Raw genomic sequence first — 72089 nt, forward strand, 5'->3', positions numbered from 1 at the left:
TTACCCTTCTCAGACAGCTCCTCCATTCCAAGCAGAGTAACATCTGGTAAGGTGTTTATCTTCTTTAAGTTTCAGCTTTAACATTTCCACATTGGGACCATGCTTGCCTCAGAGGGGTTGTTGTAAGAACTAAATGAGAGAAAATATGGGATGCACACAACTTAACACATAGTAGGTGGTAAACAATATTAGTTCCCTCCCTTCTTCTTTACTTCCTTCATATCTCTCTTATGATCTCTCTTTATTACTAAACATAGTGTGTAGGAGTCACTAACTCCCCTAACTAACCAATTAATGGTAGTTCCCAAGTGCCAAAGTATCTGAATTCATTATCAGTGTAGATCTGGGATTTTCTTTCTCGTGCAACTCACAGTTCACTTGCATATTTTTTATCCCTCAAAGGTTTAGAAACATTTGGTTGAAAACTACACAGCTATTGTAAGGGCTTCCCATGAATTAGTTCAAATTTCTGAGCTCATTTCTTTGCGGTTCCCTCGTATTCTTAGGGTTGTTTGGATTCTGTCAGCTCCAGCCATCAGCCCCTTGCTGGCTTTCATGAGAAACTACCAAGACAGCACTATCTTAATTTTATAGCTTTAAGAAGACTTGTGTGATAGAGAAACGAGAGGTTGCATTGTGATTGCTCTCCATGTGACCATCCTCCTTCAGAGCCTTTCCTTGACAGCCTTCTCCTCTACACAACCTCCACAGCCTGTGTTCCCCAAACCTGCCTAATCTCTCAGAGAGAAACACAGTCCAACATTCTTGATTGAATGTCTTGATACACTTGTGTTCTTGAAAATGCCATGTCTTGCATTGACTAAAGGGCAAATTCTGATAAATCCACCTGAACCAGAAGCCTCTTGAGTCCTTTCATTTCTACAAAATATAAACATAATTTGGAGGATTATTAGTGATTGTGAAAATGTAGAATTACCACTGTGCAAATTTGCTTGAATGCAACCCCTGCCCTTTTGGGTTCATCTGCTTTTCTGTTTGCTGCTTATTCCACTGAGAAAGCAGCGGAGATACTCATGCCTCATTGGCTAACCAAGAGTTAGCTTTCTTGTTTTTAATGCTGTATTAAATTGGAAAACTAGTAATGCTAAATAGTCCCTCCCCACATATGACCCTCTTTCTGCATCCAAATGACTTTCAAGATTGCATTCTATCATTGTTGTCAGTCTAATTTCATTCATATTTGAGATTTTTCAATGAGGTTAATCCTCAAAGAAGGAATGAGGTAGATATGACTTTCATTTCTGAAGTTAGAAGTTTTTCATAAAAAATATTTGTATTTTTTGGGGGGTATGAAAATTAAAGAAGTCTGAGCTGGTTCCCTTCTCCTCTTTCCTAACGCACTTTCCCTTCTCCATCTTTCCTGTTTACTCACTTACTTAAGCACATTAATTCCAGTATCCAAAAGAGAGACTCAACTTCCTCAGGTTCATATCCCGTCTCTGCTTCACATTAGTTACATAACTTTGAGCAAGTCATCCCTGCCTTCAATATAGTTTTCTCATTTAGCAAATAAGAATACTACATTTTGCCAGTATGGGGTTAGATGGCTACTTGGCCCAACCTACTTATTCCTTTCCTTTACAGTAGCTGAGCTCCAGATTCTTTGTTTTATTTTGTACTGAAATAAAGGCTATATTTCCTGGCTTCCCTTCCAGTAACATGTGACTATGTGATCAAATTATGGACAGTGGAATATAAGAAGTGGTATATTCTACTTGGAATATGTGTCTTTTACTTTTTATTTAATTAATTTATTTAAAAAGTAAGAACCCTGGGACAAACAATCACCAGCTTCCCAAATAAAAAAAAATGCTTCCAAAATCTCTGCATGTTGATTCTGTTTGAAGAGCAATAGAATTGCCTTACGTGTGCCACTCATGACAGAAGCTCTTGGATTTGTCTTTAAAGGTAGTGGAAATGTGCCTGTTCTTTCCTGCTCCCTTCTCTGCTAACTGGATGTGGGGGCTAAAGAGAAATCATCTATGTTGAACTTCAATGAAAGGAGGTCATGGTGGATGAACTGGTTCAGTGTTCCATGGTGTTAACCTAAGCTTTTCCTCCGTTGTTGCTCATCCATGCACAGACATTGCAGTGCCAGGTTTTTTCTTTGTTATATTCAACAATTGTTGAGATTGTCTTTTGCTTACTTTTAAATTTCTTCTCACTTCACCAAATTTGAGAGCAATCTGACTTGTTCACTACTGTATTCAAAGCACCTAAACAGTAGTTGCAACATAATAGATGCAAAATACTGGTTGAATGAATGAATAAATGAGTGGTGAATGACCAACAACCAGTTCAGGGGATTTCTAGCCTAGTGGGTCAGTGGCAGGCAGTGACAGGAAGATGCTATGTCCTGTTGGGTGGCATGAAAGAGTCTCCATGGACAGTGTTACCTAGTGGAGTGATGGTTGTCACTGTCAGGGACAGGCAGTCCAGCTAAGTAGCAGGTGAGGCAATAATGCATGATTGGATGTGGCAAAGCGATGGAACATTCAATCTATTCTTAGAAGTGTTCATGAACACATGTAAAATATCCACTTAGATACATAGGCATGCCTGAGTGGTAAGACAGAGAATGCTTTACATTAGTGGGGACAATAGTCCAGTGAAATTTGAATTACTGTTGCTTTTCAGTGGCCATTTGTGCCCACAGGCTGGTAATAAGTGAACATTTGAGATATAACCGTCATAATATACAGCTTCAAAGATAAAATCAGCTTTGCTCCTAATTTTCTCTACCTTGCTCAGTGTGGAATTCTTACAGTTGCTATTTTCCTTTGTGCCTGGCTCCTGCTTTCCTCCAAGCCCTGCATGGGGGTACCCCTTCCTCACAAATCTTGGAGCTGGGTCAGAGGTTCATTAAAATTGTCTTCTTTATTTGCCTCCTGTTTGTCCCATCCATTAATCATGGAGCTCAGCCTTTTCGTTGGATGTACCCTTTGCCTTCCTGCTATCTGATTCACATGGTTTGCAGAGGTAATTTATGGTTAATATATGTTTTGTGTGACTCTGCTTTGAGTGTCTGAAGTGACCCACAGGGCAGTGGTGTGTATACAATGTGTGTGGGAGGGAAGCAGAGATAAAATACTCTTTGAGGAATTATAAAGTATAATAAATTATTTTGTGCTTCACCTGACTTCTCCTTCCCAGCCACAATATGATCATGTGAAGGGAGGGGGATGAAGAGAAAGGAGGTGGGTGTAGGCATTTATGAATAACATTACCTAGATCACTTTAAATAATGCACAGAAACTGCTGCCAAAGCTAGAAATGAGAAAAAGAGATACAAAAGGCAGCTATGGCCACATTACATTGAAAATTTGTGATTTGGAATAATTTGCTGTCAAAAGAGTCAGGGGAGAGAATCTGCCATCGGACAGAAATATCCATAGAAGAATGGTTTATTGTAAAATTATGTAGAAAATTAGGGGAAAAATCACTTGAAGAGGGGATTTGCTTTATTGTTCAGCATTATTAGCACACAGACTTTTTTTTTTACCCATCCCTCTTTCCTAAAGATAGGAGATATAAATAGCTCCTGAAAATCCTAGAAGGGTATGGTATTGATTTCTTGATGCCAATGTGTGTTTGGGATTTTCTGTCTTCAATAAATCTGTCTGGAAGTAAGTCATTGCACTCTTGGATTTTCTTTAGTGAAAGATGTTCTATGATTTTTTGGTGAAGGGAAGAGAGGTACAGTGTTTTTGAAACAAACATAAAGCTAATATGACTCTTAAACCCAAATTGCTCCATGTGTTTGCAAAAGCTCATGGATTTGTCTGATGCTAGGAGGAGCATGAGAGATCACACAATCAATCCATTTGTTTTTCAGGTGAAGAATCCAAAGAGGTCAAATGACTTAACACATGATCATTCAGCTCTCTGTTGGACTCCAAGGTGGGGGTGAGTCCTTGGCTTTTGACCTACAGTATGATATTTCTTTAGTGTTGAACTGAGTTTAACCACAGTCAATCCTACCTACTAAAGCCCTGCCTAATCTTATAAATCACAATTTCCACTCAAATATCTGACAAGAACAGTGCAAAGAGAAAGTAAATATTGGATTCATGGAAAATCTCCTCATATATTTATATATCTCTATGTATCTATGTATGTATCATGTATGTATGCATGTATGTATCTATCAATCTGTCTTTGCTGTATAACAACCAAGCACCAAAAAAAAAAAAAAGAAAAAGGCTACAGGGAAATAGTCCAAGGAAACTTGATTGGGAATCCTTGGATGTTTGATGTTCATAGGCAATTCATTTTGGTATTATGAACTTTTTCCCTTGACATATCAAGAATTTATGAAACTCCACTTATTATTTTGAGGTCAAATGTGCAGCTTTTCATGATTTCCAGATGATAAGCTCTTTAAAATATTTATCTTTATGAGTAACAATTTTCTGTCTTCCCTAGACTCTGAAGCACATAATTTTCACAAATCTAACACATTTAAATATCTTTGCCTTGCATTTATATTAATTTGTTATCTAACAAATCAATTGTATATCAGTTTCTGTGCATTCTAATCAGCATGAAATCACCATAGTTATTGAGTTCTTTTCATCTAATGTATAGGAAAGTGAAAAGGAAAGAGGTTTTCAACCAAACTTTCTAAAATGAGCTTTCATTTATTCATTCTTTCAGCAAATCTTTCCAGGTCCTGTGCCAAGAGTTGAGTATACCTCAATGAACAAGTCAATTGTGGTTGCTCCTTCGCTGAGCTTATAAAACTTTGTGTGGATGACAGATATTGAATAAGCCAAGAGGCTCAGAGAAGCTAAGAAATAGATAGCTTTAAACAAGTCTCTGTCTAAATTCAAAATCTCCTTTCCCCACTCCCGGCATTTCCACTATACTGTGATAGCACTGTCCTAGGTGCTGAGCATGCAAATGATTTGAAGCTATAGTCTAAAGTCTTGTTGGAGAAATGGAGTATATACATCAGAAGAAAAATGCCAATCTAGACTAATGTTCTAGGGCAATACTTTGTGAGTTACAATATGAGTGAAGCTACAGGTTGAGATGGTTGAGAAAAAGCTCTGCTGGGAAACATGTCAATATGGTTTGGCTGTGCCCCTAACCAAATCCCATCTTGAATTATAACTCCCATAATTCCCACATGTTGTGGGAGGGACCCAGTGGGAGATAACTGAATCATAGGGGCAGTTTCCCCCATGCTGTTGTTCTCCTGGTGGTGAATAAGTCTCACAAGATCTAATGGTTTTATAAGGGAAAACCCCTTTCGCTTGGCTCTCATTCTCTCTGCCTCCTGGCATGTAAGAAGTCCCTTTGCTCTTCCTTTATCTTCCACCATGATTTTGAGGTCTCCCCAGCCATGTGGAACTGTGAGTCCATTAACCCATTCTTTTTCTTTATTAATTACCCAGTTTTGGGTATGTCTTTATCAACAGTGTGAAAGTGGACTGATACAGATGTTTAAGTGGGTCCTTGGAGGAACTGCAGATTTTTGATGAATGGATGAGATAGAACATGGTGAGGGAGTGCATTTCACATAGAAGGCCTGGGGTTGTATGTGCCTAATTCAGTAATTTGACTGAGTGGTTAATTCTTTTAGGAGACTGGTGGGAGAGAAGATTGAAAAGCTTTTTGGAATCCTTGAATTATTAAGATTAGGATTTGGATTTACTCTGCAGTTCAGGGATCAGAAGACCTTTTCTTTAAATTATAGTATTTTAGAACTTGAGGACCTTACCATCCCTGTGGCAACCACTCAATTCTGTTGTTATGGTAAAAAGGCAACCATAGACCATAGGGTTGTGACTAGGTGTGACTGTGTTCTAATAAAACTGTGCTGACTTCTGCTGTAGTTAATGGAAATACATTAAAAGCTTGTAAGCTATACATTTACAAACGGGTGTTGGGGAAGTGTGATATGGTGGTGTTGTCTTAGTGAGGAGAAAGAGAGGGATACACAAATTTAAGAAAATCAACTAGAAGATTTTTCCATTGACAAGTTTCAGAGAATTACAGGAGAAAATATGGGTGGCAAGAGAGGAACAGGTTCTAAACAACAAAAAACATCAAGGACAAATGAAAAACCTCTTATGAGGAAATGTTGATAATGTTTGACAGCTGAACAAATGTGGAGGCTGAGGGTGGCAACAATGACTCTGAGAAGGTAAGTGTAAGAAGGGAAAAATGGAGGAAAGCATGGTCGTAAATGAACACTTCAGGGCTCAGGACAGAGGAGGCTCACTTCTGCAATCAAGAAGAAATGGCTGTCTTGGATTCAAGGGCAGGTGAGAAGCTGAATCTAATACAACCTAATAAAACTAGGACCACTGAGGAAGCTAACATGGCCCAGGGCAAAGAATGCTATTTGGTTCTTGGTAGAAGTAAACAACAGAGAGATTGCAAAACAAGCGAATCTGTCAAGAACAAGGGTAAAATTTAAGAATTTTTAGGTTTAAAATGTAAACCTGAGAAAGCTTACAGCCATAGATCTTCACTAAAGGACTTTAAAGGATATCCAATAAGCAGGGCTTTAGATGGAATTGGCTTGTGCTTGAATCACAGGTTGAATTCTTACTTATTGTATGACTTTGGTGTTTCTCCCTCTGACTCTCCGTTTTCTTATTTCTAAAATGAGTATAGCATTGACTTCATAGAAAGTGACTAGAATGGTTCTTGGCATAGATTAAGAGTCCATGTGTTTGGTAGAGCTTGGGAGCCAAGGAAGGGAGCTGACTTATGCATAACTTTCTGTTAGTTTCACCTTTTTCTCATACTGTGAGTGGCTTCTTACAGATCAAGTACATCTGTGACTATCTGCATTATATTGGATTTTGTGTCCCATTTACTATCATGTTGAGTTGGTAGGGTTTTTGAAATTTTAGGATCATTGACTTTCGCAGAAAATTGATATATTAAAGGGTCTTTAGGCCAGTAAATCAAGGTGTACAGGATAAACATGGAGGCACAGATATATTGAAATGCTTGTACATGGTCATGCAGATTAATAATAGAATCACTGTGATCATTTTTCCCTGGAAAATTATATAACAAAAAATTAATAACAAATTAGCTTGTCATTTAATGTACCCTCTAATGTGATGTCATTGTACCTATTCAGCTTTACCACCCTCTACCCTCTGCGTAAATCACCTCCTTCTGTTGTGCTTTCTCAAATATACCACTTTAACTCAGAGTATAAACTTTTCTCATTTATTTTCTTTTCTTACCTGGACTGTCCATTTTATTTTTTACAGGATTAATGTATCTTTCCATTTTAGACTCAAAAGTAACTTTGTTTTCCTGTGCTTTCACCAACAACCACTTTTCACCTTTAATTCCTTTTTCACTGATGACAGCTTTTGCCTTTATCACATAGTTTGTATGTCCTGATTTATTCACAAATAATTATTTATCTCCAAAACATGGTACAGAGTATAAAGGCAAGGTAACGTAATTCGCTCTTTTCCCTGTTGGTAATGATGCTGAGCATTTAATTGGAACTCAATCAATGAAAGAGTGTGTGTATGAAAGCCTCAGTTTAAAATAAATTCTTCAGGATCAAGAGTGTTTACATTTAAAGCGTTATTCATTTGAGATTGGTGGGACACACCATTTGTTACCAGCCTATAAGTCATCTTATGAGGTCTCATTAGTCTACTGATTTGTCACCATACTTTAAAGGTTGCTTGGTTTAAAAATCATTACACTTTTTACTGGAAGCGTAACCTGTCCGTTACCTCTTTGGTAAAGGTTTAATAACCATTTCTTTCACTTCCTATGTAAATAATTGAACAATGTATTTCAGGGGAAGGAAAAAGAATTGTGTACTAATATAGGCTCCTGTAATTACCACAAACTCTTTATTATTTTTATTGAAAGCTTACCCTTCAGCCATAGAAATAATCTTACCAATTAGACAACTATTCAAGGCCATTTAACAATAGCCAATCTTTGAAAAATGAAATATCACCCTTACTCTCTGTTTTTAAAATTTTAAAGGCACAGTGAGACACTGATTAGAATATATTCATCAGTTAACAGCTACATAAAGATAGAGATTTGAAGCTTGTTTCTAAATATGGATTGATGTGGGAATTTCTGCTCTCCTCCCTCATGGGAGTTTGTCTCTACTATCCAGGCATTTGATATGTAGGGTTTCCATTCAGAGACACTAGGATTGATATTGTGTAAGAATGATCTCTTCTGTTGGTGAGATAAAATCCTAGACTTTCAACACATGATTAATTAATAGACATATGATCTATAATGTCAAATATGAATTTAAAACACTTGCTGAGAATTCCAATGGCTTCGCATTTAGCTGAAACAATCTGCCACATCTCTTATTAGATAGCTGGAGGCAGATTCAAAAGATCTTCGTCTGACCCTTTAGTCTATTTCACTGTAACCGAATCATTTAATCAGATTTTATAAAACTCTGGGCTAGAGTGCAGTGAAATGTTAAGCACATCTTACTCATTAGAAACAAATGAAAAACTCATCAGCCTTGAGACTCAGCCATTTACATTAAATATCTATATAAAATGCTACCACAGACATCGGGTCTGGATGGGTCTAATTGGCACTACAGCCTATTTAAGAAATTTAAAAAATATATAGTCTATTTCATACTACTAATATTTCTATGGCACAAATGAATTAAAAAACCAATAAAAAGAAATTTAAAAAGCGTATTTTATTTTTTACCAGCTATTTAAATGTCCCATTTTATTTTTTAATTTGGAATTTTGTTGGTGCAATTCTCCAAAGACATTCAAATGCAAAGCAGAATAAAAAGAATACTCATAATCCTGTGTTTGGTTTGTCAAAACAACCAGTTGAGATTTAGCACACAATACCAGATGTTCAGAATGTACTACAAATCCCCCACCATACAACTCATTACTGATAATTAAGCTCCAATTAGAATTGTTTAAAAATGTACTTTGGAAAATAAAATAAACTCGTGAGTAAGGACATGTTTCTTTTACCTTGTCGTGAACTCCAATCTCTGTGATGCATGGAGCACTATATTCCCAGGACCCGTGATGCTGAGAAGCTCATGACAGATGCTCACTGTCATGAAAAAGTTTATGGATGACTGGTGGGGATTAGCTAGACTGTGACAATTTCAAAGCATATGCTGGTTAGAATAAAGAGTGGGGTCAACAAAATTTTTCTTACAAAAACATTCTTATCAGACATCAATATTCATCAGGCACATCAAACAATTCTTGTCTGGCCAGGACCATCTTTTGTAATAGGAATGTAGCCATTCCTATGTGTACCATCTACCCCCATTCTTAGCATAGTGTCATGTAGTTTGGAAGGAAGACATTCCTGACTTCCAGAGGAGATACCTGAGGCACACTTGTTTCATTATTTATGCCTTTATTCATTCAGCCAAAAGAGAAAAATGACTTTAGTCCTTAATCTCAATGAATCACAGACCTCAGGGAGACACAGGCCTGGGCACATTCACAGTAGAGGGCAGTTGCATCTGTAGAGTGCTTTACAGGGAGCAAGCATTGCTCATAGGAGAGAGGATTAATTTATCATGGATCAAGAAGGACAGATCCATAAAAGCTCAACAGAGGAGGTCAAGCTTGAGTGGGATATGGAAGATTCAATGAGCGGATGAGGAATATTAGGGTTTTCAGATATAGGAATCATATACCCAATGTATATGTTCTCAAAAATGTCCGACATAGAGGTGTAAAAAATGTCAGCACTCTCAGTCCAAAGAGTTGAAATAGAAATAGGATGGAGAATATGTGTGCAGGGTTTTGTGAGGTACTGGTATGGGAACTGGGGACTGAGAGAGAGAGCAAACAGAAAGATGGTGAATATCATTCTCCTTGTCTTGCCAAGGAGGTTGGACCTCACTTGCAGGGGATGTGAGGCTTGCAGAGACTTTTAAGGGAGGTTGGCTTGGTTAGATTAGCATTTAAAAAAATAATCTTTTATTCCTTTTAAGTTCCATACAATTTTTGACTCATGACATTGTTCAAAATAATATAAAAACCCTGAATCTTTATCCTATCCCATTTGCTTTTACCCCTATAACTTTGGATAATTTGTGATGTAATTTTAAGTAAAAGTATTTGTTTTTGTTCAGCATATTAGTATTGTACTGTAAAATCCATCTTTAAAAGTCTTTATAAAATAAAGATTATCAGAGATTAAATTTTATATCAATAAATTATGTAAACTTGAATAAATTTTGCTATTTAACAAGTAACATGTAGTTTATGATAGTATACAATATGTTTTTGAACAAGTGATTTGTTAACAAATCAATTTTAGAACAGTATTCATTTTGTTTTGTGTTGAAAAAATAATGTATGCTAAAATATTTATGGATGTAAAGCTATATGTTGCAGCAACAAAAGACCTAAATTGCTTCTATAAACTGATCTTCAAAATGATGAATTTTTATTTTAAAATCAAGTACAGAATAGATAAATTTTATGTTCCACTTCTAAATAAAAAGGGCTTTTTAGAAAGCATTCTTGCCCAATTAACACATTTTGAGTGTAGATAATTATTACTTATAATACATTAAAAGTCATATCAGGTTTAATAATTGTCAGATCTTCTCTTGGTAGCCTTGTGCTTTATAGCTGGAGAGGCCCTTTAAGGTGCTACCCAAGTACTTGACTTGATACTCTAACTTATATATTTGATATTGTTGCTCTGGAGAATGGTTTTATGTTCCTCTGAAATTTACATTTACCTTTTCTCTTAAACGAATAAGGGTATACATTAACAAATTTGGCACAAAAAATGAAAATCTAATAGAAATACTATATAATCCAGCAATGTTACAATTGGGAATTTATCCAAAGGAAAGGAAATCATTGTATTAAAAGAAAGGGTGGCAGCCTCTTATTTATTGCAGCTGTATTTACAATAGCTAAGATATGGAATTAACCTAGATGTCCAACAGTAGATGAATGGATAAAGAAAATGTGGTAAATATACATGATAGAATACTATTCAGTCATAGAAAGATTGAAATCCTGTCATCCGTGGCAACATGGTTGGCACTGGAGGACATTATGTTAAGTAAAATAAGCCATACACAACAAGTTAAATATTGCATATTCTCACTCATGTGGGAAGCTAAGAATAGTTGATAACACAGAAGTAAAAAGCAGAAAAGAAAATATTAGAGACTGGAAAGGATAGAGATAAAGGAAGGATAGGGAGAGATTTGTTAAAGGATACAAAATTCCAGCTCAATAGAAGGAACAAGTTCTAGTACTCCATACCAGCAGTCCCCAACCTTTTTGGCATAAGGGACCAGTTTCATGGAAGACAGTTTTTCCATGGACCCAGGGGCGAGGTGGGGGAATGGTGAGGATGATTCAAGTGCTCTACATTTATTGTGCACTTTATTTCTGTTATTATAGCATTGTAATATATAATAAAATATTTATACAACTCACTATAATGTAGAATCAGTGAGAGCCCTGAGCTTGTTTTCCTGCAACTAGACAGTCCCATCTGGGGGTGATGGGAGACAAGGACAGATCATCAGGCATGAGATTTTCATAAGGAATGCACAACTCAGATCCCTCACATGAGCAGTTCACATCCGATGCTACTGCTGATCAGACAGGTGTGCAGTTCAGGCAGTAATGCAAGCAGTGGGAAGTGGCTGTAAATACAGAGGAAGCTCCATTTGCTTGCCTGCTGCTCATCTCCTGCTATGCGGCCCTGTGTGAGTCAGTGGCCCCAGGGTTGTAGACCCACATTCTGTACCACTGTAGGATAACTATAGTTATCAATAATATAGTTTCAAGTGGTTAGAAGGAGGATATTGAACATTCCCAACACAAAGAAATGGCAAATCTTTGAAGATGGATATATACACTGACCTGATCACTATACATATGTATGGGAACACCATTATGTACTTCATGGGTATGTATAATTATGATTTGTCAAATAAAATTTAAAAAAGAAAATCTGTCACAAACCATATTAGCAGCTACTATATATATAGCTCATGCCCTATTCCTGTATATGCCCTTAGTCTCCCCCATTTTTTTTTTTTAAATTTTGATATGGAATTTTGTTCTTGCTGCCCAGGCTAGAGTGCAATGATGTGATCTCAGCTCACTGCAACCTCCACCTTCCAGGTTCTAGCAATTCTGCCTCAACCACCCAAGTAGCTGGGATTACAGGAATGCGCCACCATGCTTGGCTAATTTTGTATTTTAGTAGAGATGGGATTTCTCCATGTTGGTCAGTCTGGTCTTGAACTCCCGACCTCAGATGATCTGCCCACCTCGGACTCCCAAAGTGCTGGGATTACAGGCATGAGCCACCACGCCTGGCCCTTAGTCCCCTTTTAAGTAGTGACAAACACTGTAAAGGGGAACAACATTTGGAGCCTCAAAACTTAATAGAATCTAGAAATAATTACAACATGTCAAGATAGCTTTTAGAAGTATTTCATGTAGTTTGAATCATGAAAAATCCTTTTCATGATATATTTATATAGAGCTTATGCTTTGTGTAGCTATAAGTTACAATAACATTTCATCTTTTTCTTAAAATTCCTCAATAGAAATTTAATTTGCTCGGTATCAAATTAGATTTTGTCATTGAGTTTTTGAACCACAAAAACCTTTTATATACTCTAAAGATGCTAGATTATAGAGGTGCAATTTCAGGAGGAGTCCTATGCTTTGATTCTGAGGAAGCATTCTGCCGGCTGTCTCTGTGGAGTAAACAAAAAAGTGAAGGTAGATGTTTATATTGTGTAATATAAAACTTGCCTATTTTCTGATCCTGAAAAGAACCTCTCTTGCTCCAGGAAGCTTTGTGAGGTTTTTAAGCTAGTGACTTTTAAAATCTTCACCAAGAATCTTAGAGTGCCAAACCCAGCTTGTTCTTTTCCTACCCTGAGTTCTTTGTAGCAGGCAGGTAATTTGTGCCTTTGAGAATGAGGTTGTGAAGTGTCCACTGTGAGCTGGAGAATCATTGTGTACCTGCTCCTAAGGCACTCAGCATCTTCTTCCTGGAACCCCCTGTGATTTCAAGCCTGCTGAACACACCTTTGGCATTGCCCTTGCTACCCAGTATCACATTTTAATGATCTATTTCTGAGTTTGTCATGGCCACCAGACTTTGAGTTCTTTAGCAGAAGTGCCTGGGTCTGATGCTTTCCTGGGAGTTGACACCATTCCTGGAGATTAACAGGTCCCTCTTCAACACTGGTGTAGGGCAACAGCCTGGTGTTTAACCTTACGGAGTAAACCTGAGAGACAGTACAGAGCACATATCCCAGCAATATTCAACCCAAGGACGAGGGAGCCGTACTGTTTACAAACCAGCTTCCATCAGCTGGGAATTACCTCCCCGTCTTTCTGTTTTGTGGTGTATATAGGCAGAGCTGCTTCTGGTGGCCAGAGAGAGCCCTCAGGTGAAACCAGGCAGGTGCTCAGGGCTGATAGAAGTCGGACACTGTGAACTGTAGTGTAAGGGTGCAGGACTGCAGCTAAGTTACCGGCCTCAAATGCTGTATCTATCCTAGCTACCCTACACTGGCTACGCCAACCAAACCCTAATTTTCATGCCTTAAAATCTGTTGAAACCCTGAACCCTTCTTACATCTTGCTTCTTATAAGGTCTCCTCTGACTCAGGCCTGGGTACTTTCTGTGTCCTGATGGCCATAGCAGCAACATCTGCAGCAGGGATGTGAGTGGTCATTCATGCCATGCCTGTGTGGTCCCATGCAGGAGATGCAAGGATAAGTTTATTCATTCACACACTGTGCCAGGCCTGAGCTACAGGGTATGAAAGACTGCTGGCATTTGGCCTATCAGAACTCATGGTCTAAAGGGGAAGACAGATACTTCCCAAAGAATCATAGCCCTAAAGATAACAATTGTATGCAAATTGTGAGCGACTCATGAAGCCAAATGAATGGTGTCATGAAAGAATATAAGAGGGATGAGAAAGTGGTTTGGAGAAATTTTTCAGAGGTAGTGGAAAATTATGAGAATTTCCCAGAAATCATTCAAAGAAGCCAAAAGGTAGAAAGAGTTTAGTACACTAGTGGAGTTGAAAATATTTCTTGCTTATTAATACATTTATATAGCAGGAAATAAAATATAGTAAAGCATAAAGAAGAAAATACACATCCCAATGAAATGGGAGAGTTTCCTGACTGCCCCTAGCAGGACATGCAACAGAAGTGTGGCTCATCTTTTTGGCCACTGTATGCACTCAAACCCCTTATGTGATGGGAGCATGCAGATAGGCAGGTGCAGGAGCTGGGGCAGCATCCAGGGGTGGTGTCTGCAATTCCTGAAGCCTAAATGAGTGTGTGTTAGTGTGCCCTTTTACCCTTGCCATCCATGGATGGCTTAAGTGTTAGGCAGTTCAGTGGACCCTCTGTCTTTTTGCAAGGGCAGAGGGCCAGTGTGATAGCTTTCTTTATCCTGAGCTCTTGTCCAGTGTCCAGGAAAAAATCAGGTCACACATGGACTTGAAGGATGAATGCTGGGGTTTTATTGAGTGGTGGAGGTGGCTCTCAGTGAAATGGATGGGGAGCTGAAAAGTGGATGGAGTGGGAAGATGATCTTTCCCTTGGAGTTGGGCTGTCCAACAGCTAATCTCCTCTCTGACCACTTCCAGCTGAACTCTCAGCGTTCAGCTCCTTCTCTTCCTTCTGCCATGTCATTCTGCCGCTCTTCTGCTCTTCAGTTCATCTCTTCCTCATCTGCTTCTGAAGCCTGGGGTCTGGAGTTTATATGGGTGCAGGATAGGGGGGTGTGGTGGGTCTGAAGTCAACCTTTGGGTGTGAAACAGCAATGCCTGTTCCCATTTAGGGCTGTGAGTTTCCAGGCTTGAGGGTGGGGCCTTTGCTGGGGAACCACCATCTTCTACCTAGTATTTCCCTGTCTCCTGTTCATATCACCACCAGGGGTAGGGGGAAAGAGATGTCCATTGACATTTCTCTCTCCTTGTTCTCACAACATCCACACGTACACACTCATGTACATGTGCACACACACATATACACACACATGTACACACACACAAAGCAATGTTAGTACAACTTCCCAAGCTGCTTCTTTGGAAGTGTCCAGCACTGAGAAAGACGTGAAATTGGCTATTGCTTCAGAGGGATAAGAGCAGCATTTTTTAGTAAAAAGGAACTCATTTTTCAAACTTTCCAAGATAGATTTCTAAGGCCTCTCTGGGTTTATTTTCTCATGTCAGACTGAACAGCTTTGACTGTAGCAGCTTTAACTTAATTCATTTTACTGAAGCTTTTTTAAAAAGAGTGGTTCAGAGCATGGAGTCATTATGGTGACTAGGGATTACATGTTGACCTCTGTCCTGCAGGAGCCAGCCATCTCCAAGCATCCAGGAATCAGTTATTTTGCCTTCAAGTCTAATTCCTGAGGGGTAAATGCTGTCAACCTCTCTGTGGATTGAAGCAGGGAAATGCAGTGTTAGCCTCAGCAATTGCCTGCTGTCCATGGCAATGGAAATAGAAAAGAGGAAGCTGAATTTCCTAAAGCTGAGTCACTTTTAGACTTGATCCAGTGTACTGGCTAATTAATATCAACTCAATAGACATTTATTGGGCATCTGTTATGTATGTTATAAAACATTGAGTATATAAAACCAAACAAAAATTACCAGCAATAATAGAAGCAATACTAACAGCTAATATCTTTCCATCAAGGCCTTACTAAATTCCAGGGATCTAAGTTCTTTACAATGTATTTTCATAACTCACGGGCAGGCACTATTTTTGCACCACTGTGCAGCTGAGGAAATTGAGGCTCTGAAAGGTTAAGCAACTTGTCCACTGTCATGTAGCTGCTAAGTTCCAAAGTAAATATTAGAACCATGTGGTCTGAGGCCTCTCCTAATGCTCAAGTTACAGATGTCAAAAAGCTTGGGCTTTCATGAGGAAGATAACCAAAAAGGAAATTCCTAATAAAATGAGTATTTATTGAGTATTTCCTATGTGCCAAGCACCAATCTGAGTATTTTATGTGTTTGACTGTTCTCAATCCTCACAATCACTCTTTGAAAAGGGGACTGTTATCTTTTTTTTTTTCCCCATTTATTTATTTTATTGCATTTTAGGTTTGGGGGTACATGTGAAGAACATGCAAAATTGTTGCATAGGAACACACATAGCAGTGTGATTTGCTGCCTTCCTCCCCATCACCTACATCTGGCATTTCTCCCCTTGCTATCTCTCCCCAGCTTCCCACCCCCCACCGTCCCTCCCCTATTTCCCCCCAACTGCCCCCAGTGTGTAGTGCTCCCCTCCCTGTGTCCATGTGTTCTCATTGTTCAACACCCGCCTATGAGTGAGAACATGCGGTGTTTGATCTTCTGCTCTTCTGTCAGTTTGCTGAGAATGATGGTTTCCAGGTTCATCCATGTCCCTACAAAGGACCCAAACTCATTGTTTTTGATGGCTGCATAATATTCCATGGTGTATATGTGCCACATTTTCCCTATCCAGTCTATCGTCGATGGGCATTGGGGTTGGTTCCAGGTCTTTGCTATTGTAAACAGTGCTGCAATGAACATTCGTGTACACGTGTCCTTATAGTAGAACGATTTGTAATCCTTTGGATATATACCCAGTAATGGGATTGCTGGGTCAAATGGAATTTCTATTTCTATGTCCTTGAGGAATCGCCACACTGTCTTCCACAATGGTTGAACTAATTTACACTCCCACCAACAGTGTAAAAGTGTTCCTATTTCTCCACATCCTCCCCAGCATCTGTTGTCTCCAGATTTTTTAATGATCGCCATTCTAACCAGCGTGAGATGGTATCTCAATGTAGTTTTGATTTGCATTTCTCTAATGACCAGTGATGATGAGCATTTTTTCATATGTTTGTTGGCCTCACGTATGTCTTCTTTTGTGAAGTGTCTGTTCATATCCTTTGCCCAATTTTGAATGGGCTTGTTAGTTTTTTTCTTGTAAATCTGCTTTAGTTCTTTGTAAATTTTGGATATCAGCCCTTTGTCAGATGGGTAAACTGCAAAATTTTTTTCCCATTCTGTTGGTTGCCGATTCACTCTAATCATTGTTTCTTTTGCTGTGCAGAAGCTGTGGAGTTTGATTAGGTCCCATTTGTCTATTTTGGCTTTTGTTGTCAATGCTTTTGGTGTTTTGGTCATGAAGTCCTTGCCTACACCTACGTCCTGAATGGTTTTGCCTAGATTTTCTTCTAGGGTTTTTATGGTGTTAGGTCTTATGTTTAAGTCTTTAATCCATCTGGAGTTAATTTTAGTGTAAGGTGTCAGGAAGGGGTCCAGTTTCTGCTTTCTGCACATGGCTAGCCAGCTTTCCCAACACCATTTATTGAACAGGGAATCCTTTCCCCATTGCTTGTTTTTGTCTGGTTTGTCAAAGATCAGATGGTTGTAGATATGTTGTGTTGCCTCTGAGACCTCTGTTCTGTTCTATTGGTCTATATCTCTGTTTTGGTACCAGTACCATGCTGTTTTGATTACTGTAGCCTTGTAGTATAGTTTGAAGTCTGGTAGTTGATGCCCCCCGCTTTGTTCTTTTTGCTTAGAATTGACTTGGCTATGCGGGCTCTCTTTTGGTTCCATATGAAGTTTAAGGTGTTTTTTTCCAGTTCTGTGAAGAAGGTCATTGGTAGCTTGCTGGGGATAGCATTGAATCTGTAAATTACTTTGGGCAGTATGGCCATTTTCACGATATTGATTCTTCCTAACCATGAACATGGAATGTTTCTCCATCTGTTTGTGTCCTCTCTTATTTCGTTGAGCAGTGGCTTGTAGTTCTCCTTGAAGAGGTCCTTTACATTCCTTGTTAGTTGTATTCCTAGGTATTTTATTCTCTTTGTGGCAATTGTGAATGGAAGTTTGTTCTTGATTTGGCTCTCTTTAAGTCTGTTATTGGTGTATAGGAAAGCATGTGATTTTTGCACATTGATTTTGTATCCTGAGACTTTGCTGAACTTGCTTATCAGCTTCAGGAGGTTTGGGGCTGAGACAATGGGGTCTTCTAGATATACAATCATGTCGTCTGCAAATAGAGACAATTTGACTTCCTCCTTTCCTATTTGAATGCCCTTTATTTCTTTTTCTTGCCTGATTGCTCTGGCTAGAACTTCTAATACTATATTGAATAGCAGTGGTGAGAGAGGGCATCCTTGTCTGGTGCCACATTTCAAAGGGAATGCTTCCAGTTTTTGCCCATTCAGTATGATATTGGCTGTTGGTTTGTCATAAATAGCTTTTATTATTTTGAGATACGTTCCATTGATACCTAGCTTTTTGAGTGTTTTTAGCATAAAGGGCTGTTGAATTTTGTCAAAGGCCTTCTCTGCATCAATTGAGATAATCATGTGGTTTTTGTCTTTGGTTCTGTTTATGTGGTGAATTACGTTTATAGACTTGCGTATGTTGAACCAGCCTTGCATCCCCGGGATGAAGCCTACTTGATCATGGTGGATAAGCTTTTTGATGTGCTGTTGCAATCGGCTTGTCAGTATTTTATTGAAGATTTTTGCATCTATGTTCATCATGGATATTGGCCTGTAGTTTTCTTTACTTCTTGAGTCTCTGCCGGGTTTTGGAATCAGGATGATGTTGGTGTCATAAAATGATTTGGGAAGAATTCCCTCTTTTTGTATTGTTTGGAATAGTTTCAGAAGAAATGGTACCAGCTCCTTTTTGTATGTCTGGTAGAATTCAGCTGTGAACCCATCTGGACCTGGGCTTTTTTTGGGTGGTAAGCTCTTCATTGCTGCCTCAACTTCAGACTTTGTTATGGGTCTGTTCAGGGTTTCGGCTTCTTCCTGGTTTAGGCTTGGCAGGAGGCAAGTGTCCAGGAATTTATCCATTTCTTCCAGGTTTATTAGTTTGTGTGCGTAGAGTTGTTTGTAATAATCTCTGATGATGGTTTGAATTTCTGTGGAATCTGGTGATATCCCCTTTATCGTTTTTTATTGCATCAATTTGGTTATTCTCTCTTTTCTTTTTTATTAATCTGGCTAGTGGTCTATTTTGTTGATCTTTTCAAAAAACCAGCTCCTGGATTTATTGATTTTTTGAAGGGTTTTTTGTGTCTCTATCTCCTTCAGTTCTGCTCTGATCTTAGCTATTTCTTGTCTTCTGCTAGACTTTGAGTTTTTTTGATCTTGCTCCTCTAGCTCTTTCAGTTTTGACGATAGGGTGTCAATTTTTGATCTCTCCTTGCTTCTCATGTGGGCACTTATTGCTATATATTTTCCTCTAGAGACTGCTTTAAATGTGTCCCAGAGATTCTGGTATGTTGTCTCTTCATTCTCGGTTTCGAAGAACATCTTTATTTCTGCCTTCATTTCATTGTTTATCCAGTCAACATTCAAGAGCAAGTTGTTCAGTTTCCATGAAGCTGTGCGGTTCTGAGTTAGTTTTTGTATTCTGAGTTCTAACTTGATTGCACTGTGGTCTGAGAGACTGTTTATTATGATTTCCGTTCTTTTGCATTTGCTGAGGAGTGATTTACTCCCAATTATGTGGTCAATTTTAGTGTAGGTGTGATGTGGTGCTGAGAAGAATGTATATTCTGTGGATTTGGGGTGGAGAGTTCTGTAAATGTCTATTAGGTTTGCTTGGTCCAGGTCTGAGTTCAAGTCCTGGATATCCTTGTTAATTTTCTGTCTGGTTGATCTGTCTAATGTTGACAATGGGGTGTTAAAGTCTCCCACTATAATTGTGTGGGAGTCTATGTCTCTTTGTAAGTCATTAAGAACTTGCCTTATGTATCTGGGTGCTCCTGTATTGGGTGCATATATATTTAGGATCGTTAGCTCTTCTTGTTGCATTGATCCTTTTACCATTATGTAATGTCCCTGTTTGTCTCTTATGATCTTTGTTGTTTTAAAGTCTAATTTATCAGAGATGAGAATTGCAACTCCTGCTTTTTTTTGCTCTCCATTTGCTTGGTAAATCTTCCTCCATCCCTTTATTTTGAGCCTTTGTGTATCCTTGCATGTGAGATGGGTTTCCTGGATACAGCACACCGATGGGTTTTGTCTTTTGATCCAATTTGCCAGTCTGTGTCTTTTGATTGGGGCATTTAGTCCATTTACATTTAGGGTTAATATTGTTATGTGTGAATTTGATACTGCCATTTTGGTGCTAGCTGGCTGTTTTGCCCTTTAGTTGAGCTGGTACTTGTTGTTCCTTTATATGTGTAGAGCCTCTTTCAGGAGCTCTTGTAGAGCTGGCCTGGTGGTGACGAAATCTCTGAGTACTTGCATGTTCCCAAAGGATTTTATTTTTCCTTCACTTATGAAGCTTAGTTTGGCTGGATAGGAGATTCTGGGTTGAAAGTTCTTTTCTTTAAGGATGTTGAATATTGGCCCCCATTCTCTTCTGGCTTGTAGGGTTTCTGCTGAGAGATCTGCTGTGAGTCTGATGGGCTTCCCTTTATGGGTAACCCGACCTTTCTCTCTGGCTGCCCTTAGTATTTTCTCCTTCATTTCGACCCTGGTGAATCTGACGATTATGTGCCTTGGGGTTGCTCTTCTTGACGAATATCTTTGTGGTGTTCTCTGTATTTCCTGGACTTGAATGTTTGCCTGCCTTGCTAGGTTGGGGAAGTTTTCCTGGATAATATCCTGAAGAGTATTTTCCAGCTCGGATTCATTCTCTTTGTCGCATTCGGGTACGCCTATCAAACGTAGATTAGGTCTTTTCACATAGTCCCACATTTCTTGGAGACTTTGTTCATTCCTTTTTACCCTTTTTTCTCCAGTCTTGCCTTCCCGTTTTATTTCATTAAGTTGATCTTCGACCTCTGATATCCTTTCTTCTTCTTGGTCCATTCGGCTGTTGATACTTGTGCATGCTTCACGAAGTTCTCGTGTTGCGTTTTTCAGCTCCATCAATTCACTTATGTTCCTTTCTATTTTGTCCATTCTTGTTAGCATTTCGTCAAATCTTTTTTCAAGGTTCTTAGTTTCTTTGCATTTGGTTAGAACATGTTCTTTAAGTTCACAGAAGTTTCTTACTACCCACCTTCTGAAGTCTGATTCTGACATTTCATCTCACTCGTTCTCCATCCAACCTTGTTCCCTTGCTGGTGAGGAGTTGTGATCCCTTTTAGGAGGAGAGGTGTTCTGGTTTCGGGTGTTTTCATCCTTTTTTCGCTGGTTTCTTCCCATCTTTAAGGATTTATCCACCTGTCGACTTTGTAGTTGCTGGCTTTCAGATTGGGTCTCAAATCTTTCAGATTGACGTTCTGTTTGTTGATGATGAGGTTATTTCTGTTTCTTGGTTTCCTTCTGACGGTCTGGCCCCTCTGCTGTAGGTCTGCTGAGGTTCACTCCAGGCCCTGCTTGCCTGGGGTTCACCTGCAGCAGCTGCTGAACAGCAAGGGTTGTTACCAGTTTTCTTCTTCTGCTATCTTTGTCCCAGAAGGATACCCGCCTAGTGTCAATCTGATCTCTCTTTTATGAGGTGTCTTTTTGGATATATAGGCGTCAGGGAGCTGCTTGAGGAGACGGTCTCTTCTTTATAGGAGCTCAAATGGTGAGCTGCGAGCTCTGTTGTTGTTCATTCAGAGCTGCTGGGCAGGTACTTTTAGGTCTGCTGCAGCAGAACTCATAAACTGCTTTTTGTTCCCAGGTGCTCTGTCCCAGGGATTTAGGGCTTTATTTATGAGTTTCCGTTATGCTGCTGCCTTCTTTTTTTTTTTTTTTTTTTTTTCTCCTTCAGACCTGCCCAGCCCAGCAAGGAGGCAGCCTAGTCACTGTCGGCCTATAGCAGCTTTGCTGAGCTGCTGTGGGCTCCGCCCCGCTGACAAGTGAACTTCCCTGCAGTCCTGTTTATATGGGTGTAGTTAGAACTGCTTTGGCGATGGTGGCCCGCCTCTGTTGGGGCAGAGTCTCTGCTGTGGCGGGTTGCCTTGGCAACGGCGGGCTGCCTCGGTAATGGCGGACGCCCCTCCCCCACAGAGCTGGACCGTCCTGGGTTCAGCTGCACTTGCTGTGAAACTCTCAATCCAGAGTTTCTGATTGCTGTTCTTTTGTGGGGGTGGGGCCAGCCGAGCCTGATCGCCTGGCTCCCTGCCTCAGAGCCTTTTTTAAGTTGGTGTTCCAGTCGCCTGTTGAAGAGGCGCCGGGGTCTGTTTGTTTTCCCCTGCGGCCACTCACTGCGCTGGCTTAAACAGCGGCACTGAGGTTTGTGGCGCTTTTTTTTCTTTTTTTTGCCCTGGAATCTACTGTCCTGGTTCTCTGCTCAGTCCCCTTTTTGAACCAGCGTATGGGCGACTTCCCGTGGCTCCAATCGCCAGCCAAAAGGGCCCCCGGACCGGTGTATTTTGTACGGAGAACCGCGGCTCCGGGGCGCTGACAAAGCCGCCGCGCGGGGCAGAGCAGCGGCGCTGGCCACAACAGCCGCGCTGGCGAGCGTGGAGCACCTCTGCCCGGGAATTTCCTAGTCTGTGGGCAATAAAAACGCGGCATCCACTCACCCTCTGCGCTTTCACTGGGAGCTGCAATCCTGAGCTGTTCCTAAACGGCCATCTTGGATCGTCCCCCCACGTATTATATCGGGACTGTTATCTTTATCTCAATTTACAGATGGGAAAATTGAGGTACCAAGCAGTTTTTCACACAGCTGGTAGAGGACAGAGTCAATATGTCACAGTCTAGCCCAATAGCCTGTACTCTTGACCTTTTCTCTCTGTCTCATCTCATTCCTGATTTGGGGTAGTATGGACACAAAATGCTGTGATCACAAAGGAAATTTGTCAGAAATAGCTTGGGTAAGGGGAGGGCAGGGAGGAGTCAGAGAAAGTAAGAGAGGAAGCTCTAGCTGCACTCTGCAGGTCAGGCAGTGAGGGTCCAGGTGGTATGTCAGCGAGGGGAGGAGCCCATGAGAGGACTTGGAGACAAGAGGGAGCCTGGTGAGTTTGGTAGAACTGCAAGTGATTCAGACTTTCTCTAGCACAAGGCAGAATTGGGGAGTGAAAAAAAAAATGAGGTGGAATGCCTAGGCCAGGGTGTGAAGGTCCTTGTAGTCCATATGAAGGAGTTTAGATCTTGCACTGGTAATGAGGAGCTCTGGAAGGATTTTAAGCAGAGCAATAACAGGGTCAGATCGATGTTTGAGAAAGATCACTCTGTCTTGCGGGATAAGACTGAAGTTCATGAGTGTGGAGTAGGCTAGGGCAACTGCACAGAAGAGATAGTAATTTGCAGACTAGGGTGGGAACAAGGAGGCTTAAAAATAAGTGAAGAGATCCCACAATATTTGGAGCTAACTCAAAAGGAAATGTAATTAGAGGTATATGGGATGACAGAAAAAAAAGGGTGAAGGAGAACCCCCAAACTTTTGGCTTGAGCAAGTGGGTAGAAGTTGGGCTGTTCGCTGAAGCAGGGACTGAAGCAGATTTAAGGCTTTAGAAGGACATGTTCTGTTGAGGATGAGTGGAGTGTTTGTGGCTGTGGGAGAACCTCACGGGTGTCTAAGGCATGAGTCTGGAACTCAGGAGAACTCTCCAGACTTGTATAAGAATTGAGGGAGAGTGAGCTTACTTACAAGTGATTTTTCAGACTTTGAAGTACATGAAGGTGTCCGTTCTTGGGTTATGGGATCACATTAAAACTGCTGAACTCATATCTGAATCTCAGAAATAAGTTCACCAAATATTATAGTTCATTTTCTTTGGAAGACATTCAACGATATTCTACATCAGCCTAGCCCTTTGCAGTTTTCCAGGGCTTTCATATATGTTACCTCATTAGAAAAATGTCTCGTTGGGAACAAAGATGATGAGGGCTCATCTCTAAAAATAAGAACGGTATCTTCATCATCTATAGAACCTGTCAAATTGCTAGTTAGCCAGGGGCAAGGCCAGAATGGGCGCAGTGCTGCTCAGATATGAATCCTTTTGGACTCGTGTTGGGGTCTGTCTGGTAGGTTCTGACTAGTGCTGGTGGTGGTGGTGGGGTTCGCCATTTCTAATATACCCCGCTGATGTCACTGCTGTTGATCAGGACACACTTTCAGTATCAACAACCCAGAATATGGAGATTTCCTGTCTTTGCTCAGCATTCATTTTACTAATCCACATTGAATCGTAATCTAAAACTAAGAGTATACAAGATAAGGTAAAGCATTTAATGCTAGGACCTCAAGTGACAGAAGTTTTTAGATCTTAGAAGTAGAGTTTTATAACCCTGGGATCCAACTTCTTTTACAGAAATGGCTCTGAAACTTTGTGATCCCCCAAATTCATATGTTGAAATCCTTACCCTGGATAGGATGATATTAGGAGATGGGGTCTTTGGAGAGCAGATAGGTCATAAGAGAGAAGCCCTTATGAATGGGATGCTACCTTGAAAAAGAAGCCCCAGAGTGAACCCTGGCCCCTTCCGCCTTGTGAGGTTATAGTGAGAAGATGGTCCTTACCAGACACTCAGTCTTCAGGGAGCTTGATCTTGAATTTCCTAGATTCTAGAACTGTGAAAAATAAATTTCTGTTGTTTATAAATCACCCAGTCTATGGTATTATGGCATATTGGGTTGGTGCAAAAATAATTGTAGTTTTGCCATTACTATCAATGGCAACAACCACAATTACTTTTGCACTGACCTAATAGCTGTCAAAGGGTCTAAGCCGGGAACTGACTTGCTCAGATAATAGGACAGGACTCCTGATTCCCTGGCTTATAATCCAGTGCTTTCTACACCAAACGTTTTCTGCTTTGCTAATTTAGAGACATACGGGGTTCAACAGGATTCAACAGACTTGGGGGTTTAAATGCCGATTCTTAATCCTGAAGTTTGTCCAGCTGAATACAATCTGGGATTCAACTGCCCCTGGGTCAGTTTTGAGCGAGAAAGCAAAGTTTGCATCAAGTGTATTTCATAAACTAAAATGGGAAAGGACAGAGGCAAGAAGCATGATTTTTGGTGTTAAAACCAAACAGACATTAAACCAAGTCCTTGTCCCTGGTTCTGACAGAAAGGCTTGAATCCCTGCTGGCCACTGATTTTGTTACCTGCAACCCACCGCCTCTGAGTTACAGAGTTATACCCTCAAAGCCTAATTACGCTGGCTGGGATGTGCCTTTTGTGGCCAGCTAAGGTATCATTTTTCATGCGATGATCTTTACTTTCATATTTAAATCCAGGTTTCTTTAATTTAAATTTTGCTGAAAACAGCCATATTGCTTCAAGTGTAAATGAAGGTAGATGGACATTAATGGTGTCAGTTCACAGCTGTTCTTAAGTTAAATAATTACTGCTCACTCCTGGATCTCTGTTTCAAATGCCTGCAATATTCAATTAGGAGCACAAAGCACTTTCTTCATCATTGTTATGAGGATCAGGCTCAGACTGAAGAACTTGCATGTGGTATGAGGCATCCAAACAGGACAGGGACTCGGTTGTTGAAACAGAGCCAGTTAATGTTTGAGAGGAGTGCGGAAACTCTGCTGCTTTTTCAAATTTATTACATTTCCTTAAAAGCAGCTAAATTAATGCCACATTAATTACTGGTGGGTATGCACCCTGCAGCATATGTTGCTATTAATTGTTTCCATTATCACAAAATAAACATCTCTTTATAAAAACAAATGATACTTCATTTTAATATGTGGCTTGGAACACCCTCCTCCACAGCTGCTGCTGCTTCTGTTTTGGTGCCTTTTGTATAAAGAGCCACCTGTTACAATAGACATTTTATTTATTATTATTTGAAAAAAAAAAGAAAAGAAAAGAGAAGCCTTTAGAAAACAGAACCCCACTTCCTTAAAACATAAGAATCATGAAAAATGAAACTCCAGAGGAAATTTGCATTTTTTCCATCAGAAGTTCTCAGCAGGAATGTGACCATCACACCTTTACTCTAAGCTCTGGTCCCTTAATCTAGATTTGTTCACCTGATTTTTCAATCTTGAAGGATTTAATTCTAATAGAAACCTCTTCATGTCACCAATGAAAACACTGAAAGCAGGTGGTGTTGGCTCAGGGGAACTGATGTCCCCTGATGCTTTAATAGATTCTATTTGTTCCCTGGCATTTGGCTTTTTGAGTGTATGAGCCTACGGGTTTCATTGACAAGCTGCTCAACCTTGGGCAAATTACTCAATGGCCCTGACTCTCGATTTTCCTTCACTGTTTAAGGGAATGAAAAATTAATTCATTAAGTTTGATGTGAAGATTAAGTGAGTTAACACCAGTCTAATGCTTAAAATAGTGCTTGGAATTTTGTAAGTCCTCAAAACTGTTGACTACTATAATAGTAATTGCTGTTGTTATCCTTACTATCAGAGGAAGTAATGAACATTCTATATTCAATTCCAAAAGTGTTCGCTAAAGCTGTAAATTACTTCTCACTGCTAGCATGGATCCTCCTTCAGGGACCTGGCAGTGCCCTTTTTACACATGGTCCTCATTTTTTTTGGTATTTCGTGTTCATGAACAAAGAAATAGAATCATAAATTAAACTATTTTAGTTTGAATAGCAAAGGGGGCACCATATATAGCAGTAACTAAACCACAGAGATTGAAATTGCCAGATATTACTAGGAAGATTTTATAACTGGCCATTTTACTGCCTCTTTAAACAAAAAGAAAGAAAAAATTACCTTAGCATTTTTAGACTGGTCACAAATGACTAGGGACTTAATTCTGAATCATATTTAACCATGATGCCATTCATTCATTCATTCACTCATTCACTTCGGAATTCCTGTGTCGGGGGAGAACTTTGTAGTGTCTGGTGGTGGTTATCAGAGTGGGTAGTAGTTGCACAATCAATGTTAAATGTGAGGAATAAAAGAAGACAGGATTATAGTCCTTCATCTTGCAAAACTCGAGACTTGGCTAAAATCCAAAGGTCTAGTGCTTAATACAAACTGAGTACTTAGGTAGCCATGGGCTACAAAGAACATCCCTGGTACAGCTTGTTTCACAGAGGCTTTCTGGAGGGGTGCTCCTTCTGCAAGCCTTCCTTGGTCTCTGCAAGGAAAGGGCAGTGGAGGCACCACTGAATGAGTGTTGCACTTCTGTCTTTAGTGTCACGCCATATATGCACAGGTTTGTATTTTGCTTGCTTATCATTCCCCTGGTTTCATAGCTTCTGTGAGATGTTTATGATCACTCATGAAAATGAAATGTTTCAAAATGCTGACATATATATCCTCCTGGAGAGCTACAATTCATTTTGCTGATTAAACCTTGACATATACATTCTTCTGGAGATATACAATGCATTTTGCCTATTAAAGGTTATTTAATGCAACTATTTAATAAATATATCATTCTAATTTTGTTTGTAATTATTTTGATATGGAGCTCTTTTTTTAAAAAAAAAATTAAGTTCTGGGATACATGTGCAGGACATGCAGGTTTTTTACATAGGTATACGTATGGTGGCTTGCACATATCAACCCATCAACTAGGTGTTAAGCCCTGCATGCATTAGCTATTTATCCTGATGGTCTCCCTCCCCCTGCCCCCTCGACAGACCCAGTGTGTGTTGTTTCCCTCCCTGTGTGCATGTGTTCTCACTGTTCAGCTGGTATGGAGCTCTTTTCAGTAAAACACCTCGACATCTCCCAAGACCTAGTGCTCTGCACTGAGCCAGCTTGAAGCTTGATGGTCATCATCTTGTGGAATCTAGACCAATCATAAAAGGATAAAAAGTAGGAGGAGAATCATCCCTTTCTCTTCATATCTCTGTGATCAGGCCTCCTCCTGCCCCCTTTATTCAGCATTCCTAATTAATTAAGGATCGTAACTCAGATTTTCATCTGACTCTGTCACTTAAAAGTTAGGTGATCTTGGGCAAGCTATTTACCCTTTCTCAACTTAAGTTTTCTCATCTACGAAATGAAGACAAACATATTCATCTTCTAGATAGTCTGTGGGTCTTACAGTCCAAGTAAGACAGAGAATGTGAAAGCATTTGGATTTTGAGGAATGATGCAGGTATATAAGAACTACTCATTTTAGTTTATCTTAAACCTTGAGTCTATTTATATTCTTAGCAGGTGCTTCCTTGTGGAACTAATAATCTTTTTAAAAATCATTTCTGCGATGCAAAGGATATTTCCCTTCAGTTGTTCTAAAAGTTTTCTCAGATTCCAAGAAGTGCCTCTGAGGATGATAAAGCTGGGGTCCATGATTTCAGCCTGCAGCAGGGCCAGTGTCTCCTCTCAGCATTGTGCTGTTTGGTACCTTGGGGATCCTGGATGTTTCTCAGACTGACTCATCCACTTGCATTAGGGAGTTCCCAGGGCATGATTTGTTTTGTCTCTCTTCCAGACCCAAGACTAGTCTCCTTTCATTCCAGCTTCCATCTTATCCTGGGATGTAGGTCTAATGGTAATAGTAGATTTACTAGCCACACATTAGTTATTGACATCTCCTCCAGGAATTACTGTTAATCACACATTGGATGCAAACACTTCATCCTCCCCTTTTCTCATAAGGAAACAAGAAATTGCCACACATATTTTAAAAAGGAAAAGAACTTAGCAAACAATGCCCAGTAAACAGTGATATGAATTGAGGTGTTAAGCATATTTATTATTCAAATTACTCACTCTGAGTGTACTAAATGGTTAGTACACATCAAGCACCGGGCTAAGTGAAGATACAGAAATGGACTAGAAACAGATTATTTCTCTTAGGTGGCATTCTGTGTTCCTGACTGCCTTCCCTAGACATACTTAAATTCTGGCAACCTTAGAAGTACTGCTACTGGCATTGGTAAAGGGGATCAGAATATGACACTCAAAATGTGCCACTCTGGCATAAGATTATTCTAAGCTGAAAGCAATTGACAAGAAATAGATGTAAGGAAAACTGTGCCTTGTCCCTGTTTGCCTAAAATCAGGAAATCAATTGGTAAATGTTTTGTTTCTCTACCAAGAAAGAAAGATGTTAGTCACTGGGGACAATTATACATCCTTATCAGCCCAGAGATGGCACCAGAGAAATCTACAGAATAAACTTGGCTAAGTAGCTTTATTTTCTATTCATTCCTCCATATACTTACCTTCCACAATTTGTTGCTGTAAAAACTCAGTTTTCTTCCTGTCTTGTCACATTTATTTTCTTTTGTTAAGATGGTATATAACTCCCAGTTCTAAGGACCCCTTTTAGTTTCTTATCTCTGAGCATTTTCATGTGCTAATGTGATGCACTTGTTGTTACTAATAAACTTCTGTTTGTTTTTCTCTTGCTAATCTGTCTGATAATGGTTGAATGTACACTCCTTCTAAATCTCATGTTGAAATGTGATGCCTAAGGTTGGGGATGGGGCCTGGTGGGAGCTGTTTGTGTCATGTAGGCAAATCCCTCATGAATGGCTTGGTAATGAGTGAGCTCTCACTCTGTGAGTTCATGTGAGAGCTGGTTGTTAAAAAGAGCCTGACATCTCTCTTGCTCCCTCTATTGCCATGTGACACACCTGCTCCAACTTCACCTTCTGCAGTGATTAAATCCTTCTGGGCCTCACCAGAAACCAACTGTATGCTGGTGCTCTGCTTGCACATCCTGCAGAACTGCGATCCAGATAAACCTCTTTCCTTTATCAGTTTCCCAGCCTCGAGTGTTGATAGTAGTGCAGACTAACACGTTATCTTCTGTCAATCTAATTTGTAGGGCCCTAGCCAATGAATCTAAGATGAGTGGAAGGAAATAAAAATATATATTTTTCTCCCCTACACTGTTTAGGGAGCTGTGGGGAACATTCTATACCTGAACAAGGTTTGCCCTAGTTGGTATCCATGGTTTCCAACCTGGAGGTCTTCAAGAACAGTCTTATGGCTCCAAAATTCTTAGGCTAACAATGCAAATATGCATTGCATGGTCATAAAGGATATGCTTAAATATATTCTATATTTTTATAGACAAAATATTGAAAAATTACAGGATCTATGTGGGACATTTTAATCATAAAGGGTTCTAGGTAGTTAAAAAGTTAGAAGATACTGTTTCAATGCTAAAATTGCATGGATGTTTCTGGGAATTAAGAATAGAAAACTTCTGAATATTTTTTAAAGAGCCTAAAATTTTATTGGCTACAGTTTTCCTACCTTAAAAAAAATTAAAAATTTTAGAGGAATGTCTAAAAGATACTAAGCATTCTTAATCAGCATGATCTTCATAGACTTGCTTATCTCTGGAGCTAAAACTTTCACCCACCCCAAAAACATCTGAAGCTCCCTAAACATCCCTAGCTGTTCCTTGGTCCTGTGCATATGTATGTGCTGTCTTCTCTGCCTGAAATACCCTCTCAACCTGACTCAGACTCTTAATTGTTCTTAGTATTCCAGCTCAGACTTCACTTCTGTTTCTTCTCAGGCAAATTAATCAGGCAGACTTTTGATGCTTTGTGGATATGGCTGCTTTCTATAATAGAGTGTGAATTTTGCAGGGCAGAATCTCCAGCCCCCAGAGCAATACCTGGCCCAGAGTAGGTGCCCCAAAGTGTTTATTGAATAAAGTTGTAATAAATCATCCAGCGCTCTTGTAGAGATTTTAAAATAGGAAGAAAAGGAGCAAATATTGATTTTTAGTTCCAAGGTTAGTCATATCATTAATGTCTGCTATTTCTATTACACAAAGAAAATGTCAAAACAGAATAATCACATTGTGATGACTAAATCGTGGGGTAATAATATTGTACTTGGGGGATTTAGAAGTTAGGAACAAAGAGGGTTGTGTACTGATGAGGAAATGACTTCCAGCACTTAGCTTTGTTTTTTTTTTTTTTCTTTTTTTTTCCTTTCAAGGTAATGGTGAAAGACTCCTTCCGTAAGGCACTTAAAATGACATGAAGAGTTGAGAAGCTTCTCAAAATTTGATGTGCATCTAAATCACCGGGGGAATCTTGTCAAAGTGCATATTTTAGTAGATCTGGGGTGGGGCTTGAGAATTTGCATTTCTAACATGCTCCCAGGTGATGTCTATACTGCTGAATCGAGGAGCACTCTAAAGATAATAAGAATCCTGCATGGATTAAAGTATTGGCTCAACTCAGTAACAAAGCTATAATAATTTTAATCCCAAAGAGTCACTCAATTCAATATACAGCAATCACACACATTTAATCTTAGGCTTTTTGCCTTTCTACTTTGTGATTCAGATATCACGATTAATTTTTCCCCTCTATAAGTGATCTTGTACATGATTAAATATAAATTGGTTGCTAGGAGCAACAGTAAATGAGACTGTACAGTGGGAATAGCTGGAGTATTTAGCTGTTAGGTAGTCAACTGAGAGGAATAGAAAAGTGACTTATTAGCTAGCTTTATTCCTATTTGTCATATGACTTTTAATAATAACAGGATATCAATTAAGTACTAGATATCTTCCTTCACATTAAATGTGTTAATTGACACTACATTGCTTAATCATTCTTGGTATAAACTAATTAGATAGCTGCAGATGTTTCTTTTTTTTTTTTTTTTTAGGTGAAAAAAGAATTGGTTCCCAACTGATAGCAATGAATGTGAGCTCTAAAATTTCCTATTCTGGGTAATAAACTTCTGTTTCATGTCCTATCCTGTGGGACTAGGAAGCTATAAAACACAAAACACAGACATAAGAGAATGTTACACATTTGGTTGTTAGTTTCAGGATCAAAATGATGAATATAAAATAGATCTTACTATCTGGAAAATAGTAACAATAATAATAGTGGAAAGTGTAAAATTTAAAAATACAGCGGATCAAAACTATGGATAGATCAGTGAGGAAACACAAAGGCATAGATTTCATTGGGATCTAAAATTCATATGTGGCTTTTGAATATCCATTCATTTAGGAGGAATTTAAGGTAGACAGTTTGGGTAGAAATTCAAGTGACTTGTGTTCAAAATGCATTAACTGGCAAGAACGTGTGTGTGCATGTGTGTGCACATGCATGTGAGCTCACATATGACTATGTTTTATTTTTAATAGAATGGCTATTTGGGAAGGCAAAGATGAAGTCACGATGAAGTTCATTGTGAGGCCAAAACCCCTTGCTCTCACTGCAATCTTCCAAGCCACCTCTTGGTACTGCCATAAGCAGGAAATGAACAAAGATTTCATTTCCCTATATATATAAAAAATGCGCTGTGGTCTATAAAGCACCACCCAAATTACAGTTTGCATTTTTTTTTGTATTAGAATTGGAAGAAAAGAAAGTGTAAATGAAAGTGAATGCAATCTGAATCTGTGCTGAATCCATTTTTATAGAATTGCAAGTGAAGTTTTAAACATCCATAAGAATGTAATTATGCTTCCATTGCTTAATGTATGGACTCAAATTCTGACTTAATTATTCTGCAGCTAAATTTATGTCATTTATGTAGTAAATCTTGGCAATTGCTCTCACAACTATCATTGGAAATGTAATTAACTTGGGTTAGATAAGTTTTACAGTGAGAACTAAATGCAGTGTAATACCAAGGCATTATTTAAAAGGCAAAGGCCAAATACATCTTCTTTCTAAACTTTCTTGTTTGTTTGCAATTTCTTTTTTTCAGTGTAAATGCCGAAGCTTGTTTTTTCAGCTTCACATTTCTGTCTGTTAATTGAAAGCTTCTCTATTTCTTTCTTTTTCTTTTTAAAGGAAAGAGTTCCACTCTTTGTATTACATCTTTCACTAAGAATACAGCTTATTTTTGAGCAAGGCTTTCTGTATACAAGGCTTTTTTTCTGTTTGATTGTTTTCAGAGCCAACTTTTCTTTGTTTTACCCTAGTTAAGTATTGTATTGCTTTCTCTTTTTTTAATTAGCAACTAAGCCTTCTCTACAAAAAAATCATTCTGTTGACCTTAGGAACTACATTTTTATGAGTTGTTAAGAAATAATATTAATTATATAATGACTAGTTAAATAATAATTAAGGAAAAGAGATAAAACAGAAACGATTTCTAGATCCTATGCCCATGTTCAGTTCTTTTTCACACTGCTATGAAGAACTGCCTGAGACTGGGTAATTTGTAAAGAAAAGAGGTTTAATTGACTCACAGTTCCACATGTCTGGAGAGGCCTCAGGAGGCCTCAAGAAACTTATAATCATGGCAGAAGGGGAAGCAGGCATGTCTTACATGGTGGCAGGAGAAAGAGAAGTGCACCAAGAGGAAGAACCCCACACTTACCAGACAACCAAATCTCATGACAATTAACTATCATGAGAATAGTGGGGGGAAACTGCCCCCATGATCCAATCACCTCCCACTAGGTTCCTCCCCTTGACACCTGGGAATTACAAATCAGATAACAATTCAAAATGAGATTTGAGTGGGGGTGGGGTGACACAGAGCCAAACCATATCATTCACTGTTTATTTTAAGTTTATTGAAAATATATTTAGCAATAAATGTCTTAGTCTGCTTGGGCTTTTATAACAGATAAACATAGCCTGGGTGGCTTAAGGACAGAATTTACTGCTTACAGTTCTGGAGGCTGGAAGACCATGGTCAAGGTGTCAGCAGGGTAGGCCTCATTTTGTGGTGTGTTCTCATGGCTTGTAGGTAACCATCTTACTTTGTGCTCACATGGCCTCTTCCTTGTGCACACACTGAGATGGACAGAAATCTCTCTCTTCCTCTCCCACTTTTAATAAGAACAGTAATCCCATCACAAGGGCCCCACCATTATGATCTTATCTAAACCCAGTTAAATCCCAAAGGCCTTATCTCTAAATATTATCAACATACAATTTTTTTGTGGGGGATAAAATTTTATCTATAGTGGAAAATAATTTTATTCCTACAGGTTTGAAATTTGGATAAATAAAACTATCACAATATGAAAGTCTTCAGAATCAACATGGAATTACTTGTGTCAAACACTAATGGAAAAATAAACTAAAAAACCAAGAGATGGCTGGGAGTGTTCGTTCATGCCTGTAATCCGAGCACTTTGGGAGGCCAAGGCAGGTGGATTATGAGGTCAGGAGATCAAGTCCTTCCTGGCCAACATGGTGAAACCTTGTCTCTACTAAAAATACACATAGAAAATTAGCTGGGCCTGGTGGCACATGCCTGTAGTTCACTTACTCGGGAGGCTGAGGCTGGAAGAATCACCTGAATGCTGGAGGTGGAGGTTGCAATGAGCCGAGATCATGCCACTGCACTCCAGCCTGGTGACAGAGTGAGACTCTATCTCAATTAAAAAAAAAAAAAAAGCTTCTCTTTTCCTCAACCTCTTTGGATATGCCTTATATGATTTGGCTATGTCTCCACCCAAGTCTTATCTTGAATTGTAATTCCAGCAACTCCCACATCATGTGGGAGGAACCCCATTGGAGTTGATTGAATTATGGGGGCGGGTCATTCCATGAGAGTGAATGATTCTCATGAGATCTGATGGTTTTAAAGGGGAGTTTCCCTGCACAATCTCTTGTCTGTCATTATGTGAGATATGGCTTTCACCTTCTGCCATGACTGTGAGGCCCCCCCAGAAACATGGAACCATAAGTCCAATGACCCTTTTCCTTTTTTAAATTGACCAGTTTCAGGTATGTCTTTATCAACAGTGTAAAAATGGACTAATACCATAAATTGGTACCAGAAGTAGGACATGAAAAGATATATGAAAATGTGGAAGTGACTTTGGAACTGTGTAACAGGCAGAGGTTGGAAAAGTTTGGAGGGCTCAGAAGACAGAAAAATGCAGGAAAGATTGGAACTTCTTAGAGAATTGTTGAGTGGATTTGAACAAACTTGACCATAGTGATATGAACAATAAGGTCCAGGCTGAGGTGATCTCAAATGTAGATGAGAACTTGTTGGGAACTAGAGCAAAGCTGACTCTTGTTATGTTTTAGCAAAGAGACAGGCAGCATTTTGCTCCCTGCCTTAGATATTTGTGGAACTTTGAACTTGAGAGAGGTGATTTAGGGTATCTGGTGGAAGAAATTTCTAAGCAGCGAAGCATTGAAGGGGTGACTTGGGTGTTGTTAAAGGCATTCAGTTTCAAAAGAGAAACAGAAAATAGTATTTGGAAAATTTGCCTCCTGACAATGCAATACAAAAGAAAATCCTATTTTGTGAGGAGAAATTCAAGCCAGCTGCAGAAGTTTACATAAGTAACAAGGAGCCCAATGTTAATCACCAAGACAATGAGGAAAATATCTTGAGGGAATGTCAGAGAACTTTGCGGCAGCCTTTCCCATCATAGACCGGGGGACCTAGGAGGAAAAGTGGTTTCCTGGGCTGGGTCTTGGGTCTCTGTGCTGTGTGCAGCCTAGGGACTTGGTGCCCTGGGTCCCAGATGCTCTATCTATCACTGAAAGAGGCCAACATAGAGCTTGGGTCATGGCTTCAGAGGGTGCAAGCCTCAAGCTTTAGCAGCTTCCACATGATGTTGAGCCTGGGAGTGACCAGAAGTCAAGAATTGAGCTTTGGAAACCTCCTCCTAGATTTCAGATGATGTATAGAAATGCCTGGATATCCAGGCAGAAGTTTGCTGTAGGAGTGATGTCCTCATGGAGAACCTCTGCTAGGGCAGTGCAGAAGGGAAATGTGGGATTACAGCCCCCACGCAAAGTCCCTACTGGACCACCACCTAGTGGAGCTGTGAGAAGAGGGCCACCACTCCCCAGACCCCAGAATGGTAGATCCATTGATAGATTGTACCGTGCATGTGCCCAGAAAAGCTGAAGACACTCAATGCCAGCCCATGAAGGCAGCTGGGAGGGAGGCTGTACCCTGCAAAGCCACAGGGGCAGAGCTGCCCAAGACCATTGGAACCTACCTCTTGCATCAGCATGATCTGGATGTGAGACATGGAGTTGAGGGAGATCATGATGGAGCTTTAAGATTTGACTGCCCCACTGGATTTTGGGCTTACCTGGGGCTTTTAGCCCCTTTGTTTTGGCCACTCTCTTCTATTTGGAATAGTCATACTTACCCAATGCCTGTACCCCCATTGTATCTAGGAAGTAACTAATTTGCTTTCGATTGTACAGGTTCATAGGCAGAAGGGACTTGCCTTGTCTCAGATGAGATGTTGAACTGTGGACTTCTGAGTTAATGTTGAAATGAATTAAGAGTTTGCAGGACTGTTGGAAAGGCATGATTGATTTAGAAATGTGAGGACATGAGATTTGGGAGGAATGAGGAGTGGAATAATATGGTTTGGATATGTTCCCACCCAAATCTCATCTTGAATTATAACTCCCATAATTCCCATGTGTTGTGGGAGGAACCCAGTGGAAGGTGATTGCATTATGGGGGTAGATCTTTCCTGCGTTGTTTTCTTTACTGTGAATGAGTCTCATGAGATCTGATGGTTTTAAAAACGGGAGTTTCTCTGCACAAGCTCTTTTATCTATTGCCAGTGAGATGTGCCTTTCACCTTCCATCATGATTTTGAAAATTCCCCAGCCACATGGAACTGTAAGTCCAATAAACCTCTTTCTTTTTTAAATTGCCTAGTCTCAGATATTTGTTTATCAGCAGCATGAAAACAGACTAATGCAATGCCAAGGTCCCCATAAGCCTGCATATCCTGGGTTTGCAAAACCCTTGCACATCCCCAAATAAACTTAAGATCCTTGGAGCATCTCTCCTTGTTTGTTACTTAGGTTGACAACAGCAAAATTCTATAATGTAATATTTGGTTATTATAAGTTAATTCTCCTCTTTCTTGTTCAGTTGGAGAGTGATATTTCACCTTTTAAAGATGATAAAATTTCATATGACTACTTTTTTTGGAAGCTGAGATTTGTCTCCATGTTTGTTCCACTCACTTTTCATACACTTAGTGTTATACTAACATAAATTTCTTACATTAACCTGCCATTTAATTAGTATTTATTTATTGTGTTAGGCTTTCTTCCAGATAGTATCTCATATGTATGCATGAATACAAATAAAAGGAAACCATATATATGTGTGTGTATATATATATATATGTGTGTATATATGTATATGTATATATATGTATATGTATATGTGTATATATGTATATGTATATATATGTATATATACATGTGTATATATATACATATACATATATACATATACATATATATATATGAATTCTGGGAAGATTGTAGACAAAATATGACATATAAAACAATAAAGCTTTTAGAAAATATCAGAGTCAAATATATTATGACCCTGGGGTACATAAACATTTGTCACAATTTCAACAAATCATCTAAAAAACCAATAAGCTGCAAAAAGAAATATTTGAATGGTCAATAAACATAAAAGTACTCTCAAAATCATTTTTCATAGAAGAAATAAAAATCAAAATCACAATTAGATATATCACTGCACAGCAAATAAGATAGCTAAATTGAAAATTCTGATAATGGTAAGTGTTGGCAGATGTATAGAGAAACTGAAATTCTCATACATGACTGGTGTGAGTATAAATTGGTCCTGATAACTTTGGGCAACCTTTTGGTGGTATATACTGAAGCTTTCTACTTTCATTTTCACAGCTATATTCTGGATCCTATGCCCTATGATCCAGAAATTTTACATATAGGACTATGTCTACAGAAATGCATAATACGTTCAGAAAAAGATCATGATCACTCATAATAACAGTCTTTGCTATAACTAAAAACTGAAAAAACCCTCAAATGTTTATCTATATTAGAATATATAAATAAATTGTAGTATATTCAAGCAGTAGAGAAGCCTACATAGCAATGACTACAACAGTTCTACAAACGATTGCGAAAAACAACTTAGATGACTATTTCAAACATAAGGGAAAGACGCCATATATATTTTTGAATTCCATTTACAGAGCTCAAATATGTATAGACAAAGCCCCATTTTGGTGTTAAAATCAACAGAGTGTCACCTTCAGAGTGGTGGGTAGGAATAGTGAGAACATGAGAAGGGACCATTAGATGTCTTCTGGTTTGTGGTCAATGTTCAACAAAAGCCTTCTAAAAATGACAGATGAATAGGTAAACAACCAATATACATACTTCCCAATTTACAAATTAGTTCTATAGGTATTAGGCAACTTGATACACAGCACAGCACAGTATTAGATCTGCCAACATAATAGTTAAGAGGGATGGCACACATGTTAAATTTCGTTCAGATTTTAAGGTGTTTCCTAACTACTAATTAATCAATGAATGTTTATTTAGTTATCACTGTAATTAAACTTTGTAAAGGGCCATGGTTATATAATGTTGAGAAAGTGAGTTATGGCTCTACATTCATCAAGCTTATATTGTAACAGAGAAGGAAGACAAAACAGGCTTATAATACCATTAAATAAGGACTATGCTATCGATGCCAGAACACTCCCTTACTACCCATGTGATTTTTGATAAATTACTCAGAGTTCCTGATCTTCAATTTCTTTATCTGTAAAATAGGACTGTAGATACTTACCTCATATTATAGATTATAGGTGTTAATCAAAAACTTATGTGAAAATTTCCATGCTGTAGCTGATCCTAGTGGAGTTCCATTTCCTTTTTTTCCAAATACAAAGAGTGTCTCATCTATGTGTTTCTTATGTTTCATGCTAGCCTGAAAGATTCTTGCAGACAAATGTTAATTTAACTTTTATTGAAAATTGACTGCACATCTCTTGGACTGGAACTTTCTTACATCACGTGTTAAACTTTCTCCTCTGAATGGGAATGTGACATGTTTCTTCAGAATCCAAGGTTGACAAGGGCCAACTGCCAACCTTTGCTATTTCTTTTGGCTGATGGATAGTCTTTTCCTTTTGTACTTGTATCTCTTAAGAAAAATTTCCTTTTGTGAGTTTCACACAAGTGAAAAGAGGGAAAACCACTTGAATTTACAAATACGCCTCTGTAATATATGATCAAGTAAATGGTCCTTTCCAGGGTTAAGGTGACATTTCTGTGAACATTTAGAAGTGCTCAAGAATCTAAAGTTAAATAAACATAATCAAGTGAAATTTAATATTCTTCCAATGAGTCAGAGACTATGGCTGTTAACAGACTATGGCTTTTAAAATATTTTTGCATTGTATTTTTATTTTCACAGCTATATTAGATCTCCATTAATATAATTTCAAACAGCTTTGAGAAATGGCTGAATGAAGTGCAGCTTTATGAGTAATACACTTTACAAATGACTGTTTTTTGCCTCAAAACAGAATTGTATTATTGGTTGAATATCTAAAAGAAAATTAAAAGAAGAAAACTTTAATATGATATTTTTATGAAGTCATAGTATGCTTTTCTTCTTGTAATCACAGAAGTACTGGCTGTAGAAAACATAAAGACTGATTTCCCTGATCCATGAAATGGAAAATTTAGACACAAATACAACTTTCTTGTCAGTGCCAACCTTCTTAATTACTTATTTTAGGTGTGTGAACAGTAAAGATGTGAAAACAAATTATCTGAGCAAACCTGCAGCCTTTTAAAGCAGGGTGTCATTGGGGGGTGCAGGCTGGAGACTTTGAGCACATGGACATTCAGAAATGTCTCTATTTTGATTTCATTCTTTATTGTGGCTTGATTGGATTTTACATTCTAAATTAAATTTCTTTAGGAATTTAAAGACACCATCATGTTGTTTTCTACTCACTGGTTACTGCTGATGAGAAAGCAAGTATTAACCCACTTCTTATTCTTGTGTAAATAACTTGTTCTCTGCTAACTCTGGAAATCTTAAGGATGTTTTCTGCTATGGTAGTCCATAATTTTATCAATGTTCTGTAACTTATAGTTCTTTTTGAAAATTCATCCTGCTCAGCACCTGAGAACCTTTTCAACATGTAGATGTGTTTAACTATGAAAAATGGTTTTCTATATTTATTCACATTTTTATATATAGGATCAAACTCTGTCACCCAAACTGGAGGAATGCAGTGTGAGGAGCATAGCTCACTATAACCTTGAACTCTTGGGCTCCAGTGATCCTCCAGACGTAGCCTTCTGAGTAGCTGGAAATACAGGTGTGCAGCACCACAACTGTATAATTTTCTGTATTTTTTGTAAAGACAGGGTCTTGCTATGTTTCTCAGGCTGGTCTTGAACCCCTGGCTTCAAGCTGTCCTCTTGTTTTAACCTCCCAAAGTGCTGGGATTACAGGTGTGAACCATGGTGTCCAGTAATATTCCATTATTTCTTTGGTTATCTATCTCCCCTCTATTTCCTCTGTTTTCTCTTCTTAAACTTGTATTGAATGGAAATTGGTCTTGTGTATCCTAGCCTTTTCTGTCATGTTATCTTTCTCTTTGTCTTTTTTCTCCATGTCCTGATTTTTTCTTTTCATTTTTAATTTCACCAGTGAAAGATCAGTAACCCTGTTTGCTCCTTTTTCATATCAGTCTGTTTCATGGATGTAGCATCTTCACAAATCTCTCTTTGAATATGAATAAAACATACCCAGACTTTTTATTTTCACCGAGGCAAGCTATTCAGTTTGTTAGTTTTTTAAACAAATCCATCCTTTCTATTTGTGATGCTATTTTACAGAAATTCAACTATCTGTTAATATTTAGTTAATGATTTATATTTATCATTGGAGACCTTGGTTGATTTCATAGAGAAGGGTTCCCTCTGCCATACTATGAGGCAAGACTTTGGGTCTCTTGAGTGGGGAGTATGAAGGCAGTCTGCCCATCAAATATAAGACAAGGATAGACCTAAGGAACCCTACTATGCAACTGTAACCCTATCCCCTCTAGCGGATATATATAAAATATATATATTTCTATGGTTTGAATGTATGGCCCCAAAGCACATGTTGAACACTTAATTCCCAATGCAGCGGTACTGAGGTGTGGGTCCTGCTCTCACGAATGGACTAATGTCATTATTATGGGAGTGAGTACCTGATAAGGTGAATTCATCACCCCCCCACCTCTCTCATATGCGCTTGCCCTTCTGCCTTCTGCCATGGGATGATACAGCAAGAAGACCCTTGCCAGATGCTGGCCCCTGACCTTGGACTTCTTAGTCTTAAGAGCTATAGGAAATAAACTTCTGTTCTTTATGAATTACCCAGTAATTTATAAGTATTCTGTTATAGCAACAAAAAAATGGACTAAGACATATGTTAATTTTCCTTGAGGTAAGACTTTTAGCCATGGCAATATAAAGAGTCCTGTGAATCCATTCTGCAAAATATAAATATGAAACAGAATAAAATTATGAAAAATAACCATTTCAGTGCTCTGAAGTTGACTTGGGCAAACAACAAATTGAAAATTGTTTATTTATGAAAAGCTGCTATAACTTAGAGTAAAAACCAGGGGAATCTTTAGCCTAAGTTTTGCTGCCATTAGTTCAGTTTTTACTTGGAGCAGAGAATAAAAACTCAAGCTCACTGGCATTATTCACAAAAGCAGCAAGCTTTGTAGAAAACAAATGGGGACAATACACAGCTCTGTTAACCTGACATTGCAGACCATCTGAAGGAAAGAAACAAATCAGATAGAAATTTAACAGTGATTTCAGTATCTAAGAAACACAGAAGGGCTAGATAAGCTCTCCACACACTCCTGGTTGATGAGAAACTGCAGGCATAATCAGGGAAGACCTGAAGACTCACGTTACCTGCTTTACAGTCCTATTATAAGATCACTCTAATACTGTGGTATTGGAGAAAACATAGATACATAGACCAATGAAACACAGCAGGGAGCCCAGAGATTGTCCCACACATACATAGTGCATTGATTTTCAACAAAGATGTAAATGAATTCTAATAAATAAATGATAGTATTTTCAACAAATGATGCTGCAGCTACTAGATATCCATATGCAAAATCACAAAACTTTATCTATAAATCACACCCAGTGAAATTAACACAAAATGAAGTATGAATCTAAATGATGAGATCTACCATTATAGAATGTCTAGAAGAAAACATAACAGAAAACGTTTTTGACCTTTGCTTAGACAGTAATTTGTAGGACACGAAAAGCACAATTCCTAAAATAAAATTTGGTAGGTATGGCGGCTTCACTGTGATTACTAATGTTAGGGGTCAACTTGTCTGAATTAAGGAATACCTGGAGAGTTGGCAAAGCATTATTTCTAGTTGTGTCTCTGAGAGTGCTTCCAGAGGAGATTGGCCTGTGAATGGTGGCCTGAGTGGGAAAGATCTGCCCTCAAAATAAGCAGGCACCATCCAATCAGCTGGCATCATGGAAGGAACAAAACAGCATAGGAAAGGTGAATTGAATCTTTCTCCTGGACCTGGGACAACCTTCTCTTGCACTTGGACATCTATACTCTAAGCTCTGTGGCCTTTGGACTCTGTGACTTATACTAACAGCCTTCTCGATTCTCAGGCCTTCAGCCTTGGACTAAGAGTGTCATCATCAGCTTCTTTGGTTCTGAGGCTTTTGGACTTCAACTAAGCCATATTACTGACATTCCAGGGTCTCTAGCTTGCAAACAGTTATCAAGGGACTCCTCAGCCTCCATAATCATGTCAGTTCCCTTAACAAATCTTATCTATCTATCTATCTATCTATCTATCTATCTATCTAATCTGTCTATATCTATATCTATCATCTTATATCTATCATCTTACATCTATTATCTTTTATCTATCATCTATCATATCTATCATCTTATATCTATCAATCATCTGTCTGTCTGTCTATCTATCTATCTATCTGGTTTGGCTCTGTGTCGTCACCAAATCTCACCTCCAATTGTAATCCCCACGTGTTGCGGGAGAGACCTGGTGGGAGGTGATTGCATCATGGAAGCAGATTTTCTTTTTCTGGTTCTTGTGATAGAGAGTTCTCACGAGATCTGGTTGTTTGATAAGTGTCTGATGCTTCCCTCTTCCTGTTTGCTCCATCCTTCCCCCATGTGAGACATGTCAGGCTTTCCCTTGGCCTTTCACCATAATTGTAAGTTTCCTGAGGCCTCCCCAGCCATGCAGAACTGAGAGTCAATTAAACCTTCTTTCTTTATAAATTATTCAGTCTCAGGTAGTATCTTCATAGCAGTGTGAAAATGGACTACTACGCTAATCTTATTGGTTTCTGACTCTCTGGAGAACTCTGACTAACAAGTCACCAAATTTAAAACATTTTATCTTCAAAAGATTCTATTAATAAAATAAAAAGGTAAGCTACAGATGGGAGAAAATATTTGAACATTATATATCTGAAAAATAATTTGTATTTGGAATATATAAAGAACTCTTAAAACTCACTAATAGAAAGACAAATGACTCAATTAAAAATTGAGTAATATATGTGAATATACACTTCACAAAAGATGATGTAAAGATTAAAGGTATATGAATTGCTATGCACATAAAAAGATGGTCATCATTAGTAGTTGGAGCAAAGCAAATTAAAACTACTATGTGAATCATCAATACACTCTCTAGAGCAGATATGAAGATGCCTTTCGAAAGACTGTAAACATCATGTTTTGGTATCTATTTGAAAAAATTGGAACTCTTACACGTTGCTGCTGGGAATATAGATGTACAATCAGTTTGGATAACACTTTGGCAGTTTTTAGAAAAGTTACATATGTATTTACCATAAAATGCAACAATTCAACTTCTAGATACTTACCTAGAAAACAATAAAAACATGTTATCACAAAGACTGGTATGTGCAAGTGTTCCTAGCAGTATTATTAATAATAGATTTAAACTGCAAACAATCTAAGTGTCTGTCAATGAATTAACAAAATGTGGTTTATTTACACAATGGAATACTATTCAGCAATTAAAGAAATTAAGTACTGATGCACGAGATATTATGAATGAATTTAAAAATGTTATGCTAATGAAGGAAGCCAAACATAATAGACCATATATTATATGATTTAAATTATGAAAAACAGCTAGAAAAAGGAGACAGCTATAAAGACAGTAGGCATTATCAGTGATTTTCTGGAGTTGAGAGAAGAAATAGAAGTTGACCAAAACCAGGCCCAAGGAAATTTTGGGGAATTATGACAACATTTTAAGACTGAATTTTTTTGATGGTTGCAAAACTGTGTGCATTTATTAAAAGAGAACTCTTATGTTGGGTAAAATTCATGTCACGTAAACTATAATAAAGCCCTTATATGAAGAAAAAATTATTTTTCTGTTCCAACCTGGAACAAAGGCTTTTATTACTTTTTTTGTTGTTATTGTTGTTTTAATGTGGAGCTAGGGTATGGGGGAATCACATTGAGGAAACTTTGCTGAACACCATTTCCAACAGAGTTTCAATAAATTGATTTGAAAACATCCTAGTCAGTTTATTAATACACCAAGTATTCATTTAGTAGAACACAACCAACATGCCAACTTTTTCATCTGGTGATAGCAAATTTTAACAGTAGAAAAATAATGGAAGAAAATTGCCTTAAATGATACGTCATTGAAAGACACATATGTATATGAGGAGGGAGGAACACATAGTTTGGCAAAAGAGGATGTTGATGTTCTTGATTTCTGGTTCAAGCCAGCATTAGATCATAATAGTGAGATGTGCTTGTGGATAACTAGTCTTAAATCTTAAATGACTTCCTGTAAGAACAACAAATTATCTTTCATTAGAATTTCTGTTGACCAATTCTTTTTGGTTCAATCATCCTTATCGTAACATCTGCTTTCACATTCTTCTAGAACAAAAGTTTCAGACTCCTGAAATGGTATATGTCTCTTCATTAACTTCCTGTTTGTCCCCTAAATCTGGCCCCATTGTTCCTGTGCTTAAGACACATTTTAGAACTTACTTCTTATTTCTTTTTTCATGGATTCTTATCACTGTTGTACTCTTTCATGCAACAGTTCCAGGGATAATTATGTAATATTTTATTTGCAGAACAATAGCTCTTCCAACATTACATATACAGCAATACAGCTTGTGCCTCCACTAAATCTTACACTATAGAAATTCTATAATTGTGTCTGTAACATAGATGGTGATTATCAGCAGGTAAGTTATTCATTATTTATATATTCACATTTTGAAGAATAGAGATGTCAATTTTATTGGAAGAAAGACTCCTTTGATTTTGAAACAGGAAAATTTCTTTCCTCAGGATCCTTTTGATTATTTCTTACATTCACTCCCTATGGGTTGCTGACCCTGTTTCCTTCACATAAATAAACTCTGTGTTAAGGTCTCTTTGTTATAAGAGATAAAATTGATTACTTTAATATTACCCTGCTTTGCTAGTTTAAAATATTACAGCCTAGTGAATTGCTGTTATCTTATTAATTATGAATTAATTTGTGGAGGTTGAATGGATTCACTGGTTTTCTTTAATTAATTGTTTTTAGATGTGTTGCTAGAGGAGTCTTTTATAATAATGATGTGGGCTAATGACACAGCCTTTCATTTTTGGATACCAGGTCCTGTATTAGATGAGGGCCATAAATAATGTGAATCACATTTTGATTTAGTTGCCACTCATATGACCTGATACTCATCAGTTGACTCACCACGAAGAAAAAGTTAAAGGAGGTTTCTTGAGATCTTCCTGTGGAAGGGTCACATGAAATGCTCTGTGTCTTTAGTGGGCTCTGATCTATAAGTTATTCCTGTTATCTGACTGTCCACAGACTCTTTTGTGATGATATCCTGGCTCCATTTTGTACTAGGTGCTTATAATCTGCATGATCTTATACAAGTTACTTCAACTTCAAGGCTTGAGTTTGTTCATCCCTAAGTTAGGGAAACTAATTACAATGATTTAAAAGAGTTGGTGTTTTCATCTGTTCATGCTGCTATAAAAATACTAGAGACTGGATAATTTACTAGTTAAAATTTATTTTTTACAGTTATAGAGGCTAGGAAGTCCAAGAGTAAGATTCAGGCAGGTTCAGTGTCTCATGAGGGATTGGTCTCTGCTTCCAAAATTTCACCTTGAATGCCGTGTCCTCACATGGCAGAGGGATGGAAAGGCAAAGAAGGGCTAGCCAGTTGCTTCTAGCCCTTTCATTAAGTTGATAATCTGTATTAAAGGAGACCTCATGACTTAATCACCTTCTAAAGTCCCTACCTTTTAATATTATCACATTGGCAATTAAGTTTCAGCCTATGAAATTTTGGGGGCATTCAGATCATAGCAGGTGGCAATAGGATTGAATGAAATTACAAAGTGAATAAAGCAGTAATTGAAGCATACTTAAATGCTCACAAGAGGTTAGTTGTGTTATTACCGTCCTTGTTTTCATGGTTATCTAGCAGCCATTTTAGAACCCCCGTCATACCCTTCACTTGCTCCCTCTTTCTCCATTTTATTTTTCTGTGAGTCTGGGATTCTTTTCCCTGGATCTAAAAACACCAAAGATGAATTCATAATAAGTTAATTGTTACAAAACAGCATATTTACGCTGTTTACATGAGCTTTTTAAAATGTGAAAGGTACTTTTTTCCACTTCTTTGAGTTTTGCATGATTCAGATTCTATGCCAACATGCCTAGAAACTGATAGTTTCGTTAAATTTTTTATTCATGCACTAAGCATTTTTTTTTTTGAGACGGAGTCTCGCTCTGTTGCCCAGGCTGCAGTGCAGTGGTGTGATCTCGGCTCACTGCAAACTCTGCCTCTCAGGTTCAAGCGATTCCCCTGCCTCAGTCTCCTGAGTAGCTGGGATTACAGGTGCTCACCAGCACGCTGGGCTAAGTTTTGTATTTTTGAAGCAGAGAAAGGGTTTCACCATGTTGACCAGGTTGGTCTCGAACTCCTGACCTCAGGTGATCCACCCAACTCAGCCTTCCAAAGTGCTGGGATTACAGGCGTGAGCCACCGCACCCACCCACATTAAGCATTTTTGAAAGTATGTTTTGCAAATATTATCCTTACTTTTTTACTCTGGGTATATGTAGCCCTATGTTGTATAATTTCAAAAGGCCTTCTTGACTATATGTTAGCTCCATTCAAGTTTCCATGTATTTAACCAATAATTTTTGAGCACCTGCTCTGCGTCGAGCATTCTTCTAAATACTGAGTTATAGCTTAAATTGACCACTACATTTAAAATGAAGGCCACTGGTAGTCTTGATAGTTGATAGCCTGATTGGAATATGATTAAGAGGGAACAGGAGTAGAAAAATGAAGAAATCAAGTATAGATAATTCTTTTCGGGAGGTTTTTAAAGAAGAAGAATAAAATAAATTGGGAAGTAGATTAAAGAAACTTTAGAGGAGGGTATTATTATTTTTTAGATGGGAAAATGATGGTTTGCATATATGCTAATGAAAATAGTCCACTAAGGTAGGGAAAGCCTGTGATATAGGAAAGAGAAGGAGCAGTTGCTGGAGCAGGATCCTGAGTAAGTAGAGGAGACAGAGCCTGTGCCCAAAAGGAAGGCTGGCCTTCGATAAGTTTTTGATAGGAGGACAGAGTCACATACTGGTCACCACAGTTCATTATTAAGTAAGTGCTCAGTCACGCTTCCCTCTAACTAATGGGGCTGTCACAAAACTGCTTTCCACATAATAAATGCTTGATACCTGCTCTCATCTACAGTTTCTTCTTCCTTTACAAGGTCCTGCTTTCTGTCAGCAAGGACTCACCTCTATCTTTGCATTTAGCACAAAGTCTTACAATTATGCTTGTATATCTATGTCTGCCATTAGAATGTCAGCATCTTGGGCTTATAGCGCCTGACATCTACAAGATTAAGAGTAGAATTCTCAATCTAATATTTTTCTCCAGCTAATGAGAATCCATTTCTAATTTTTCCAGTGAAATAAATGATTGGTTTACCATTTTCTGCTTTCCGTTCATCCTAATTCATCCCTTTCAGTTCATCCTTTTTTGTGTAAAGTTAACCCACAAAATACATGTAGCCTCTTCAGGATATATATTTATGTATGTTTGTGAATTCACGTATATTTGTGGGTATATACTTTTTTTTTTTTAACTAGAAATGCTTCTGAAGGAGTGTAAGTACACGAATTTGTGGGAAATTTTGTGAAGACCAACATTCAACAGTTCACTTTTCAGCGCATGCATTGAGTTAGATGCCTGAGCACATCTGATTTACCCAGGGAGGAGGTACTGATCCTTCTGTCAGTTTTGGTGGAAAAATGTCTCAAGGATGGTCACACAGTAAGAGAAGGTTGCTCTTTCCTCTTTAGTTATGGTAAAAGAAGTTTTAATTGCTTTAATTAACGCCTTAGGTTTCTTTGAGATTCTCTTGCTCCTCTGCAGAGTCATGATATCATCACAGCCTCCCTGTGAATCAGTTCCAGGAGAATTGAGGGACATTTGCTTTATTCACATGAAATAGCCTTTGATTTCTCCTTATGTAAAAGCTGCTTATCATGGTCACTACCTTGGCTTTGCCAGTTGCTCTGAACTAATTTCTCATTCCTCTTACCAGAGTGATGTTGTATTTAAATAAAACTTCCGAATAACTCTTGGTTTCGGGGTAGGGTAAAGAGTAGAATTATAGGGCAAAATGCACAAAATTACTCTCACTTACTGTAGGCTTTTCGTGAGCTTTGAGCTTTCTCATTTTCTGGATGATCCCAGATTGGATCTGAAATGAGACACGGTAGGGCAAAAGATGAATTTGAAATAAAAAGTCTAATTGAGAATATTATGAATCAGTGTTAATTTTCTGATGCTGAAAATTACACTCTGTGTTGTTAACATTTGGGGAAACATGGAGAAAAACATAAGGTAATGCTTTACACTACTCGTGCGACTGTTTTGTAAGCCTGACATTTTTCCAAAATAAATCGTTTTTTAAAAAATTTTCTTACCAGAGCTATTTAAATTTATCCAGGCTGGGCACATTGGTTCATACTTGTATCTCAGCACTTTAGGCTGATCATTTGAGGTCAGGAGTTCAAGACCAGACTGGTCAACATGGTGAAACCCCATCTCTATTAAAAATACACAAATTAGCTGGGCCTGGTGATGCAGGCCTGTAGTCCCAGCTCCTCAGGAGGCTGAGGCAGGAGAATTGCTTGAACTAGAGTCAGAGGTTGCAGTGAGCCAAGATTGTACCACTGTCCTCCAGCCATCTCAATAAAATAAAATAAAAAATAAAAATAAAATTAAAAAATTCATCCAACTCTGAAAGAGGAGTGTCTCAAGAAAGCTAAGTCTAATCCTACATACTCTTGGTGACTATACAAAAAATAGGAGGCTACATTTGGGGGGAAATGGGATGTCTGTTAGAAATGGTAGATTTAAGAGCAAAGTCATTGGAATTGCTAGGAATAGTGACCTTAAGGAAGGTCTTGAAAATACTCAGAGAAATTGCCAAAGTAATAAACATGGTCACATTTGACATGCTGTCATGTGACAGAGGGGTTTGATTTCTCTCTATAAACTTAATGGGTTAAATAGGGTCAATGGTTAGAAGACATAAAAGATAGGCTTGAGGTTATATAGAAGAAATTTCTGACAATTAGACTTATCCAGAAGTGAAATGGACCTTATAACACAGGTTTATTGCTACTGCTTGAAAGTAAAACCAGAGACCAAGTGACTTTTGAGTTTTAATATTGTAGAAGGGGGATCCCGAATTGGGTAGGAAGCAACAAAGAAACAAGCTTTTTCAACTCTGATTGCCTATGATTTTATTCCTTGACAAAACAGTGATGCTTCAAACTGTGTAACTTACTGTATTAATACTATTACTAGCCTAATTGTGTATTAATACCACTACTAGCACTAATACTGCAAATTAATATTCCACTAGCACTAATATTGTGATGTATGTATATTTGTGTGTGTATATGTTTTCTCTGTAAGGTATAGGGTGTTTGAAAAGTTTGCCATAAGACGATAATTTTAATGGAATATATATGTGGATAATATTAGATGCTGCACAGTACCTATTAAATGTGATTTATTTGTCTGTAGGACAGTAGCCGGGGACTGCTCTGAATATATCTACAGGGTGCAGGTTTGAAATTAATGTGCTAGAGTACTTTAATGTAGGGAGCATGCTGGCTGGGTTTGCTGACGGTTGGTATAGCCAAAGGCTCTTACCTTGATGGATGGTTGTTTCCTTCTTGATCAATGCATGAATCATCTCTCCTAGGTCAACAAAGAGAGAAAACAGTAGGTAGTCCTGCCTACTGCTGGATTAAGTTCAAAGCCTGGAGAGGACTTTGCATTTGTAGGGCAGATACAAGAAAATGTGTTTATTTGAATCCTTGGCACATTATTCTTTTTCAAGTTCACATTGCTCATGCTGGATGAAAAAGGATGAGCATTCTCTCTTTCTTTCCTCATTGGAATGGCTTAGATGAGATCATGAAAAACATCCTTAGACGTATGTCTGGATTTTCTGCAAGAAATAACACTTGATTTATAAAAGAATCATATTATCAGGTTGTAACTATTAGATCAAAGTAAACTCTTGAAAACAGCTCCATGTCATTGGCTATCAATTTTCTTTAGGAAATCAAATAATATCCAAGGTTCTAATGCAATAGGGCAAATGGTCAGTCTTGTTTCAATCTCTAGAATGAAGGAAGTGAATTTTCTACTCCATGGAAGAGACACAAATTCTATCATAACAGCCCCTATATTATAGGTGGACATGCAAAGACAGTTTAAGAGATAATTAAGTGTGGTTACTAAAAGGCTTTGGGGATTCCCATTTCCCATTCTGTTGGTTGCAGATTCACTCTAATGACTGTTTCTTTTGCTGTGCAGAAGCTGTGGAGTTTGATTAGGTCCCATTTGTCTATTTTGGCTTTTGCTGCCAGTGCTTTTGGTGTTTTCATCATGAAGTCCTTGCCTACGCCTATGTCCTGAATGGTTTTGCCTAGATTTTCTTCTAGGGTTTTTATGGTGTTAGGTCTTATGTTTAAGTCTTTAATCCACCTGGGGTTAATTTTAGTGTAAGGTGTCAGGAAGGGGTCCAGTTTCTGCTTTCTGCACATGGCTAGCCAGTTTTCCCAACACCATTTATTAAACAGGGACTCCTTTCCCCATTGCTTGGTTTTGTCAGGTTTGTCAAAGATCAGATGGTTGTAGATATGTTGTGTTGCCTCTGAGGCCTCTGTTCTGTTCCATTGGTCTATATCTCTGTTTTGCAACCAGTACCATGATGTTTTGATTACTGTAGCCTTGTAGTACAGTTTGAAGTCAGGTAGCATGATGCCTCCAGCTTTGTTCTTTTTGCTTAGAATTGACTTGGCTATGCGGGCTCTCTTTTGGTTCCATATGAAGTTTAAGGTGTTTTTTTTCCAGTTCTGTGAAGTTCTGTGAAGAAGGTCTTTGGTAGCTTGATGGGATAGTGTTGAATCTATAAATTACTTTGAGCAGTATGGCCATTTTTACAATATTGATTCTTCCTAACCATGAGCATGGAATGTTTCTCCATCTGTTTGTGTCCTCTCTTATTTCGTTGAGCTGTGGCTTGTAGTTCTCCTTGAAGAGGTCCTTTACTTTCCTTGTTAGTTGTATTCCTAGGTATTTTATTCTCTTTGTGGCAATTGTGAATGGCAATTCTTTCTTGATTTGGCTGTCTTTAAGTCTGTTATTGTTGTATAGGAATGCTTGTGATTTTTGCACATTGATTTTTTATCCTGAGATTTTGCTGAAGTTGCTTATGAGTTTCAGGAGATTTTGGGCTGAGACGATGGGGTCTTCTAGATATACAATCATGTCGTCTGCAAATAGAGACAATTTGACTTCCTCCTTTCCTATTTGAATATCCTTTCTTTTTCTTGCCTGATTGCTCTGGCTAGAACTTCCAGTACTATATTGAGTAGGAGTGGTGAGAGAGGGCATCCTTGTCTAATGCCACATTTCAAAGGGAATGCTTCCAGTTTTTGCCCATTCAGTATGATATTGGTTGTTGGTTTGTCGTTAATCGCTTTTATTATTTTGAGATACGTTCCGTCAACACCTAGCTTATTGAGAGTTTTTAGCATAAAGGGCTGTTGAATTTTGTCAAAGGCCTTCTCTGCATCAATTGAGATAATAATGTGGTTTTTGTCTTTGGTTCTGTTTATGTGGTGAATTACGTTTATAGACTTGTGTATGTTGAACCAGCCTTTCATCCCCGGGTTGAAGCCTACTTGATCATGGTGGATAAGCTTTTTGATGTGCTGTTGCAATCAGCTTGTCAGTATTTTATTGAAGATTTTTGCATCTATGTTCATCATGGATATTGGCCTGAAGTTTCTTTTCTTGTTGAGTCTCTGCCAGGTTTTGGTATCAGGATGATTTTGGTCTCATAAAATGATTTGGCAAGAATTCCCAAAAGAGGGCTTTTCATGGAAACAACTGACCAAACTTAAAATGAGGCTTGGAATCAGGTAGACTTTGCTGGAATTCAGACTCTTTTGCTTATCAATTTTGTAATCCTGGAAAAATGGCTTGTTTTTCCTGAGTCTTTTTTTTTCCGCCGTTAATTTGCAAAGTACATTAATATTTTCTATTTCAATGGGCTGTTATGAGAAATAGAATAATCTTGAGTACCTAGCATCTATATAGTACAAAATAGACACTCAGTAAAATTTTCATTAAAACCAAATTGTATCTGCTAAACACTAGTCTCAATTAGGATAAGAGCTCTGTATATACCTACTGCTCTTGACACTCCATGAATCTACCACTGTGTCTTGTAGTAACTAATCATTAAGTATTTATGTTCTCAATTATTTCAATAATTTTTGTTCTTATTTTCTTGGGAGTAAGACTGAAGTGTGATAGTTGTTGGTAAGGATATCAATGAAAGAGATGGAGGAGAGGTGAGGTGTGATCCTGCTATGCCTTGGGTTTAGCTTCTTGATCGTTTCAGTCTGTTACTTCAAAGACTGTTTTCTTCTAAGAAAGGAATACATATCACATTGTAAATGCAAATGTGATCATCCTTTTAGAACTGGAAAAATTCAACTGGTTCTGCATTTGTAGCAAAACTCTGAAGCTTTAGCTGGAAGAGGATGGTTGGAGCACTGGTGGTCAGAAGGTATCAGGACAGATAAAACAGACAGACTTGTAAAAGTTACAACATTTTGGTTTCTTTCCTATGTACAGTAATATCAACTGCCTTGAAAATCCTTTGCAAGGTGATGCTAGAATCAAGTCTGTCTGGATAGAGCTCCCTTAAACATCAGATGAAGGCAGCTGTTTCTGGCACTATTGAAACTTCGTATTCCTTCAAGATTTAGAAACTGTCTCCATCTTTCACATTAATCAGAGAAGAGATGACATTACCTTTTCCCAGATGATTTTCAGTCCTTTCCCAGAAGCCTCTTAACTCTTCCATAAATAGCAATGTGTCTGTGTGTGCGTTCTACAAACAAATGAGTTGCTTGAGCTCATTTTGTTTCCTTAGCAATCACATGAATTTTATCTTACGCATTACAAAAAAATCTTGAGAAGGATTCCATAAGTTTTCTCAATGTGCCAAAGGGGTCCATGGCCCAAGAACAATTAGGAAGCACTGCCTTTCTCACTAGAAAAAGTGTAGACGGACCTTTGGGTCTACTATAATGTATATTAGCAGACTGTGGTAGATGGTGAATTAATGTTCAGCCTTCACTCATGCCTCCTCCTAATTTGCCTTTTTATACAGCAAAAACCTGGAATGCCATGAATATATATTGCCCAGACTTTCAGGAGAACACTTGGAAGTCTAAGTGTCATGCTAGGCAGACCAATTAGTTAAGAAAGAGAATCATTAATTTTAAAATTTTTACCCTCAGGTAAATTTTTACCCTCTATACTTTAATTTCCCTGAAGACGACTTTTAATCAAAAAAATTATACTAAACATTTTTTTGCTTCCCTGACATTTTTCCCCATTCTTTTAGTTTTTTCCTTCATAATCCACCTGAGATCTCTGAATCACTTCTGATCTTTTATTTCTTTGTGTAATGAAAAAAAACAAATTTTATTTCACATTTAATAGAAAGGGTGATTCTGTGTCAGTGCCTCCAAACCTTTCTCTGAACACTTCCTAAATATAGCTGACTACTCTTTAATGTTAATGGCCATACGAAATGTATGAACAGACCATACCATTTAAAAGAAATGTTTCTCCAACCATGGTTGGCAGCTCACTTCCAAGATGAAATACCAAGAAAAAAAAAAGCTTGCTATTGCTGAACATTTTGGAAACAGGGAATGAATAGGGACCTATTGTCTGGTGTTAACTCTATAGGTCTATAGAGACTTAATTATTCAGTGTGGCTATTTGGAAAGTCACACCTTATATAAAATGCTAATGAAACTAAACAGTGGATGTAGTGGCAGGAGAATTTGTTGAGATCATGCTGTACGTCAGAAGCCATGAACTTTGAAGTCAGAACAATTTGGCTTGAATTCCTAACTGTGTGATCTGTTAGGTGATATCTATGAGCCTCACCATTCTCTTCTAGAAAACAGGAATGCTTATATATAACTACCAGCTCAGGCAATAGTTCCAACAGGCAAACTGAAAGATAAGTGTAAACTCACATAGTACCATGTGTGTGCCTCTAACTTATCATAATTTGGAAGACAATATCTGTCTTTGAAACTTATCTTCATCATTGGTTATCTGTAAAAGTTAGGGAAAATCACTTACCTTTTGAGTTGTTAATTTTTTTTTTTTTTTTTTTTTTTTTTTTGGTGGAAGGAGGTACTAAGATGCAGAGGACTGAATTAAACATCTTCCTCAGCTCATTGGACACTATTGTCATCGACGCATGCAAGGTTCTTCTTGTTATATTTACTGATTTCATTTTTATTTCCACTTTTTGAATGCATAAGATGTGGTATCTAAGAATAACAATTATCTTGAAATTGTCTTAGCACAGGCTGGGTGCAGTGGCTCACACCTGTAATCACAGCACTTTGGGAGGCCGAGGCAGGTGGATAGGCAGAGGTTAGGGGTTCAAGACCAGCCTGACCAATATAGTGAAACCCTGTCTCTACTAAAAATACAAAAATTAGGTTGCATGCACCTGTAATCCCAGCTACTTGGGAGGCTGAGACAGGAGAATCACTTGAACCCAGGAGGTGGAGGTTGCAGTGAGCCAAGACTGTGCCACTCCATTCCAGCCTGGGTGACAGAGTGAGACTCCATCTCAAAAAAATAAATGAAACATATTGTTAAAATTATTGATATGTTTTTATTGATACATTAAATAAAATCCAGTAGCATGTATAATAATTAATTGCTGCAATTTTGAAGGAGTTACATGAGTAAAGGCTATTTCAGAATATTTTCAACAACTGCCATGTGATAAGAAAATACCTGTGATTCAATGGTGACACAGTGCATGTATTGCTAATTCCACCATAATTTTTCATATTTATAACTGAAGGAAATGTTCTGAATTCCACTTTTAAGCAAAGTAAATGGTTTGAGCTACGGTCTTCCTGGGTCACTCTTGACAACACTCATTTGCTCTCCACCCACTGTGGGAAGGTCTCTTCCAGTTAGGAATTGACATTTAAGTTCTAAAAACGATTCTGCATTGAGAAGTACCAAGATGCCTTCTTCTAACCCTAGAAGTTTGGATGTGGAGAAACACAAGACTGAGGGTGTCTAACCAAGATCTGATTCATCAACATGTCATCCCAGTGGGTGTTTGTCCTGCGCTGCTGTTTCTCTGCAGGCTGTGGTGACTGTCAATTCCTGAGGTGCTGCTGTCACCAATGACTGTTTCTCCTGAGCATGTGTAGGGGGTGCAGGTTTGGCAAAGAGGCAATGGCAGAACTTAATATTCTTTATTCCCTCCTTCCTCTCCACCCCTGTCCATCTCTGCTCCAGACTACACCATAATCCTTCCTGTCTTTGTACACATCTTCCAGAGCACAAGAGCTTTCAGACTCTGCTAGAGTTTCTGATAGTTGTGTTTTTCATTGTTTAGATCCTTGCTCTCTTGCTTTAGGAGTTTCTCCAGTATTTGATTTGGACAGGAAGCAGCCAAGAGTTTATATATATATATATATATATATATATATATATATATATATATACACACACACACACACACACACACACACACACACACACACACACACACACAATTACAGTTTGTTATAATAAGTATACCTTCTCTATAATGATAAACAACTGCATAAAGAGGTACAGAGGACAAGATCTGGAGGGGCTCCAGCCCAGCGACTTCTGTCTTCATGGAGTCAGGGTGGTCCTTCCCAGTCTCTGGCTCAAAGATGTGTTTTCCACCCTGGAAGCTCCCCAGCTTGGTTGTTTCTGAGTTTTTATCTCAAGCTCCGTTGTATAGACGTGAGTGGTTACTAGTTTTTCATCTTGGCAAAAGTTAGCAATTATAGCAAATACCATCTTTATAGCATTATTTAAAGAATAAAATGAGATACTGCAATATGCTTAGCATAGCTGCTGGCCAATAGTAGGTACACATACTAAATTCTCTACATTATAAAAGCATGTAACAAGTCTAATATGTATCAGTATCCATCACTGACAAAAGTCACATGGCAGAGGTCCTGGCTATGAGGCAGCAGCTCTCAACCTTGGCCACACAGCTGAATCACCCAAAAATCTTGTAAAAGTTCAGATGCTCAGGCCACACTCTAGTCCAGTTAAATCAGAATCTCTCAGAGAGGGACACAAGTATTTGCATTTTTTAAAGTTCCTGAGATGATTCCAATGTGTGGTCAAAGTCGAGTCTCTGAATGAACTATTTGACTTGAAAATTGTTCATTTTCCATTATGGCCCTGCAACTCCAGGTGGTCGCTGAGAATAATATTCAAGTTTCCATAGAAAGTCACCAAGCTTAATATTTTATAAGCACCCACTTATACATAAAAAACATGTATTTATGATAAACAAATATTTAAAGGGTTCAGAAGTGAAATGAAATTGAGGAGGAAGAGGAGCGAATAAGACTATTGTAGACAGAGGATAATTTTTTTCCAGTGGTCAGAGAACATATTCACTATCTGTGTAAATCCCTAAAATTCATAAATGGAGCCCTTTGGAAAGCGATTTGTCAATTTGAACTTGACAGACAGAACCCAGTAATCTTCCCGGAGATGATCATGTCATTCATTGTTATAAAGTCTCTGTCTGTAGCTGAGTCTGCAGGAGATTTTACATTGAAAAACTTGAGTTTCTGGCTTATATGACTCAGTAGTTCTGGCTTTACATGATTTGAAATACGTCAGATTTGGAAGACATTATCCAGAGTTATTATAAACCCTAGTGTTTAAAAGTTGCCTGTCAGCTGGAAGTTATATCTGTATGTTTTTTCCATGTAGGGAGATGTGTGAAAGGGAGAAAGAATTGGCACAAAGCACCCTTCCTCAGGAAGAGGGAGAATGCAGATGGTCCTGACAGGGGGTAGGAACTGTAAGCTAGGGAAGAGATCGTAGTTGAAGACAGATTACGAACTTCCCCTAGAAAATGTTGTCTGAGCAAGAGTTAACAGAAGTGTATGCAGCTACATTGAATGAAAAGAAAGACAACGATGAATACACACCAGATGTCACATCCAGCTTCTTAAGGCAGTATTTTCAAACCCTTGAAATGATCATAGGTGAGCCAACGGAGATCTCGAATTTGGCAGCCTAGTGCTAGTGTGATGCTTATGTTTTCTTTAAGTTTGAATGGTGTCTTCCAATCGTCTCTTTTCACAACAGCAAGCCAGCAACTAAGAGCAGGTTGTTAGCACTCAAATACTAAAAAGAAGAGAGCAAGGAAGGATAAAAACAACCCCGATGGCTGCCCTGAAGAAAAACTATGAAGAAGGTAAGGCGTGGCTTCAGCATCCTTCTCTCTTAAATAACATCAATATTGAAAGCATCACAGTAACCCATCTGCCAGCGTCACTCAATCAGTGTGCAATTTGGAACAGACCCTTTTTTTTCCTTCCCTATTCCCAATCAAATTTATCTCTTTGTCCTATTCTCTCTGGCTGTACTCTGTGAAGTAACAGTTAATTTGACAAATGACTCCTTACTAATAGATTGAGTGTTAATGCATTCATTAAAAAATAATAACAAGCATTTATTTGATGCTTTTTATATGTCAGGAAGTGTATTAAAAGTGTTCACATATATTATCTCCAACCAAGTTAACATTTTCATTTTGAAAGGTACCTAATGATTGAATTCAAGAAAATTGCCAAAATGGCAGATCTTTGCACTCCTGTCAGGGAAGAGAAGATGCATTTATTGGCTGGAAAACATGATAGAGCTCCTCAAGTCACAGCTGGTGATCTATCATTATTTTACCTGTGGCAAGATATTTATTAGAAGGCATACAAAATATGAGTCAGATGCCCTACATTATAGTATCTTTTATGAACTATAATCGTCAGCCATCAATTAAATTCTGAGTTTTAGTTTTCTCATCAATAAAATAAATATCATCTGTAGACCCTTATGGATAGTTGTAGAGATTAGACCTGATGATCTATTTGTAATTGAAATGATCCTTATATATCTTAGTTATGCTGGTGCTTGTTACTAATGAGGCTCAAGCCAGTTTTTAGAACCATGGTCCCCAAGGCCAATTTTGTGGTTTCTACTCAGGATATCTATTCAGAACAAGGTTTCGGAAGTCTTTAACCCATCAAGAACTTCGTCCTAATTTAAGACAGCCATAATAAAATCTTTGTTATGCTTGTTATGTGTTACAATTTAGTTGATGAATAATAACACCTTGAGGGAGTTACTTTTAATGAAGTACTGTAGTATTTTGTGAACTACTTTAATTTCTTATTCATTATGTGTATATTTCTAGGCCATGTGGGTTTCTGTCAAATCTTAGTAAACATTTAAATATATGGGCATAATAATTTCCACTGAAGCTTAAAACCATCTCAGTCAGTATCTCCTAAATTGTAAATTGTGTTTGTGTTACCGAAGCACTTTTAAAAGTGATACGTCAAATTATTAATATGTTTATTCTGGTTTGGCAAGACAGAGAGAGCAATAGTTTGGTAGAATATGATTCATTTGGAAATGAATAGAAATAGAAGAATAATTTTTTCTGCCCAGGTGCAGTGGCTCATGCTTGTAATCCCAGCACTTTGGGTGGCTGAGGTGGGTAGATGGTTTGAGCTCATGAGTTTGAGACCACCCTGGGCAAAAATAGAGAAAACCCGTTGCTAGAAAAAAAATACAAAAATTAGCTAGGCATGGTGACTCATGCCTGTAGTTCCAGCTATTTAGGAGGCTAAGGCAGGTGAGAGGATAGCTGGAGCCCAATAATAGTAATAATTTATTCCCTTCAATTTCAGGATATTTTGCTGATCTGGTTTGGAAATTTTGCTTATTAATCTGATAGGTCCATGCTGCAGGAAGCAAATTCTGCTCCTGATTTTTTTTTTTTAATCTTTCATTTTAGAAGGAGTCTTGCTCTGTCGCCCAGGCTGGAGTGCAGTGGTGCAATCTTGGCTCACTGCAACCCCTGCCTCCTGGGTTCAAGCGATTCTCCTGCCTCAGCCTCCCAAGTAGCTGGGATTACAGGCACCTGCCACCATGCCCAGCTAATTTTTGTATTTTTAGTAGAGACGGGGTTTCACCATGTTGGCCAGGCTGGTCTTGAACGCCTGACCTCAAGTGATCTGCCTACCTCAATAATTTTTTATGGTCACATATGTGAGATAATTAGTTGATATTACCCAATTGTGTATTAGTAATGACAGTAAGAGAGGTCTAAATTCTTTTCTATTGTCTATTATTTCCTTGTACTGGCATTGAAAGTGTTCTAAATATGGCAAAATCCATATTCTAGCCTTAGTTTTGATAACTTCCTCCTACTCTCTCAGATCTATGTGTTCTGCATCAGATTAGGAGTCTTGCCAGACTTCTTTTAGTAGAATGAGATTTCTGAGTGTTGTGTCTGTGTGCTATTTGTCTTTCCATCTACAGTGTTTTCATCAGAACATTTACTATGATCTATAACTCTGACATTACAATTTCTACATCTTTACTGTCTCCATTTTTTTTCTTTTTCTTTATTATGTTTTTGGGATGGAGTCTTGCTCCGATGCCCAGGCTGGAGTGCAGTGGTGCAATTTAGGCTCGGTAAAACCTTCACCTCCCAGATTCAAGCAATTCTCCTGCCTCAGCCTCCTGAGTAGCTGGGATTACAGGCACGTGCCACCACATCCAGCTAATTTTTTATATTTTTAGTAGAGACGAGGTTTCACTGTGTTAGCCAGGATGGTCTCGATCTCCTGACCTCATGATCCACCTGCCTTGACCTCCCAAAGTACTGGGATTACAGGCACGCCCAGCATCTCCATCTTTACCTGTCAAAATGCTACCCAAACTTCAGGATTCTTCTAAAATTCACCTTTTTTTTTTTTTTTTTTTTTTTTTTTAGAGCCAGTGGTGATCTTTCCAAATGCTGGTTTCAATAAATATATTTCTTATTTTCATGATAGTTATTGAAGTGATTAGTAGTTAATGAAATTTAAATTCTTTGAGAATTTAAATTGGCATGGCCCCCAAACTGTACACTATTGCACTCCCAGGCATAACAGTGAATGTACATAGATGCTGCTGGTTACTTTAAATTTTCAAGGGAAAGAATGACAGTTGGCATCTGTCAGTCACTGTATGAACTACAAGCTGCTTGAGGTGTGTTTAAAAACTTTTCTTAGGCAGATTTAATTTAGCAAAGTTTACTTCAACAAAGAGGCAATTCATGAATCCAGCAGTACCTGAACTAGGAAAACTACAGAGAGCTCTACTCAGCAACATGAGCAGGCAGTATTTACAGACAGAAAAAGGAAGTGACACACAGAAATAGCCTGACTGGTCACAGCTGTATGTTTGCCTTATTGTCAGAACAGTTTGAAGCCTGTGATTGGCTACTTGGCTGAGACCTGGTTTCTTGGTGAAAGAATATACCCTAATTTGAGTATTTGTTTACATTTTCAATTTGGTTACTATTCACTACATATGCAGGGAGTTTTGGACCAAATTTTATTTATCAGATCACAATTTTAATATTAGATCATGCTATATTTCTGTTTATAACATCACTTTTTTCCCAAACTTCTTTTTTGGTGGTATTTGTGGTAATAAACAAGTACTGTGCAAAAGTAATACAGGGCAAAAAATGAGGATAGCAGTGTCCCATTTGATCTCAATATTTGAGAATTTGTGCTGTGTTTAACCAGCATATATTTCCTTTCAATTAATTATTTTTCAAATGGCTAAGTTGTTATAATAGAAACATGGTACTTAATAAGCATGTTGGAACTAATTATTTAATAAATGAAACTGGTATGTTTTTCTTTTCATTGAAGAAAAAAAAAAAACTAATGAGAGACTAAGGGTGCTGTAAACCAGGAAAGTCTGAGAACCTCTTGTATGCTGCATGATGTTTGTATTCTTTGCAATATGAGGAGTGCAATTATATGGTAGATATTCGACTGATACATTTTTACTTGAAATAACTTATGCCCATGATATAGTAGTGAAGTTACTTCACCATAATTGTGCCTTCCCTTGAAATGCATAAAATATATGGTAGATTTTTAAATGGGAGAATAATCAGCATGAAACACCCACATATGCAGGGGCTATATGAAGTACCTTGGTTGTGTTATGCACTGAAAATTTCCTCTCACATAGTTACTAAGACATAGGTCATTTTAAAATTACCGTTTCAAGTCACTTCTCTTAATAAAAAGATCCTTCATGTATATAGACAATGTCTGAGAAGATGAAAGAGAAAAAATTGATATTTGATCTGATGATATACTCATTGTAAGGCTGGTTGCCTCGCCTGGAGCTAAATGGACACACCCATCCCTCTCCACACCTGATAACTACGTCATCACCCCAAGCTCTTTATCTGGCCTCGCCACATTGCTTCCCCACACCCGCCTCTGCATACCATACCCGAGCCCACACTCAGCACCAAACTATGCACTCAACCCCCAGCTCGCTGTTGGAAAACCCTGCCAAAAAAATTTAAAGAAGCCCCACTAAAGCCTGCCCAATAGCAGTCTGTCCCATATGCCCCCGGCCGGCCCGCTTACTCAAAGTCCCACCCACCTACCAATGACAGCTTGCCCCATACACATCCTGTTTCCCCATAGCCAATGAAATTGCCTTTGCTTTGTTTCCCCAATAGCCAATCAATTGTCTCCACTCCCTGTAAAACCCCATGCCCTGAACAGCCGGGTGCAACTTCTCTGGCCCCTTGCTTGGACCACAGAACCTTGCCTGGGAACTAAATAAATTGGCTTCTCATTTTCTTATACCTGCCTCAGTTTCCTCATTTTACCTCAGCAATAAACCTTACATTTGGTGCCAAAACCCAGGAGGAGTTGTAAGACCCCCCCCAGGGGAATTGACTCCTCTACCTGAGGCCGGACCAGGAGCCACTCTGCCATGAGGTAAGACTTCTGTTGCCCATAGCTTTTCCTGCTGCCTGCTCCGTGGACTCCCAGCTCATAATTGCAGCTGCATCAGGGACTCCTCATCTCTTGCCGTGGGCCCAGGGCCCCTGCCTCATTCTGAGGAACTGAGCGTAGCTGATACGTCCCTACATTCTTGTCTTCTCCCCGTAAGGGGTCTCTCAGGGCCAGGAATCTGAGGGAGACGTCCCCACCTTCCTGAACCCTCTCGTAGTCTCCAGTGTTCAGTGGGACAGCCTGGGATGCTGAGCCGCCCTTCTGATCATCTCCGCAGCAGTGGCTGAGGTTTGGGTGATCAGAAGCCCCATTTACAAGCCTGGGCACTGCCCAGGGCTAAAACCAGATCTCTGGCTCTTGATCTCAAACTCGCCCTTTGGCAGGACAGCTCCCGCCTAGGTGCTTTTGGTTTCTCTTTCTATTCCCGAGCAAGTGCGTAAGTGAGTAAGTTTATGTGTAGTCCCATGGCTTAATGGCTATGGGGCTTGTGTGGGCCTCCACCCACAGTTCCACGGGGATGCCATAAGGCATAACGGTGATTTACCTCAGGACCAAAAGTTCTGAGGTGACCAGGCCTGGGGATTATATGGGTACACCTTAGCCAAGATGCTCCTCAAATATCCCTTTGGGGACATGGCCGGGAAGGCATCAGACTGGTCTCCCATCTGGGGGGCACCCACCCTTTGTCCGTCAATCCTATATGTGGTTCTGTCTGTACTGCAGATTTGCCAGCTTCATTAGGCTCCCACTAGCTGACATACAGTGGTTCAGACCTGCTTCCCTTGAAATAGCAGATATCCTACTGTGGGTAACAGACCACTGGCTACAGGGGACCTTCACTGAATTCTTGCCTCTAGAAATAACTCTGTTCTCCTTCTTCCTTCTAGTCTTTTTCTACCACTAAAACCTTACTTCCTAGTTCTGTCGCTTTCACTTCCTCTAATTCTTTCATGTGGCAAATAGCTCTAGCCCTGTCCCTTTTCATTTTCTTTCTTATTATAATCATTGCAGCCTGTAGGTTCTCCCAGCCACCCACTCTGGGAAAAGAGCTTTTCTGCCCATGTTGGGTATAATACCTTAAATAACTACAACAACAGTATGGGTAATCAAGAATCCTACCCAGACCCCAAGTCGCCACTAGGGTGCCTAGTTCAAAACCTGCCCAAGCTGGGTCTTTCTATAAAAAAGAAAAGGCTACTCTTCCTCTCCACTGTAGCCTGGCCACAGTATCCCCTGGACAACCAGTCCAAGTGGCCTCCAGAGGGCACCCTTAACTTTAATGTCCTAACAGACTTAGACAACTTTTGCTAAAGGAACAGCAAGTGGACGGAGGTACCCTATATTCAGACTTTCTGGCATCTCCGCTCCCACTCTGACATCTCCTCTCCTGCAATACTGCCCAGGTACTCCTGGCCAAGGACAATCCCACACCACCCTTGGCCCCTTTGCCAACTTTCTCCTCCTCCTCCTTCTTCTTCTTCTCCAGCCCCAATCTGCCAGAAGAGCTCTCCCTACCTCCTGCCCAACCCACTAATTCCCCACCCTATGCGGACTCCCAACCCCCTTCTGCCCCTCCTCTTCTGAACTCTAACATGGCCTCTCCAGTTAGTGCTCACACTCACTCGCGCGGCACTCCCAGGGACAAGAGCCCCCTCCTTTGTCCTCTTCACAAGGTGGCTGAAAGCTCCCTCCTTTGTCCTCTCTGTGAGGTGGCCGGAGCAGAGGGTGTTGTCCAAGTACACGTTCCCTTCTCCCTCTCTGATCTGTCCAACATTGAAAAACGTCTAGGGTCATTCTCCGCCAATCCTACTGTTTACACCAAGGAATTTTGTGATCTCACTTAGGCATATGACCTAACCTGGCATGACACTTATGTAATCCTGTCCTCTACCCTTACTCCTGATGAATGTAATCACATCCTCATGGCAGCCCGGGCACATGCTGATCAGGTACATCTCAGTGATCATCAAATGCCAGTGCGCGAGGCGGATTCTAATTGGGACTATAAAACTGGCCAAAATGGCTGCTGCCGCCAAGACCAGATGCTGCATTGCCTCCTAGCGGGCATGCAGAATGCAGCCCAAAACGTAGTTAATTATGATAAACTGCAGGAGATAACTCAGGGTCCTACTGAAAACCCAGCTGCGTTCCTGGACCAACTAACACTATGGTCCTTCATACCCGAGTAGATCCAGACTCTAGCTGGGGCTACCCTCCTACAGGTCTATTTTATCTCCTAGTCACCACCAGATATTAGGAAAAAACTAAAGAAGGCAGAGGAAGGCCCCCAAACTCCCATACGAGACCTGGTAAACATGGCATTTAAAGTTTTTAATGGCCAAGAGGAAAAGGCTGAGGCCGCCTGCCAGGCCCATCTACAGCAACAGGTAAGCCCCCAAACCCAAGCTCTTGTAGCCGCTCTGAGGCCGGCAGCTCACCAGGCATCTGGAGTAGGGGGCCTATCAAAGCACCTCCGAAAGGGTCCCTCAGGACCTGCCCAGACTGATTCAAAGGTCCCACCCAGGCCCTGTTTCAAATGTGGCCAGAAGGGACACTGGGCCTGACAGTGCCCCTGTCCGCATCCAGCCCCTGGACCCTGTCCTACCTGCAAGGACCGGATACTAGAAGGCAGACTGCCCATCCCGGACTACAGGCTCACCCCCCACACCTCCATGTGAGGGGCAGGCTGGTCCAAAGGATGCAGTCCCTTCATTTGAACTCCTCAGCCTCCTGGATGAATGAAGCGGCCCGGACTCGGAGACCCCTATCACCCTTGCCGAGCCCAGGGTAACGCTACAGGTAGTGGGTAAGTCCATTTCCTTCTTGGTGGATACGGGGGCTACCTATTCTGTAGTGCCTTCTTACCCAGGACCTAGCATACCTTCCCAGGTGTCGGTTATGGGAATTGATGGAAGGCCCTCCTGTCCCAACCAGACTCCTCCCTTAGCCTGTAATCTTGAGGGGCACCCATTCTCTCACTCCTTCCTAATCATGCCCTCGTGCCCAGTTCCCCTACTAGGACGGGATATCCTCCAAACTCTAGGGGCCACCCTCCAACTCACTGGCCCCTCACAGCCAACCTCATCCCCCACCCATCTTCTAGCACTAACCCTAACTGGTAATGCACCCGGTCATGACCCCTCACCTCAACCCCCTATCCCTCCTGAGGTAGTTAACCCCTCGGTATGGGATACTTCTAAGCCTGTAGTGGCTACACATCACATGCCAGTTAAAATATTTCTCAAAGACCCTACCTGCTTTCCCTCCCGTCCTCAGTTTCCTATCTCAGAAAACCACCGTCAAGGCCTAAAACCTATCATCACTTGACTTTTGGCCCAGGGACTCCTTATCCCCACCAGTTCTCCTTGTAATACTCCTATCTTACCAGTCCAGAAGCCATCCAGTGACTACCGCCTAGTCCAAGATCTACGCCTTATTAATGAGGCAGTGGTACCCTTCCACCCAGTGGTCCGCAACCCTTATACCCTATTATCCAACATTCCCTCCACAACCACTCATTTTACAGTCCTGGGCCTCAAGAATGCCTTCTTTTCCATTTCCCTTCACCCAGAGTCTTACTTCCTCTTTGCCTTCACCTGGACCGATCCGGACACTAACCTGTCACAACAATTAACCTGGACAGTCCTGCCCCAGGGCTTTTGGGATAGCCCCCACATTTTCGGGCAATCATTAGTGGCTGACCTCAGCTCTTGCCCCCTTCAAACCAGTCTTCTTCTCCAGTATGTGAATGACCTGTTACTTTGAAGCCCCTCCCTCTCCATGTCACAGCAGCACACAGCTATCCTCCTTAATGTTCTTGGGTCTCGGGGGTACCGGGTATCCCCCCCTAAAGCACATTTGCTGGTCACCTCTGTAGTCTATTTGGGCATTCTCCTTACCCCACAGACTAAAAGTTTAACAACAGACTGCCGGCAGGCACTTCTCTCACTGCAGCCCCCAGAGACTGCTGACAAAATCTTCTCCTTTCTAGGATTTATCGGATTCTTCCATCACTGGATACCTAACTTTGCCACTCTGGCTAAGCCCCTGTATGCGGCGACTAAAGACACACCCACAGGACCCCTCACCCATCCGGGGGTTGTAAAACACGCCTTTACAACCCTACAGACTGCCTTGTGTCCACAGCGCCCCCCCTCCAACTGCTGGATCTTAACCGCCCCTTTCACTTGTTCACTGATGAGAAACAGGGGATAGCAGTTGGGGTCTTAACCCAACCCCTGGGCCCCACATATCATCCGGTGGCTTATCTGTCAAAACAGCTTGACCCCACAGTCAGGGGTGGCAGCCTTGCCTGCAAGCCCTAGGAACAGAACAGAACTAACCAAGGAGTCCCTAAAACTTACCCTAGGTCAGCCCGCCTCAGTGTTCTCTCCTCATCAGCTAACCGACCTTCTCTCTCACAAGTCACTCGCACACCTAGGACCCTCTCGCTTACAGGAGCTTCATCTGCTCTTCATTGAAAATCCTTCAGTCAGTCTCCATCCTACTTCTCCACTCAACCCAGCTACTTTGCTTCCTCTTCCATCCCACTCTCCCTCCCAAGCCCACTCCTGTCCTGAACTTGTAAATACGTTTACTAAACCTCAGGAGGGCCTGACCGACCTTCCGCTGCCAGACCCAGACCTCACCTTGTATGTAGTTGGGAGTCCATAGTAACAGCAGAGGGGTGGCGAAAAGCAGCCTATGCAATAGTCACTGATTCAGTCGCCCTCAAAGCACGTCGCCTGCCTAATGGAACCACATCACAGAAGGCAGAACTCATTGCCTTAATCCGAGCTCTCATGCTAGCACAGGGAAAGCAAGTAAATATCTATACTGACTCTAAGTATGCCTTTCTTATCACCCACTGCCACTCTGCTCTCTGGAGAGAGCGTGGGTTCCTTACCACAAAGGGGTCCCCCATAATCAATGCTACCCAAATCTCTAACCTCCTGTAGGCTCTATCACTGCCCACAGAAGTTGCTGTTATCCACTGCCGAGGGCACCAGGCCCAGCAGGACGCCATTTCTCGGGGCAATGCAAGGGCAGATGCCGCCGCAAAATCCTTAACCAGCAAGTCTAGCCCCCACTCCAGTTCTGTTCCTCACCACGGCCACGCCGCCAGATTACTCACCTTAAGAAAAGCAGGCCCTCATATTAAGAGGAGGAATTGAGTCAGATCAGGGCTGGATCTTCTTGAATAACAGCATTGCCCTTCCTTGGGAACAGGCCTCAAAAATTATTACTGAAATCCACCAATCCCCACATATAGGGCCCAAGGCATTGCACCGCTTTGTGCAGACTCTTTTTCTCTCACCCGGTCTGCAACAGGCCATTGAGCAGGTACACAAGGCATGTGTAATCTGCTCTAAGTTCTCATCTCAGGGAAGCCTAAGGCCACAGCTTCCTACTCACCAGAAGCGAGGCAACCTACCATCCCAACACTGGCAAATTGAATTTACTCATATGCCCACTCACAAGAAACTTTGTTACCTCCTAACCTTTGTAGATACCTTTTCTGGATGGATTGAAGCTTTCCCTACCTCCAAGGAAACCGTGGATACGGTGGCCTCTCTTCTAATTCAGGAAATCATTCCTCGCTTCAGCCTACCTGTAATTATCTAGTTGGACAACGGCCCAGTGTTTACCGCTCAGGTGGTCCAGCTGGTCGCTAAGTCTCTCAACATCTCTTGGAAACTACACATCCCTTACCACCCTCAGTCATCGGGTAAGGTTGAATGGGCTCATGGCATCCTCAAGGACCACTTGGCCAAACTTACCATTGAGGTAAAACTCTCTTGGCCCACTCTCTTACCTCTTGCTCTAGCCCGGTTCCGAGCCACCCCGCGGGGGCCAACGGGTCTCAGCCCCTTCAAGTTGCTGTACGGCTGACCTTTTCTGGGCTCTTACAATCTCCTGGTACAACCACCTCCTCTGGCTTCCTACCTCCCCTACCTCTCTGTCCTCCGTCATTTACTCAAGGAACATGCGGACCACACTCTCCCCATGGTTTCAGGACCAGAGGATTCCCACCCGGCAGCACCCCTCCAGCCAGGCAACAGTGTTCTCCTCCAGGAGCTCAAGCCAGGATCCTTGCAGCCCAGGTGGTCGGGTCCCCACCTTGTCATCTTAACCACTCCCACAGCTGCCAAACTCCTGGGTCACACTCTGTGGTACCATGTGTCCCGCCTCAAGCTTGCCCCCAAAGATAACCAGTGGAGATCTGAACCCTTGGGCCCCATTCGCCTCCGCCTCACGTGTGGTCCCCTCCCACCACCCTCTAACCCTCCAAATCCTCCTTCTATCAGTCCTTCTGGTTTCCCGTCTTAATGCCAACCCCTACTATGTCTGGTGGTTCTACCTTCAGGAATCCTGGACAGAAGGCCCCACCACTAAAACCCAATACATTGCCCAAGCCGACTGCCAGCCCACAGGCTGTCAATCAGCTATAAAATTCAAATTCATCATGGCCAAGTCTAATCTTATTAAGAACTCGCAGAGCGCCTTTGGACTCTGCTTTCTATATGATCAAACCCAAGACTACTGTCATTGGTGGAACACCACCTATGGGTTATGCCCATATGATTCATGTATTATACACAGAGTCACCAAAATGATCCCTGCCCCAAAAACAAAAATGTTCTACTCTCAATCTGGCCCCTCCAGCGGCAGTAATCCCCATACTACCAAAATCTTCCTCGTCATCCCTGATCCCTGGGATAGCCGCTGGGAAAAGGGAGCTGCAGGTAAGGTATACACCAGGCATATAGACAGCCTCCCTAGTGGTACGTGGCTGATATTTCAGTCCTATACCCACATTGTGCTGGTGGAAATAGACCAACTCAACTCATTAGGTAATTCCATCTTACAGAATGAGGCATCCTTAACTAACCAGTTGGGGCCCCCAAGTAACCCTTCCCAGCCTTTCTCCTGGTTAACTTTAGTACAGCAAGGTGCTAACATGTTAAACCTAACCAACGCCATAAATTTCACCAACTGCTTTCTATGTGCCTCCCTTAACAAACCCCCTTTGGCCGCAGTTCCCCTCAGGACTGGGTTCAATCTATCACAATCACCTACAGGACCTAGCACCACTCTAACAGGTATCCCCTTGTTCAAAGTACACACTCAAAATCTCTCTCTCTGCTATGGGACGGCCAACAGCTCCAGCTGCAACACCACAGTAAAAGTAAAATCCTCCCTTTATGCACTTCCAGGAGGATACTTTTGGTGTAATGGGACCCTAACCAAAGTTATTAATGCCTCCCTTCCCTTCCCTTGCGTGCCTGTCACTTTGTTCCCGCAGTTGGAAGTATATGGACAAGCTGAGTTCTTATCCCTTGTCACACTGTCCCCAAGCCACCGGAACAAACAAGCAGTCTTCCTCCCAATAGTGATTGGCCTTTCCCTAGCTTCCTCTCTAGCAGCTGCTGGAGTAGGAAGTGGTGCCCTAGGCTACAGTGTCATCTCAGCCGCCCAACTGGAAGACAAACTCCGCGTGGCCATTGAGGCATCAGCCACCTCTCTGGCATCCCTCCAGTGACCAGTCACGTCACTGGCTCAGGTAACTCTCCAAAACCGGCGGGCCTTAGACCTATTAACAGCAGAAAAAGGGGGTACTTGCTTGTTTCTCCAGGAACAATGTTGCTATTACATCAATGAAACCGGTCTAGTGGAGGAAAATGTCAACACTCTCTATCGCCTTCAAGACCTCCGAAGAAAACAAAGTGCACCAGCCTCCTCTCTTAACTGGTGGCAATCCCCTACGCTTACCTGGCTAGCTCCCATTATCACCCCCATTATGGTGTTTGTCTATTGCTAATGCTAGCCCCTTTTTTTCTTAGGTTCTTACAAGCTCGCATGAAGGAAATTTCCAGGGTGGCCATAAACCAGATGCTACTTCACCCCTATGTCTGACTCCCAATGGAGGCACCAGCCAACTGACCTCCCCACTCCGCCCCTGTTCAGCAGGAAGTAGCCAGAGAGAAGCGGAGTCCTATATCATCAAAGAGGTTGGAATGTAAGGCCGGTTGCCTCTCCTGGAGCTAAATGGACACACCCGTCCCTCTCCACACCTGATAACTACGTCATCACCCCAAGCTCATTATCTGGCCTCGCCACATGGCTTTCCTGCACCCACCTCTTCATACCATACCCGAGCCCACACTCAGCACCAAACTATGCACTCAACCCCCAGCCCACTGTTGGAAAACCCCACCAAAAAAATTTAAAGAAGCCCCACTAAAGCCTGCCCAATAGCAGTCTGCCCCATATGCCCCCACCGGCCCGCTTACCCAAAGTCCCACCCACCTACCAATGACAGCTCGCCCCGTGCACATCCAGTTTCCCTATAGCCAATGAAATTGCCTTCGCTTTGTTTCCCCAATAGCCAACCAATTGCCTCCACTCCCTATAAAACCCCTTTCCCTGAACAGCTGGGCACGACTTCTCTGGCCCCTTTCTTGGACCATAGAACCTCGCCTGGGAGCTAAATAAATTGGCTTCTCATTTTCTTATACCTGCCTCAGTTTCCTCATTTTACCTCGGCAATAAACCTTACACTCGTCGCATAATAAAGGCTTCATTAATGAAGGTGCAGGCCAGAATTGGTCTGAACATCAAGAGGCGGTATCTAAGTCAACAAAGGCCCCCACCAATAAGACTGCTAATTGTAGAGAAATCCTAAAGCAAACTTTCTCCAAAAATTCACATTATTGATTACTCTTTACCAACAGGGTAACTGTGTGTCATGGGTATACACACACACACACACACACACACACACGCAATACTGCAATACTCTTACCCCCACTCCCCATGCTATTATATTAGATGAGGAGAGAACTGACTTATCAGCACCAACCAGTTTTTTATATTTGGAAGAAATTATTTACAGAAGGATTTGTGCATGTGCAATGAATTAGATATACATAGGCATAGGAATTTCTTTTTCCCTCAGATGGGAAAGTTCTCATGTCTCAGGCATCTGCTGGAAAAATCAGCCTGAAGCAGGGTATCACTGGAGAGTAGACTGAATAGCTAAGATCAGTGAATATTGACAGATGGGCCGAGGAAAGTGGAGGATCCAGGAAGAGGGCTCCAGAACACAGAAATCACACTTCACAGATTTTACAGTTTCGCCTCAGGCCAGCCCTAGAGCTACCAGACAGTTTGTCACCTAAAACCTAAATTTCTAGTTTATTTAAGAGGATGTGAACCTTAAAATATTCTGATTTTCCTTATCTTCAGTTGCAAAGGTTTCTATGGGCAGATGGAGTAGATGAGTTTTCTTGTACATAAATGTTTGAGGATAAACGATTACTAATAACTTTGTGGACATTTAATAATTTCTATTGCTGTTCAAAAACTTGTTGCATTTATGTCATTTTGTTTTTAATGGAAGGTCAAATTATACTCAAGAAAGGGAAGTGAAGAGAAAGAGGGAGTTATTTCACCCCTTAGACAAATAATTTAAATGATAAACGTGGTATTTTGACTGTTGTTGCATCTGTTAATCTCAAAGTTGAAAACAGTGATGTATGTAGTCAATTTGTTGTAATAACCCAAATAAGGCTGCTACGTATTTAAGCGGTGTAGTCAAACAACACTGGGCTTACTATTGTTAGGAAAAATATATCAAAACCTTGGAAATAAAGCAAAAAGGGTGAGTCCACGTCCTTTCAATATCATATCAGAATGGTGTTTTACAGGTTCTGCTGTGATTTAGATATGGTTTAATCGGCTCCTCAAGTCTCTGGTTGAAATTTTATCCCCAAGGTGTGAGGCCGAGCTTGATGGAAAATGTTTGGATCCTAGAGACAGATCCCACATGAGTGGCTTGGTGTCATTCTCA

The 72089-nt window shown here is 39.9% G+C and overlaps 1 long non-coding RNA gene and 1 other non-coding gene across 2 annotated transcripts; one reads left to right on the forward strand and one right to left on the reverse strand.

The window, feature by feature from the left end:
* Positions 1 to 1785: 1785 nt before the first annotated feature.
* LOC116558101 lies at positions 1786 to 1916 on the reverse strand. Its single transcript, XR_004271835.1, has one exon. It is a non-coding gene; the product is annotated as a U11 spliceosomal RNA (small nuclear RNA).
* A 9374-nt stretch (positions 1917 to 11290) lies between these two features.
* Positions 11291 to 34125, forward strand: LOC116557688. The gene is made up of 3 exons (XR_004271652.1): positions 11291 to 11734; positions 21856 to 21859; positions 34116 to 34125. It is a non-coding gene; the product is annotated as an uncharacterized LOC116557688 (long non-coding RNA).
* The last annotated feature ends 37964 nt before the right edge of the window (positions 34126 to 72089 follow it).

The sequence above is a fragment of the Sapajus apella genome, unplaced genomic scaffold (genome assembly GCF_009761245.1).
Source record: "Sapajus apella isolate SASKATOON/1434 unplaced genomic scaffold, GSC_monkey_1.0 scaffold20, whole genome shotgun sequence".
NCBI lineage: Eukaryota > Metazoa > Chordata > Mammalia > Primates > Cebidae > Sapajus > Sapajus apella.